Source organism: Quercus suber, unplaced genomic scaffold, assembly GCF_002906115.3.
Source record: "Quercus suber isolate HL8 unplaced genomic scaffold, Cork oak 2.0 scaffold_156, whole genome shotgun sequence".
In the NCBI taxonomy this organism is placed as follows: domain Eukaryota; kingdom Viridiplantae; phylum Streptophyta; class Magnoliopsida; order Fagales; family Fagaceae; genus Quercus; species Quercus suber.
In genome coordinates this window covers 237,035-307,012 of record NW_027069617.1, presented here as the reverse complement: position 1 = coordinate 307,012, position 69,978 = coordinate 237,035, and the positions used below count along the sequence as shown (strand labels likewise).

The following is a 69,978-nucleotide window of genomic DNA, read 5'->3' as shown; positions in this document are numbered from 1 at the left end:
AAGGTTAAATTTATATTTCAATGGAGGAGTATCTTCAGGGAAGTTGTTGCAAAAGCAAGAACTGAGTGTGAAAAGTGATAGATAGGTTTCTACTTTCTTCTTTATCTTTTCTCTTGCTTCTTCAGAAGCCTAATATATTATGAGATTTGATGAATGATGCTAGTATATAACGCTGGTTAACAAGGTATATTTGCTTTATTCTGAAGATTACAGCAAGTACATACCACAAATGTCTTAAAATTGGAGAAATTACTATAGCTCCACCTTGATCATTAAGAAAAGAAGAATCTGTGGGCCGGTTTTATTTTGTACACATATCATGGCATCTCATATTATGTAAATGTTTAATGGTTTGTCAGATAAAAGAAAATATGGTCTTCACTTGCTAACAGGAAATGCATGTATATTGCAATGAGATAGCAACTTGATTCATGGAGTACCTGTCGTCTTGATTTTTATGGTCTATATTTGAATCTTATTATGTTCTTTCTGGAACTATATTTCAGTTCCGAAGAAGAAATCGGATCTACAAGGAGGAGCAGCGTCAGCTCCGAGCAGCTTCACGAAAGGGCAAAGATGGTGAAGAGGGTGTTGATAAACATCATCATTAGTCCGAAATTGATCATCTTCTTAATCTCGAGAATAAAGGCTGAGGAGATGTTGTATTCATAACTTGTTTTATGTTATTCTGCTTTTCTTCTCCTGGAATGTTATGCACTTCTTTGGCATGTGCAATGAGACTAAGATCAATTTGTTTTGCTTGCTGCGTATTGGACACTGATTTTCTTGGTGAATCTGGAATATCCTGTTAAAGGGCAGTTTGAGTAATAAATACACTCACACTCACTACAAAAAATTGAGTATTGCTAAATGGTACTTTTATGGTACCTTGTGTTGTTGGTGATCAGGTGAAGTTAAATTTTGAATCCAAATATCAAAATTTCTAGCCATTCTGGATATACGAGTAAAATATTTTGGTAGCCTGCGAAGAGAATCAACAGGGAGACAAAAGGAAGCTAGAGGATTCAATGCATGCAAAGGTATTTTGTGTATCAATGTATGCATTATCTCTCTCATAAACATATGGGTCTCATACGGTGTATGTACACCATAAAGCTTTCCATCTATTCATCCTTCCAATAAAATAATTAGAAAAAATGTACTTTAATGTTGTTTGTGTGTGTACCAAAAACCAAAATTTCGTTATATTCCAAATTAACAACAATAAATCAAATTACATTATAATCTTTTGCGGAGTAAAGTATATTGTTTTATGTGTTGTATTTTGGGTTTTTCAATCAAATTCAATAACAGAGTCGTATTAATCTATGCAACGTAATTTTTCGTATAGACAATTATATTAAATTTGATCATGTGGTTTATTGATTAATGCAATTACATTGTTGAATTTAATTAGATAATTTTAAGTACAACAACTAAGGAACTATATTTTAAGATTTATCTACCATATTGTGATTAGTGCATAGTTGTGATTAGAGTAACAATATCTTTGTATGGTTCCAATTGATACTATATTTTTAATTTATAAAATTGATAGGATTCAAACCCTAGTCCCTCATTCAACAACAAAGAACTTTACTAGAGCTAACAAGAAGCCACCAATTGATACTATTTTTTTAATTATTTAATTTTATTTTTTCTATAGGGATAATACTTTTATTCAACACACATCATTAGGGGTTGCAATATTTGACATGATCTTCAAACACGACACTGTTTTTTGCAGATTAGTCATTAGTGTAAATGGGTTTATGTCAAAACGGGTCAACACATTTTAACACAATGAAAAAATAGGTTCCTTATTGACCTGCATAATTTGTTATTAACTTGGAATTACCCAATTAGTAATTTTAATCTAGAATAGATTTTAATTAAAAATATAACTTAATAATTAAGGGACAATTAATAGTTATATTGATCCAACTCTTTGTTAAAACTATAAATTCCCTAACTCAAAGAAAAAACCTCTCACATGGAACTATGCTTTTCAATAATGTTATTGTTATACACTTTGTCATAATTATTTTGTGTGGCAGATTGTAGCGGTCTACTATTATTACATGACCAAATTTTTTTTCTCCGCCGCTCATATTTTACCACGCAAGACAACAACAGAATTGTAGCGGTCTAGTTCTAGAATGATTGAACGCTCTTTGCTCAAAAAAAAGAAAAAGAAGAAGAAAAAAAAGATTAACAACAACAACAGCATCATTGAATGCTTATTGTGGTCCACCTCATAATTTGCCCAGCTGTCAAGACAGGATAATCCTAGCCACAGATTGTGATGACATCAAAAGCATACAGCATATATATAAGCGTACACTTGATTCACACACAAAATTATCTCGACCTAACCATAGTTTATGTACTTAACCAAACCCTGTGCCTTCTCCCATTCATCCCTTGTTCCAAAAGAGTCAAAAAAAAGAAAAAAAGAAAGAAAAGAATTCAAAACCCTAATCTTCAAAAGTCGTCTCCTTTGCCTCTGCGTTTCAACCTCGATCTCCCAATTGACAAAGGGTAAGCTCTCATCCACCTTTTTCAAACCCTAAATTTCACTCAATTCCCCCCCTTTGTTTGGTTCCCGAGAAAGGCCAGGAAAGTTTTGAAATTTACGTTTCGTGATGCTTCGGTTTTCGCTAAATTTTGCTGTGCATGACTGCGTTCTTTGAGCTGTTTGTTAAACTATGTATTTTACTGAGGAACCAAGCGGAGCCGTTTTTTGTTATATATTGCTATTGCATTTTGTTTGGTTTAGGTGGGATCTTAGGGCTTATGATTTACTCTGAAAATAAAAAACTGTTTGGAGCTCTTCCCAACCACAAGTTCTTCAATACTATTCATCAACCAAAGTGCTGCAGTCTTGCCTAAGAAGACTGATCTCATAAAAAATTTGCCCCTCTCAAAAATCCTTAGCAAGAAAAAACGACCCCCTTCCTCTAAGACTAATTGAAAGGATTTTGACTCAATAAAAAATCTGCGAACTCCCCCCATCACAATCACTATATCTTACTTTAGTCACTGAAAGAACTTCTTAACTAAACATCAAAACTAATATTGTCTGTTATTTTTACTTAGCCTGAATGTGAAAGTCCTCTCTCCTTTTTCAGAAAGGTAATGATGCTAGTATATAACGCTGGTTAACAAGGTATATTTGCTTTATTCTGAAGATTCCAGCAAGTAAATACTACAAATGTCTTAAAAATTGGAGAAAGTACTATAGCTCCACCTTGATCATTAAGAAAAGAAGAATCTGTGGGCCGGTTTTATTTTGTACACATATCATGGCATCTCATATTATGTAAATGTTTAATGGTTTGTTAGATAAAAGAAATAATGGTCTTCACTTGCTAACAGGAAATGCATATATATTGCTATGGGATAGCAACTTGATTCATGGAGTACCTGTCGTCTTGATTTTTATGGTCTATATTTGAATCTTATTATGTTCTTTCTGGAACTATATTTCAGTTCCGAAGAAGAAATCGGATCTACAAGGAGGAGCAGCGTCAGCTCCGAGCAGCTTCGCGAAAGGGCAAAGATGGTGAAGAGGGTGTTGATAAACATCATCATTAGTCCGAAATTGATCATCTTCTTAATCTCGAGAATAAAGACTGAGGAGATGTTGTATTCATAACTTGTTTTATGTTATTCTGCTTTTCTTCTCCTGGAATGTTATGCACTTCTTTGGCATGTGCAATGAGACTAAGATCAATTTGTTTTGCTAGCTGCGTATTGGACACTGATTTTCTTGGTGAATCTGGAATATCCTGTTAAAGGGCAGTTTGAGTAATAAATACACTCACACTCACTACAAAAAATTGAGTATTGCTAAATGGTACTTTTATGGTACCTTGTGTTGTTGGTGATCAGGTGAAGTTAATTTTGAATCCAAATATCAAAATTTCTAGCCATTCTGGATATACGAGTAAAATATTTTGGTAGCCTGCGAAGAGAATCAACAGGGAGACAAAAGGAAGCTAGAGGATTCAATGCATGCAAAGGTATTTTGTGCATCAATATATGCATTATATCTCTCATAAACATATGGGTCTCATACGGTGTCTGTACACTATAAAGCTTTCCATCTATTCATCCTTCCAATAAAATAATTAGAAAAAATGTACTTTAATGTTGTTTGTGTGTGTACCAAAAACCAAAATTTTGTTATATTCCAAATTAACAACAATAAATCAAATTACATTATAATCTTTTGCGGAGTAAAGTCTAGTTTTTTATGTGTTGTATTTTGGGTTTTTTAATCAAATTCAATAACAGAGTCGTATTAATCTATGCAACGTAATTTTTCGTATAGGCAATTATATTAAATTCGATCGTGTGGTTTATTGATTAATGCAATCACATTGTTGAATTTAATTAGATAATTTTAAGTACAACAACTAAGGAACTATATTTTAAGATTTATCTACCATATTGTGATTAGTGCATAGTTGTGATTAGAGTAACAATATCTTTGTATGGTTCCAATTGATACTATATTTTTAATTTATAAAATTGATAGGATTCAAACCCTAGTCCCTCATTCAACAACAAAGAACTTTACTAGAGCTAACAAGAAGCCACCAATTGATACTATTTTTTTTAATTATTTTATTTTATTTTTTCTATAGGGATAATACTTTTATTCAACACACATCATTAGGGGTGGCAATATTTGACATGATCTTCAAACATGACACTGTTTTTTGCAGATTAGTCATTAGTGTAAATGGGTTTATGTCAAAACTGGTCAACACATTTTAACACAATGAAAAAATAGGTTCCTTATTGACCTGCATAATTTGTTATTAACTTGGAATTACCCAATTAGTAATTTTAATCTAGAATAGATTTTAATTAAAAATATAACTTAATAATTAAGGGACAATTAATAGTTATATTGATCCAACTCTTTGTTAAAACTATAAATTCCCTAACTCAAAGAAAAAACCTCTCACATGGAACTATGCTTTTCAATAATGTTATTGTTATACACTTTGTCATAATTATTTTATGTGGCAGATTGTAGCGGTCTACTATTATTACAGGACCAAATTTTTTTTCTCCGCCCCTCATATTTTACCACGCAAGACAACAACAGAATTGTAGCGGTCTAGTTCTAGAATGATTGAACGCTCTTTGCTCAAAAAAAAAGAAAAAGAAGAAGAAAAAAAAGATTAACAACAACAACAGCATCATTGAATGCTTATTGTGGTCCACCTCATAATTTGCCCAGCTGTCAAGACAGGATAATCCTAGCCACAGGTTGTGATGACATCAAAAGCATACAGCATATATATAAGCGTACACTTGATTCACACACAAAATTATCTCGACCTAACCATAGTTTATGTACTTAACCAAACCCTGTGCCTTCTCCCATTCATTCCTTGTTCCAAAAGAGTCAAAAAAAAGAAAAAAAGAAAGAAAAGAATTCAAAACCCTAATCTTCAAAAGTCGTCTCCTTCGCCTCTGCGTTTCAACCTCGATCTCCCAATTGACAAAGGGTAAGCTCTCATCCACCTTTTTCAAACCCTAAATTTCACTCAATTCCCCCCCTTTGTTTGGTTCCCGAGAAAGGCCAGGAAAGTTTTGAAATTTACGTTTCGTGATGCTTCGGTTTTCGCTAAATTTTGCTGTGCATGACTGCGTTCTTTGAGCTGTTTGTTAAACTATGTATTTTACTGAGGAACCAAGCGGAGCCGTTTTTTGTTATATATTGCTATTGCATTTTGTTTGGTTTAGGTGGGATCTTAGGGCTTATGATTTTCAATGGATTTTTTTTTGGTTAGGAAGATGAGTAGCCGTGCGAGCCGAACCCTCTATGTGGGTAATCTTCCAGCTGATATTCGTGAAAGAGAAGTGGAGGATTTGTTTTACAAGGTAATTTTAGATGTTTTTGTTGTTGTTGTATAGTAGCTGTTTTTTATTGGGTTGAATATGATATGCATTGTGTTTTTTGAGTTTTTTTTTTTTTTTTGATTGGGTTGAATTGTGTATAGGTAGGTAAATGTGATGTGTGTATCAGTGTCTTGTTGAACAAACCTGAACTTAAAATCCCTAGAGTTTATAGGTACTACAATAACAACTAAATCTCGAAACTTTGGTGTCTAGTCAAGTCAGCCATATGTATTTTTTCCGACACTCTTATCCTATTCTAAGTCACACATTCTTTTTACCTCCTTAATTGACATGTTAGCCTCTTGTATTAACTTCTTTACCCTCACCTGGGGGAACTCTTGTGCATTTTTTGTTGCACCCTAGTACCAATGTTGCAAGTCCCTTACAGGGAAAGCCCTAAGTAACCTTTGCATGCTAATCTCTGTCATCCGTAGTGAATTTATCCATAATTAAATGACTAAGTTTTCCTCTCTTTTTTTGGCTTGGGGATTGGCTGTGAACAAAATACATGACACTAAGCGTAGGCATAGGTGTAGTTTTGAGAGTTTATTGGTAATGCATGAATTTTAGAACCTATTCTCTAAGGAGGTATGGATGTTTTTTTGCGGGATGCTGTGTGTGTGTGTGTGTCTGTTTAGCTTTTATCTGTTAACTTATGTGAGCTGCAAATGGCTTTGATTAAGTTTGTATGCATTGCATTGATTAGTAGGAATGCTTGATCTTTGTTATTTAATGAGATTTCACTTTTGCAGTTTGGACGCATAGCTCACATTGATCTGAAGGTCCCGCCAAGGCCCCCGGGTTATGCATTTGTTGAGGTGGGCTTAGAGCTTCTTAAATTGCTTTGGTTTCTTTGTTTCTATATTTTCTTCCTTTAATTGTGGATTTTATGATTTGTTTGTCACAGTTTGAAGATCCTCAAGATGCTGAAGATGCCATTCGCAACCGTGATGGCTACGATTTTGATGGGCATCGGCTACGGGTTAGTCACTCTTAAATGTGCATATACTGTCTGCTTTGAGAATATTATAGCTATGGTTCATTGGCTTATCTCATATACTCTCATATCTTTATAGGTGGAACTTGCCCATGGTGGCCGGGGACATTCATCATCAAGAGATCGCTATAGTAGTTATAGCAGTGGTCGGAGTGGACGTGGTGGAGTATCCAGGCGCTCTGAATTTCGTGGTGTGTATTTTACTCAATACACCTGTACTTTTGTTTTTTTATTGGAAATATTATGTCTTCTGAATTTTTGTATTGTGCCACCATGTAGTTCTTGTTAGTGGATTGCCTCCTTCTGCTTCATGGCAAGACCTTAAGGTGAGCATCGGTGTTGATCAATTGGTTTCCTTTCCTGATTATATGCCTTACTCTGTGGCATGTATGTGTACCCCTGGAAGGGTGTCATGGAATTAAAATTTCTGAAGATATTCATTCTAAATAATTCACAACATCTCATATCAGGATCACATGCGACAAGCTGGGGATGTTTGTTTTTCCCAAGTTTTCCGTGATGGTAATGGTAAGATACAATTAACTTTGATGGCCTTCGTTTGAAGTTTCATATAATGTGGAGGTGTAAGAACTGGAGATGATCCTGGTTTTCTATTAATCTATTATCTTGCCTTTTTATCATATATGAAGGATTTGGTAGAAATAAATATACAGTTAGAAAATTCTAGGTCCATTGGGAGCTGTGCCATATTTCTTACATTTCATGTACTTGTTATATTATAACTAGATCTGCTACTGGGAGGGATGGATATTCAAGAATATTATGTCTCTGCCATATATTTTTTTTCTTCATATAAGCATTTCGTTTGGCCCTTATTCTGATTATGATTGTATTGTTGTTTTGGGTTTGTACTTTTAAGATAGGCATTTGAGCCAAGAGCTCAGAAGAAATGTGTGATTTATCCTTAGTTTTAAATTTAAATATCTCTGTTATGATTTTATCGTAGGCACAACAGGGATTGTGGATTATGCAAACTATGAAGACATGAAGTATGCAGTAAGTCAAATCTCTCCTTGATTGCTGATGAGCTATGTGATTGACCATCCTTGAACTTGAGTTGATCAGCATTAACTATAATGTAGACGATGTGTTTGACTTTTCTCTTCTGCAGCTAAAAAAACTTGATGATTCTGAGTTTCGGAATGCATTTTCTCGGGCATATGTTCGAGTATGTATAAACTTGGGTACTTTCTGTATTGCAATTTGAGACTGCATATTTCCTTCATTCATTATTGCATTTGATTACAGGTTAGGGAATATGATTCAAGGAGGGATTCCTCTAGGAGCCCTAGTCGTGGTCGATCTTACTCAAGAGGCAGGAGTTACAGTCGTAGTCGTAGTCGTAGTCGGGGCAGGAGCCTGAGGTTTGACTGGCTATTTAAAATTGTAAACAACTTAGTGTGCTTTGTAGTCATTGTTTGCCAACTGTGTAATTTTAATGCAGCAAGTCTCCAAAAACCAAACCTTCGCGCCGCTCACCTGTCAAATCACGGTCGAGGTCTGCTTCTCGCTCTCGCTCTGCTTCAAAGCCGCGTTCTTTGTCTGGGTATGTAATTTTTTCTCTCTATGAATTGTCATTTTTGTTATTGACAATTATATCGTGCTTCATTCTGTAAGGTCTCTTTTTTCCTTGAAAGATGGAGGATATTCATGAAACAGTCATTTTGTTGGTTGCTTTATTGATCAATCTAGGGCTTTTGGGAACTCCTCCTGGTATGAAATATTTGAGTTAGTTTGCAGAGACTAATCTTTGGGATTTTTGAGAAGTATATAAAAGGGATTATAGAATTATCAATTAAGTCATTGAGTTGCAGTTTGTTGACTCTTCAAGTGCATCTTAGCATTTGCTTTGGCTAATCTCTGTTATCTGGTTCACCCGGTTCCTTTAAATTTTAGAAATTTATACACGCAAGTTTACAATCCTGGGCTCCAATATTATTTCTGAAGTATGTTACATGGTCATTCTATAGGAAGCATGTGCTGATGTGCATGCTCTCTATGGCAAATGCTATTAAATTATTCTAACCCTGTGTATTTATCTTTAAGATTTTCAAGGTTTAATTTAAAGGATTGGGGGAGAGGGGGTAGAGAAATACTTGTGCACTCTTCAGATTAACATGGCTCGGTGCCAGAAATGTTGGTATCAGTGATTCAAATATTTTCTTGGCATTGTCAAACATGAATTTGTATTCTTTCTTTTGTAATGTTACTTTCCCTTCAATATCTTCACTATTTGTGCCTTCGAAGGAGGGGTGATGGAGAAAACGTACCGGATTGTCAAAGTTTATATTCTCTTTCCTTTGTTTGTGTGAAAATTGCCTTTCTTGTGTTTTTAGATATGGATACATGCAGCGAAGTGGGGATTGGATATTAGGATCTTGATGGGATAGTTCAGTTGCCTGCAACTCTTTTGGTTGTGGAGGTATGCTGTTTTTTAGATGGGCAACTTTGGAAACCTTGATGGTGCCTCTGTTCTAATGCTTTTAGCATTGCAAATGTCCATGGGTGCTAGATTGGGAACAAAGGAGATCATGGTTGCAAAAGTAAAGCTGGATATCTGTGAACTAAGTGCCATTGGGATTTGGATATCACCATCAATGAGCAATAGGGACAATTTCATTATCATCTTCTGCTCCAACATTTGCCAAGCTAATAGGCGCACTATCTGGCTTCTGTGGATTTTTGTGGTACAGTAGGGAAAAATTCTCCTCCCTGTCCACTGGTGTCTTAAAAATACATTGTGATGCTTTCATTAAGGTTTTCTCTTTATAAATTTAGGTCATGTTTATAGGCAACAATTATATGAATTTGCCTGATAATTTTTCTCTGTTGAATTGCTAAATATTTATGGCTTTTCCATGTATCCACATTGGATATGGTAACACTGACGTGGAAGAGGCATCAAGGATCTTGGATCAAATTTGGTAAAAGGAACGTGTGGATTTTAAAATGGGTTGTTTCTGGAACTTTTTGCAGATCACGATCAAGGTCCAGATCTCCATTGCCTTCGGTATGTATTTTATTTGTTCGTTTGAAAGCATAGTCTTGTGACCCTGAAGTATCATAAAATCTGTTTTGTAGCTTGTCTGCTATTACAACAGACTTGTGTCCTTTGTGAATCAATGTCCACTCTTAGATTCTTGGTATTGGACTTAGTTTGACCTGCCATTGCATTTTAAAACTTAAATGTTAGTTCCATTTCAGCGTCCAAAACGTATGAGTAAAAGCCCAAAGAAGCGCAGTCCAAGCAGGAGCCCAAGCAGGAGCAGGAGCAGGAGCAAGAGTTTATCCAGGTCTCCTATGCACTAATTTATTTTTTATTGTTCTCCTTGTTGGGACCATGTTACTTTCTTATGTCAGACATTTTTCTTTTATTGTTCCTTTGTGTTCCTCATGCATCTTTTATAGCTGCTATCTGAGTCCTGATTTCAAATTTGTTTGACAGGTAAGAGATATGATTGCAGCTGATGTAGTAATTCCTGAAAGTTTGATGAGGGTGAGGTTTTTCAACTTCATCGGCAAATCCTAGCAGTTGTAGGCCTATTGTATGAACAGACTTATCAGACTGGAGTTGGATTTTAAACTATCAACATGTTATTTAAATCCTTGTGAATCCTTGAATTGGAACTTAAACGTTTACCGTATTGCTGTATTGCACAAGAGATTTGCCAAATTCCAGCTTAACGTATATTTATGGTGGTGGATATTGATACTTCGTTCTTTTGATTGGTGGAACCATATGCTGTAACATGTCTTAGGTAAATTATTATTCTACGCTTCATAGTGGTCATTAGCTTTATGTTAAAGGATTTTCTGGATCATTTTACCTGTGACAGATTTTTTATTTGTTCTCATTAACGGTTTTAAAATTGAAAAAGAAAAAAATTATTTGTCAGTAGAGTTCTTGCCAAAACATTTTTGTTAAAGATCCTTTTAGGAATTAATCATTGAATTTATATTCTGTGGCCTTTTCTTTATTAGTTTTATCTTTAAATTTTCTTAGACCCCTGTATGTCATGCTGAACAGAATTTTGTTCGGTTTATGTTTGATATGTCCAAGTATTCTTGCAAGCTAATTGGAGAACGTGTAAAAAGTTTAGGAATTAAAAACAAAAAAAAATTTCCCCCTTTTGAGGAAATACTAGGAGGCTCTCATTGGAACCCTTGACTATAACTAATGACGGTTCTGCATTTGCACTAGAATTTGATGTAGCCTCACTCATGCAATTAGTCATAGAAATATACTCAAATGATGGTTCAAAAAACACTGCCTGGCCATAGAATCACTGCAATCTGAGGCTTTCTTAAAGTGTATATTATATTATTCTTATTCTTAATTTTTTTTTTCAAATAATTTATTTGAGAATCGTTCTTATTCTTTAGTTGTAGTGGGTGTTATATGCAAAATAACGTTCCCATAATAATCAAATTTGGTGTGGGGTGAATCTCTATCAAATGCTTTTACAAAATGGTTTGACTTCAAAGAATCGGTAAACATATCTATATCTTTGAGTCACACAAAGGTGATAAGATATGCACTTGGTGGCAACTTCAAACGGTGGTGCAAAAGTGGCAGCCATCCCTATTCCCTAATGGCCTACTCCTTTTGGATTCCTTTTCCTGACATGTCATTGCTCATTACGCACCGAACGTGAAAACCCAACCCTTGTCTTATGTCTTCCTTCAAGTGGCCCCAATGTTTTTCCCACATTGTCTACCACCCACCACATCCCGTACTGTTCTGGTCGAGAGAATTCTCCTATTCTTGGCCTCTTCAGTTCTTTCCAATAATTAGGCTATCTATTGAGATAATTGAAACTCACCGCTGGATTTGTTTTATGAATGCCAAATTTAATAGTAAAATATATGGTACCAAAACATTTTTCTAAAAAAAAAAAAAATGATAAATAAGTATAAGGAATGATATGCTAGCATTCTCTATAAATTTTACTCAATTATGTCAAATATTAAAGATGGTTTTGGAAAAACTTAGATACAAATCTTTTTTTTTTTTTAAAAGAACATTAAGGATATGTTTAGTAACTGTTTTTTTTTCCCTTATTTTTTGTTTTCAAAAATAATTTTCTATTTTTGAGACTAAAAAAACTTGTTTGGCAATCCAAAATGGACAAAAAACAAAATCTATTCTCAAAATTTAATTTGTGAAGGAAATTGAAAACATGCAAAAAACTGTTTTCAGTTTCTAATTTTTTTTTTTTTGATACAAGATAAAATTTCTACTCCAATCTAATCTAAGTGTATATGTGTGTGAAGTTCCTTTTTAGAGACTTGAACTCCGGCCTTTACCCCTCACACAACACAAGCACTTATACTTGTGGAGTGACCATCGCACCAAGGGTGTGCGGTGATCAGTTTCTAATTTTCAAAAGTCAATAAAAACATATATTTAATTTAATGAATCTATCTCATTTAATGAGTTAGCATTAAAGTTCAAATCATAATAACAACATATTTTAGTATTTTCTATTTTTTTCTTCAAAAAATTATCTTTTTAATTTCAACTAACCAAACATATTTTTGATTTCAAAAATACAAGAAAATTATTTTTTCTTTATATTCCCAAAAACAAGTTTTTGAAAATAGAAAACAAAACCTGTTACCAAACATAACCTATGTATTTTTAACACACACACACGGGAAGAAATGATGTATTGGGTTTCTTTTTTTAATTATATTTAAACATATCATTACATTGACTAATAAAATAATATCATTGCCATATTTTCTAAAGAAAATTAAATTCATTATAGTTAAATTAAATGCTTGAACATAAACTCTAAGTTTTACAGTCAAAATTTACTTACCCAGCTAAATATGCAAATTTTGGAGATCACCAATCACTTTAAATGGAAATAGTCAAATAGGAACTAAAATTATTATTCTGTTCTGATAAGATAAGATAAGATAAGATTAAGCATTGTAAATCTTTCTTGATTCCATAAGTCATATGATCACATCACTTACATTGAACTTAAATAATTATGAGTCATTGCAAAGAATGAAAAGCACAAAGGTTACTATAAATGTAAATAATCAAAATTAAATCATAACTTGGTTCCAAGCTGACGCGGCACCCTCATAGCAAATCACTGTTTTCCCCATCTTCTTCAATCTCCACCACCACCAACCACAAAGCTAAAAAAAAAAAAAAAAAACAACCAAAAAAATCTAGTCCATGAAAAGTTTCAAACTTTCACAACTCATAATTGAATCCCAAAAAAAACTAAAAAATAAAAAATAGTAAAGCTCAGAATAAAGAGTCTCTCTTCTAGGAAAGTAAAAAAAATCACAAAAGCTTCAATCTCCACCGTTACCAAACCCATTTTACAGCTCTCTCTCTCTGTCTCTCTCAAAGATGGAGGACACGGTTTTCGCTAAGCTTTCAGACGATGTCGTTCTGAACATATTCTTCAAGCTTGAAGATGACCCACGAAACTGGGCTCGAGTTGCTTGTGTTTCCACCAAGTTCTCGTCTCTGATCCGCAACGTTTGCTGGCGCAACAAGTGCACCACCAGCATCCCCTCCGTCGTCTCCGACCTCCTCTCCTCCGCCACCGCCACCTCTCCGCCCGGCGGCTGGGCCGCCCTTCACAAACTCGCCGTGTGCTGCCCTGGCCTCCTCCACTCCGGTGTCCTCCTCGAAAACTCCGATTTCGGCCTCGAACGTGAGCTCGGCCCCGACGAAACTTTCCGAAACTCTCTCACCTTCAACAACAACAACAATACTGATACTAATACTAATAATACACCTCAAACCCACGAAGCTAGTTCATCTAGCAATAGTTGTTCCTGGTCTCTCTTTGACGATCTTTACTTTGACACAGTTTACGATGTCCCAGGTTCGACAGAAGGTACGATAAATCCAGTTGATGTGGTTGAGAATAGTAACAGCGTTGGTGTTGGGGTTGGGGTTGGGACTGAATATTCGGTGGTGTCGAAGAGGAGGAAGACAGAAGGTACGATGAATCCAGTTGATGCGGTTGAGAATAGTAACAGCGTTGGTGTTGGGGTTGGGGTTATTAAGGTTGGGGCTGAATATTCGGTGGTATCGAAGAGGAGGAAGACAGAAAGTACGATGAATCCAGTTGATGCGGTTGACAATAGTAACAGCGTTGGTGTTGGGGTTGTTAAGGTTGGGACTGAATATTCGGGGGTGTCGAAGAGGAGGAAGAAATGTCGGTCGATGAGGTCGCATTTGGCATCTGGGGTTTGGAATCTGAGCAGAGAGCAAGGGAGCAAGTTACTGGCTAGGCAGTTCCGCGATGATTGTTTGTACATTTGTGATTGGCCAGGGTGTATTCACATTGAGGACAAGCGGAACTACATGCTTTTCAGAGGGATTTTCAAGAATTTCAAGAGGTCCAGGGTTTGGAGGACTATCAACGATGGGAATAGGAGTAGGGTTGATTTGAATTGCGCGTTTTGTGAGTGTAAACAGACTTGGGATTTGCATTCCGCGTTTTGTTTGAGACGGTTTTTTGGGTACCATGATGATGGGGAGCCTGTGGTCAGAGCTTATGTTTGTGAGAATGGACATGTCTCTGGTGCCTGGACTGATTGGCCTTTGTACACTTGATGGCATGGCCAAGTGTTTCTATGCTTGCTTTGGTGGTTTCTTTTCATTTCTCATTAGGGTCCTCACTGATTTGTTATGCTTGTTTCTACTGCTGTTGTTGTTGTTGTTATGTTTATCAACTGTTTCTTATATTGGATTTGAGTTTTAATAAAGGAATGTGTGGTTTGATTTAGATTCCTTGTTTGTGGTTTGTAACTAAAGGTTTGGTGAAGACTCAATTTGGACTCTGGGATTTAATATTGATTGTGTTATCAACTATGAATCATAGTTGGGATGGGCTTATTAGATTATTATGTTAACACAATGAATGTGATAGCGTGTGTGTGTGTGGTTGTTGTGGTTTTGATTTATACATGTAAAACTTGTGCAGATAACATTTTACTGTTTTTGTTACTCTGTATGCAATTCAATGATTCCTTTTTGTGCTACCTTTGCAATTTATTGTTTGTCTATTGTATTTGCTAAGATAATCTTGTGATGGGGATCCTAGAAATGTTGAGAATGAGGTTGAGAAAAGGACTAAAAGTGCATTTAATGTGGTGGTATCACAATTTGGTTCTTGATTGGCTTAGGAGAATGAGATTTCATTTTCATCCCAGTAGACACGCTATTGTGCAACCTCGGGTTCAGGTGATTTTCACTATATTTGGGTAAGTCAAATGACTCAAATGACTATCTTGGTTTTTCTGCTCATTTCTATTCAGCATGTAGTCTATTGATGCGGTGGATGTGGTGAGCAGTGGTATGTACATGAAGCTGGTTACAGTCTTACAGATATATATTCATTTGTCTGCTTATGCTTTCATGACTCTTCTGGGAGTGTAGAGACCTTTCTTTGTATTAGTTAGTCTTTCCTGCTCTATACTGGTGTTTATTTATTTATTTATTCACAATTTGAAAGAGTTACAGCTCTGAATGGAACTACATCATGGTTAATTTACTATTGAGTGTTGACAAAGTGGATTCTATTTGATTATCCAGTACAATTAAGATCTTAAAACTGTGGTTAGGTTGATACCGCCTTAACTCTTAAGCCTTCCCTACCATTTCTTTTCCCTTGATTAGGCACCATGCCAAAGAATACGAATGCCTTCATTGTTTGTTAGGGCTAATAAAAGGAAGGAGATGCCCTTTTGCAGGTTATTACAGCTCTTGAAAGATGTTAAGCTAGCGTTTGTTGCTGGGAGTTTTCATAGGCATAAGTCCATTGGAGCAAAAAATTTAACTATTTGGCATCACAAAAAATTATTTTATTTATTTTACCTACACATGCTGTAGCAGTGGATCTATTTTAGCTTTCAACGTAATAAAATAATATAAATATCACAATAAAATAAGATATCTACTACAATAAAATAATATATTCATTATAATAAAATAATATATTTACTACACATAACCATCACAGCCACAACCACAACCACAACCACCACCACAGCCCACAACAAAGAAAAAAAAAAAAAAAACCCAAGCTCACACCCACCGGACCCACTAGGAAACACCCACACCCACCACCATGAAACCCACCCGAGCCACCACCACAAACACATTGATCTATCCTCAAAACCACCTACACAGACACCATATTGAACCTAGCGACCCACTCACGAACCACATTGACCCACTACAGCACGTCGACGCCGATGAACCCAACCGACGCCGACTATTCAACCACACCATAGCCCACCGATGCCGACGAACCTAGCCACCCACCGACGTTGATCGGCGGCTTGGGATGGCTGGTGGGTTGGTGACGTTGAGGATGAGTCGGGCCACTACTGCGAGTGAAACAGAGAGGTGAGAGTTTGAGAGAGTGAGCTTGAGAGAGTTTTGATAGATGAAAGCTTCAGAGAGTGACACTGGGAGAGAGGCATGGTGAGAATAAAAGAGTATAAAAAAAATAAACAAATGTATATTACTTTAATCCGGGTTGGAGAATAATTTTTTTTTTTTAGCTCTCAACTACAATGCGCAGCCATAGATAATTGTGCACTGTAGCAATGAAGGTAAAAAAAAAAAAAAAAACCTTTAGCTCCATTGCTTTATGGTTGATTTTTGTGTTTTGGTGGAGCTAAAATAGCTATATAGCTATTTAGCCCCACTGCTACAAATGCTCTGCTAGAACCGCTTTAAAATCTTATTAGCCCAACTTGGGTTGAGTGGTATGTTCTCCTATTCAGCACTTTTGGTCACTCCTTATACAGATACAGGGCGTTATTGCTTGCTTAATTCTAGCTTCTTAAAGACAAAATACTAATAGGGTAAAAAACTTTGGTAGATATTCTGCTAAATAGCCTTCTCTGTACTTGCATGGCTGTTAACATCGACTGCTGGTTTTGTACAATTCTTAATCTCATCGATCCCAAGGGGTAGTGCAATTGGTATATGTATGTCTCAGTGAATTGATTATGAATTGAACAGGAAATACGCCCCATTCTCTGGATCTCTAGTTTAGTCTCTCATGTCATGTAATAGGATATTGGAAACGTTAAAATAACAAAATGTTTTGGTATTAGAAAATGCTTCTGGGGTCCTCCAAGCTAGTGACTATTGCCTCTTGGTCTAAAACTATGCTCAAATGTTCTTTTTTTCCCTTAAAAAATAAGGTCAAACATCTTTTGCTTCTTGATAGGGAAGGTAAGCAATGAGAGGAATTGAAAGATTGTTAGAGAAGTATTGTTTTTTATTTATATTTCACATCTTATCTTAGCGACAGAATTGTCCACTAGTAGTGACTGGATTTTGCACATGCGTTCTCTCAACTAGCAAACCATCAAATCCACTGGGGCGGCACCGTAGAATTCAATTTCAAAACCTGACCATATTCAAGTTTTTTTTTTTTTTTTTTTAATAAATAATTTTTTTAATATATTAATAAATTTAAGCATGCTGAATCTTGGATATTTCAATAATTATGCAATCTGATTTTAATTGAGCTTTGGTTTGGTAATCCGTATCACCAAGCGCCCGTGCAAAAATACAAGAAAAAAACAATCACAAGATGGTAACTTTTCAATTCAACTTATTCAATGAAATGTATATGAGAGAGATGTGGAAAAAAAATTCCATGTAAAATTATGCGTACGTTAACATCTGAATAACTCAACAAGGCAGGTAGGATTGACACAGAATATCTTTTAACACCACTTACGATCTTAGATAAATCAGCTGGATTCGATCCCAAAATGGCAAATTTTCGATATACAGTTCCACAGTCAAGCAATGCTTATCACCTAGCACTTGAGAGAGGTCTACTCTCCCAACATTTGGTCCAATGATCATTGGATCTATTGTGTGGATGCTATTCCACCTGTGAAAACCTCTCTGTTTAGGTCATGATAGATTAGCTATCAGACATCTTCATTCTTCTCCACTATAGGAAAATTATCACTGTACAATGTAGACTATTACCCTCTATGCGATAATGACAGAGAAATCATTGTCCACATTGGAACTGCCCTGGGTGCGCCACCCATAACTTTTAAAATTTAGAAAAAAGAAGAAGAAGCTTTCCTTCGTTGTTCCATTGGTTTAAAGTGAACTGTCAGATATTGATTAGCTTGAGTTCTTTCTTTGTGCCTATTGCAAATTTGGACTCATCAAAACAAGTGTACCCTCTTCATTACGTTTAAGATGGAATAACTCTTGCATTTTGTAATACATGGCAAAGTATAATTGGTTTCTAGAAAGTGAAAGTTACTAAGAGGGGACGGAAAAGCGCGTTGTGGATTCTTTTACAAAAAACAAAGTGTTAGCTCATATCAAAGAATAAAAACTACTTTATGGAAAACTACTTTAGTAAGATTATGTAATAAGAGATAGACAATTAGCAAGATACTAATTCTTATCTTCTTTGTTAATTAGCAACTATTTTATGAATTTGTTTTTGCTACTTTTCTCCTTTAAAAGAGAAGAATTCATTTTGTAATGATCAACCAATGTAAGATATTAGATATGCTTCTATAAATTGCAGTCTGGTCTAATCATAGATCAAAAAAGATAAATTGGGTAGAAGGGTTCTCAAGGAAAATAAGTCTAGTCATCTCCTTAGCTGCTAAGCTTTGGGCATCAGAGATGGTCTGAAGTTTCATGACCTTAGCATTTCCCTCCTAATTGTAGAATGTAACTTTTAGCCTTTAAGTAACAATTTTCTTGTTATCCAACCACATGCTAGAGAAGTGGACCTTGTTACTCACCGTGAAGGAAATTTGGGTGTTGATATTTTGACAAAAAGGGGCAAACAATGATATAGATTTTTGTACATTTTGATATTGTTCCTTTTGTAATCCACAAACAATTTTTTTTTTTTTTTTTATACAAAATAGAAATTCTATTATAACATAATCTAAGTGTATATGTGTATGAAACTCTTTCTTGGAGACTTGAATCCCAACTCTTGCCCTCTACACTTCACAAGCAATTATATTTGTGGAGTGACCATCGCACCAAGGATGTGTGATGATGTAATCAACAAACTTTTAGTTGGTTTGTTTTGTATCGATGTTACACTGTTTCTGGTTAGCCTTTTTGGCTTTAAGAAAATTCCTATTTAAAAAAAAAAAAAAAAAAAAAAAAAGTTTGGTTAGCCTAAGCAAAATTAAAAACCGCCACCAATTCAATTCAATTACTTATACGACATTGTGGACTTTGGGAAAGCCAAAACGACGATGGTTTCTTTGTCCTATATTCTTATATGTCTCATTGTCGTGCTGTGCATGCCTGAGTTCTTGGAAGCCCACGTGGCAAATGTTTAATGCATCAATTAAGGTAACACATTTGTCTGGACGTAAATAAATTATCATCATTCAGAGGCTCCAAATGATTTTGTTCTCTCCCTCTCTCTGAGAAATAAAAACCAGAAAGAACGACTTTACGGTTTATTATACGAGTGAAAGCTAAAAAGCATTAAGCTGGAAAATGTTGAGGCTCTTTTTCTTGCTAATCTTTGTGCTGAATTTCTCAGTGGGAGTCCCTAGCCCTAACTCACGTGAATTTAGTAGGGATGACTTTCCACCTGGCTTTGTTTTTGGTTCAGGCACCTCAGCTTATCAGGTCAGTCAATCTTTCATTTTTGCATGGTGTCTAAATTATAAATCTTGTTGTTGGCTATAAACTATGAAGACCCAAGTCCATATTTTGAGCTAAAATTAGAAAAAAAGAAAAAGAGAATTTATGTTGAATTGCTAACCAATGATTTATGAATGTGTTCGTTGAGGGTGAGTGAGATGCTCTAGACCTGAGTTCTTGGCAACTCCACGATGAAAAAGGTCATATTGAGTACACAAAATTCTCACTTCTGAGTACCAAAGCTCACACCTTTTTATTAATTCCAAAGTTCTTAAAATCTTAATCATTCATAGAAAATTGAATGGCTCAGTTTTTTTCACGTCATCAAAATTTAAACGTAGACTAGTAATATATTAGTATCCATTTAGGATATTGATAAGAAGGCAAAATATGAATAATTTATTTAATCATGAATGGTTTAAAAACTTCATGGAAGCTTTAAGAAATTTAGAGAATCTTAATCTGAAGTAAAAAAAAAAAAAAAAACCATATCCTTGACTTCAAAGACCATGGTAGATCTTGTGTGGCATTTTTAGTTTAGGCTAGAGCTTTTGAACTTGAAATATCCATATTTAAATTATCTGACTGTTGTAAGCTTTCCTAGTTGGTAGATGTACTAACTTTTTTAGTCAATCTTCCCCAACTTGACTAATTGAGGCTTATTTTCTTCTCTCTTTTGAACTCGAATGGGTTTGTATGTAAAGTCTGGTGTATATGCTTATGCTTTGTTTTGTTTTGTCTTTTTTTTTTGTTTTTTCTTCTTAAAATTACGTACATATATATCCATTGATATAAAAAAAAAAAGGTGGAGGGAGCAGCAAACAAAGATGGGAGGACTCCAAGCATTTGGGATACATATGCTCACGCTGGTCAGTGTGTTCTTTTATTCTTTGTTTGTTTTATTTTACATAAAATTTTTTATATTAAGATTTTGATTCATTTGGGCACTTCATTTATTATAGTAATTAGAGCATCCGTATTTCTTTTTCTTTTCCATATTTTAAAGTTTGGCATGAATAGATCATTCTGACACTATTTAGTTTGCCAATACATTTTTGAGTTGTTTCCCGAACAATTTAGAATACATACACTTGTATTTTCTTATTTGATTTTGTAGTTCAAAAGTTGTTTAGATATCAGAGGGTATTTTAAAACGTGTTCTTGATGACCTACCATTGCTCTTTTACCCTCTTCAAATATATTTAGAACAGTTAACTTTCCTTGATCTTCAAATCTTTGTCACACTTTGGCATCTGTGTTGAGATCTGTATTTTTAATAAATTCGGATTTACAATAGGTAATTTCAACAAAAGCCTATCTTTTATCATTCTTAAGTAAGTGCACATAAATGGATTGGACAAAAGTGGACCAAAACACTACGGTTCAATAAGAGCGTTGTAACATTAAGTGAGTGTTTGGGAAGTGCGTTTTGCGCTTCTCATGTCCTGCGGTCGCCTCCTCCTTTTTTTTTTTAGCACCTCTTGCATGAACAGTGCATTTAGGCATGTGAACAGTGCAATGTGCATGAACAGTAACTTTATTATTATTATTATTTTTATTGTTTTCAGCAAAATAATAAGCCGTACCCAAATAAACCTTAAATGCTACACTTCAAACTTTAGATATTATATAGATACGTATTTTTATGGTTTGAAAGCCAAAACAAATGCCATTAATTTGTATGATATAAATCAAGTTGCATATGTAATTATCTAAAGATGGGCATATTTTATTAGTCCACTAATCCCTGCTCCTTTATCATGGGGTTGGTCATCAATCTTTTCAATTGTTAAAGTTTGAATATGAATTTACGTAACTTTTAAGTGTCCGCACTGCGGGCACTGAAAAAAAGAATAAAAGAAAAAAAATCAAGGTGCCAAAGGTCCAAGAACATTGAGCCCTTGTGTCTGAATCCACACTTGGTGGAGATTCATCAGTTTGGAAGACTGATGATGGTAAAGATATATTTATATATATAGGAAAAATTACACAATCATAAAAATTTTCTTCTCAAAATTTCAGGGAAAGCTGGTGGAGCAACTGGAGATGTGGCATGTGATGGGTATCATAAATATAAGGTGTGTATGTCTTGATCAATAAGTCTTTATTATGAATGATTCATGAAAGAAAGAAATTGTTCCTTTCATGATATAACTTCTAATGATTATAAGAAAGGAAAGGAACCAACAAATACCATCTTAGTTTTGTTTGAATCACAAATTTTCTTGTATCCCTTGCAGGAAGATGTGCAACTCATGGTGGACACAGGCCTTGATGCCTATAGATTTTCCATCTCATGGTCAAGACTAATCCCAAGTATGATCACCCAAGTATGATCTATTAATTATATAAGAGCCATTACATTCAAGTAATTGTGTGCGCATGTTTTTTCTTTCAGATGGAAGAGGGCCTATCAATCCCAAGGGTTTACAATATTACAACAATCTCATCAATGAACTAGTCAACCATGGTTAAAGCCAAATTTCCATCATAAGCTAATATAATCCAGTTTGCTTAGCATTCCCAAATTGCTGAGCTAACCATGCCTTGGAACTTTTTTTTTTCTTCTAAATTTTGCTGTCTCTTGATCATGCAGGGATCCAACCACATGTTACATTAACCAATTATGATCTTCCTCAGGCACTTGAAGATGAGTATGGAGGATGGGTTAGTCGAAAGATAGTGTATATTTCTTAACTCTTGTTAGTTAAAAATTTCCTTTTGTGCTTAGGAGGAATTTTTAATGCCAAGTACAGCATAGGGTGGTCAGTATGATTGAATTATTTATATCTGGATGCAGGGGAGACTTCACAAAATATGCAGAGGTCTGCTTCAGAGAATTTGGAGATAGGGTTTCATACTGGACTACCGTTAATGAGCCCAATGTGTTCGTCACAGGAGGTTATGACTTAGGATTTGCGCCGCCTCAACGATGTTCTCCTCCATTTGGATACTGCTCTAGAGGTAACTCTTCAACTGAGCCATACATGGCAGCTCATCATATCTTGTTGGCACATGCTTCAGCTGCAAGATTGTACCATAAGAAGTACCAGGTATCATCTAAAAATTTCCATTAAGCATATGTATTTGTTGTATATCAATGCGTCAATATTGTCATCATATGTTACGCTTGTGACATCTAGAAACAATATACTGCTCCAGGATCCCAATTTAGTCTTAGCTATGCCTTCAGTTTAAACTTTTAGTTAGTAAATATTTGATATAAATATATGATTTCCCTTTGTAATTTTAAATATACAAAGAAATTTATTTGTGAAGGAAAATGTTTATGGATATTAGAGCCCATGTTATGATGCAGAAAAAACACCATGGATTTATAGGTCTCAGCATTTATATGTGGGGGTTTGTTCCTCTAACGGACACAAAAGAAGATGCAATTGCAACCCAAAGGGCCATTGCATTCCAATATGGCTGGTAAATAATAAATCTTAAACATGATACCATTTTTTCTCTTCTCCATTCTCCATTTCTTGTTTAGATCATGGTGCCTCTACATGTTGAACTTCATTTTATCTCATTCTAATTCTGCCTATGTTAATGTCCATCCTGTGTGGGCCAAAAGAATGGTAATAATAGGGGGGGTGATGATAATTCTCCCAATAAAGTTTATGTTGAAATGAGACTTGATTATTCAAATCTTCTTACTATAGTGCACCTGCTCTGTATTGCAGGTTTCTAGATCCCTTGGTTTTTGGAGACTATCCCAATATAATGAAGCAAAATGTGGGGGCTAGAATGCCAGTCTTCACAGATCATGAATCCAAACAGGTAAACGGTTCATTTGACTTCATAGGGATAGTACATTACAACAATATGTATGTCAAAGACAACTCCAACAGTCTGAAGATGGCATATAGAGACTTCCTCATGGATGCAGCAATAGAGCTAATCCGTAAGTTTCTTTACCTATTGTCATTACAAATTAAGAACTGTTTTCAATCAATGGTTGTGTCAAGTCCACTGAGTTAGTTTTTCCCCGTGGTTTAATTTCTTTCTAGTTCCACATGCCAGCCCTTTAAAAATTGTCATGTATTACATTGCTTTTCATGTACTCCACCAAGTGAGTCTTTCATTTCAGATAAACCTCTGCTAGTCTTTGTAATTTATGAAAGATGAACAGAAATATCTCTGATTTTATGGTTGCAGAAATTCAGGATAGCCCATCAGCATTTGAGGTGAGATTTGAAAAATAAACTACAGATAAGGCAATTTTTTTTTTTTTTGTGTGGACATATGATTGAGTTGGTTTGTATCATTTACCCTTCACTAATCAGCCTTATTTTACTCAGTTTCCTATTATGCCCTCGTATCTGCAAGCAGTGCTGGAATTTTTCAAGCAAGTTTATGGAAACCCTCCTGTCTACATTTATGAAAATGGTCTCTCCCTCTCTCTCTCTCTCTCTCACACACACACACACACACACACACACTTAACTAGTTGCTCCTTTAACCATGACACACCTTTTTGTTTCTTTGTTTTTCTTCCTTTTTTTTTTTTTTTTTTTTTTACTTGGATTTAGGGTAGGGTTGGGTTGTAATGCTCATCAAGCAATGTCTTTTCAATGTTTTCATCATGTTTTATTTCTAATTGGTCAAACTTGGTATGGGACGTCTTGTTAGGTCAGCGGATGCAAAGAAATTCAACATTGGACGACATTGCAAGGGTGAATTTTATGCATGCATACATTGGAAGTGTGCTTGATGCATTGAGGTATGCATACTTCATTCAAACCTTTCCTAGCAAAGGACCATTATTGGATTTTAAAATTCCTTCTATGACCATTGTGGGGGCCAAGTCCAACATATATTGGGCTTACAGCAGGTCATTCTTTTAATAAAAAGATGTGATCAGATGTTCAACTTCTATATTCAATACAATGTAGAATAATAGATATATTTCTCCCCCTCCCCGTTTGCTAATGTTTCCCAATTGTATGTCTTCCATATTGCTGTCTCAACCCCACTCATTTCCGGGAGGGAATGTAAGGATTTTTAAGATGCAAAGCACCATTGGAAGTGGTCGTCCTAAATAAAATCAAGATGTTTCATTGTTTGCAAGACCAACTCTCCTACCCCCTCCTCTCTCTTTCCCAAAAGATAAACATGGAGACAAAACATACAACGAAGAAAAATTGCTTGACTTGATTATGATACCCTAGATTATGGATTGGATTTGACTATATAGAGCGTGTTTCACAGGTGTGAGTTGAGTCCCTCAATAAATGTTTACTAGGTCCATCTGTGCTATATGACTCATTATGATGAATCCTAAATGTAACCTGATTAATTCTTTAGGGTGTATTATAGATGTAGCTAGCGCTTACCTTGTGTCGTGACATTTGATCCTCATCATGAGTTGATAGAAAATCTTCCTAAAGTAGTGGTCCATTTTCTGATGGTGGATGAGGGAATTGTAGGTTTTCTAAAAAAATGGTGCCAGTCAAATCTTTTGCAATGCCTAGATGGCCCTTCATGAATTCACTCAAATGCTCAAGTCATGGTTTTGGAACCATTCATAAGGTTCATAAATAAAAAATTAGGTCGACTTGAGACAAATATGGTCTCCTAATGAACTATCACCACACTTAACAGAGTAACTATTATATCCAGTATAAGCATATGACCATTATAGTCCAAGGTCTTTAATGGCTTAAAGTCATCCGACTAGTTTAGCATTAGTCAAACTCCAGCATGCACGATCATAATTTATAGTATGAGACTACGAATGTAGACAATAGATAATCATAGTTGCAGCTTGAGTTTTAACTATTTGCATAAACATTTTTATCTCGTTTAAGAAAAAAATATTTGATTTGATGAAATCCAGGTACTTAAAATATTAATATAAACAATTTTTTTGGGCTCTTCGTGTGAAATAGAACTATGTTGTATCAGTGCCCTTCTACACCTCTATTCAAATTGTTGATTTGATAGCGTATAGCATTTTTTATTTTTAAAAAAATCTCAAGTAATTGAATTTCCTTTTCCTTACTTCATTTTTTTTTTGTTTTGTTTAAAGGAATGGATCAAACACAAGAGGTTACTTCGTATGGGCTTTCCTGGATGTATTTGAGTTATTGGATGGCTATGGATCAAGCTATGGCATAAACTATGTGGATTTAGATGACCCGGATTTGAAAAGATATCCCAAGCTCTCTGCAAAATGGTACTCCAAGTTTTTGAAGGGAAGAAGCATCAACTTAGATGATGTAGTTATTGAACTTGAGAAGAATACATCATCTCTCTCTCATTCTCACTTTCAGTAGGCTCTGTTCGCATTATGGGACAGTTGTAAAAAAGAACTTTAGTTTGAATCTTGCTTACTTCAAAAAATAATTGGTGTCTTAACTTGATGATATAATAGTATTCATCATGGAACAGACCCCTACAAAGCAAGACTATGGACATGCGATAATGATCTCTATCTATGGCTGTAATTTTTCTGAAGTTGTATAATTTAGTGAATGATAGAAGAATTAAAAAGAGTAATTTACCAAGTGCCTTGTAGCTTAATTGGTATCTTTTGGTGCCTCCAACAGATGTCCAAGACATCCGAGTTCAAATCCTCCCACCCCCAACTATTGATGTATATATTAAAAAAAAATTTAACTTTTATTTTCTAGTAATATTATATGATATGGAACTTGTTATAGAGAACTTCCCCTATCTTTTTCTCCTATTAAAGTTTCCTATTTCTTTAATGACATGATCATCATTATTTTACTAAGGATGTAAGGTTATAGATACAACATTTTTTTACATCTATTGATATAATTTATTGTGATCAGAGTAACATCACTTCCACAAATTATTACTTCTCCTTTAATATATATATATATATATATAAAATACCAATTATTTAGTTGTATTAGATATAAATCTTTTAAATTTATTCATTTGAAATGTTAGAATTTTAATTCTTATTAGCTAAAAATAAATAATCTAACATTTCTCTCTGCTTCTTTTTTTGTTGTTTAAAACTTTTAAAAAATAATAATAAGTGAAAACTACAGAAAATTTAGGTTAGCTTTTGAAAGTTTAAAACTTTCCGTGTGTACCTGAAAAAAATACCCCACAAGCCCTAATAATAGTGTTCCTTGAGGATAAAAGTGTGCATGGAACATGTTGGGTTGGTTTTGTTGGGTTGGAGGATTTGATACACACCCCTATTAGAGGGGATGACTTTCCTTCTTGATAGACCGACACATGAAAATTATACAGAGTAATGATCTTCACACACTTCTTTGAAATCGTGTTTTGTAAACATTATTTCAATTAAAATTATAAAATATTCACGATTTTACAATTTTAACAAAAATCATGTTTTCAAAACTTTATTTCAAAGGAGTGTGGACAAATGTGTGCGCAATAACGAGTATGTAATAAAATTTAGCCAATTCTAAATGTACCCTTTTCTTTGTCGTCTGTTCTTATATGTGGCATTTTCCTGTTGTGCATGGCTGAGCTCAACCAAGCGGTGGTGGCAAATGTTCGTGCATGCACTATTCAAAGTGACAAATTTGTCTAGACGGTGGACGCAAATAAATTATGGGCATGATCAGAGATTTTGCTCTCTCTCAGCAATAAAAACCAGGAAGAACCGACTTTATAGTTTATATGATATGAGTGAAAGCTAAAGAATCAATTAGCTGCAAAATGTTGAGGCTCTTGTTCTTGCAAATCTTTGTGCTTAATTTATTAGTGGGAGTCCCTATTTCACTTGAGTTTAGCAGGGATGACTTTCCACCTGACTTAGTTTTTGGTTCAGGCACCTCAGCTTATTAGGTCAGTTAATCTATGCTAGCTTTTTCTTTTTTTGATAAGATATGCTAGCTATTTGCATAGCTTCTACTTTTTGTTTTAAATTCTCAAATCTTGTTGTTGGCTATAAACTAGAAAGACTAATGTCCATTTTTTGAGCTAAAATAACAACGACCCACAAGAAGAAATAGAAAAAATGTAGAAAATAGATACAGTATCTTGTGTTTAGTACATTAGATTCCTTAAATAAATTCAAACACTTGGTTGTTTTGACTTCAATTATTCTTGGAAAAATAACACTATTCTTATTTTATTGGTCAATGCGTTTGAAAATCAATTGGAGAACCTAATATGTGCATCCAAGGTATTTTATTTAAGTTTCAACCTAAAAAAGAAAAAGGAAAAAAGAAAAAGAAAAAGAGAGAGTTTATGTTGAATAGTTAATGAACGATTTATCAATTTATCCATGTGCAAATGATGATGAGTGAGAATGTGAGATGCTTTAGAGTTAAGTTTTTAAGCAACTCCATGAAGTAGTTTTTAAAATCTTAATTATTCATGGATAAATGAAAGGTTAATATTTAAAAAAAAAAAAAAAATTCACGCTTTTCAACCTTTAAACATTGACTAGTACTATTTTAGTATCAATTTAGGATATTTATAAGATGTCAGAATATGAATAATTTATTTAATCATGAATGATTTAAAAGTTACCTTAATGTGGAAAGAAAATAATAATCATTATGCCTAAAGGTTTGTTTCTTATCTCTTCAAAACTAGTAAACTCAAATGGGATTGTTTGTATACTCTGGTGTATGACCTAATTATGCTTTGTTCTGTTTTTTCTTCTTATAATTACTTATCCATTTTATAATTAAAAAAAAGGGGGAGGGAGCAGCAAATGAAGATGGGAGGACTCCTAGCATTTGGGATACATATGTTAATGCTGGTCAGTTTAGTTTGTTTTACATTAGTTTTCAATATTATGTTGTTGATTTAATTGGAAGCCTCTTTTATCTTAGCACTTAAGTTTCTTTTTCTTTTCCATCCTTTTCTGTTGAGCGCCAGTCTTGTTTCCAGAACAATTTAGAATGCATATACTTGTATTTACTTATTCAATTTTGTATTTCAAAAGTCATTTAGCTAGATATCAGATTGTATTTTAGTACATGTTCTTGATTGCTATTGCTCTTTTACCCTTTTCAAATATACTTAGAATAGTTAACTTTCCCTGATCTGCAAATCTTCGCCACACTTCGACATCTGTGAAATATATTAACGTGTATTTTCACGGTTTGAAAGCCAAAGGAAAAGTCATTAATTTTATTTGTATGATATAAATCAAAGTTGCATATCAAATTATCTATAGGTGGACTTATATTTTAGTATTCCACTAACTACTGCTCCTTATCATGGTGTGATCATCAGTCTTTTCAATCGTTAAACTTTAAAAACAAATTCACATAACTTTAAGTATCTTCACTGCAGGCAATGGGAAAAAGAATTAAAGGAACAATCAAGGTGCCAAAGGTCCAAAGAAAATTGTGCCCTTGTGTCAAAATCCGCACTTGGCGGTTTTATAAAAATCAACAATTTAGCAGACTGATGATTGTGAATATATATTTATATTTATATGAAAAGTGGCATAATGTTAAAATTTTCCTTCTCAAAATTTCAGGGAAAGCACATGGAGCAACTGGAGATTTAGCATGTGATGGGTACCATAAATACAAGGTCTGTAAGCCTTGATCAATAATCCTTTAGTATGACCAAGTTCCTGTGTTTGAGGTCAATTAATCCTCTCTGAATCTTAACACCACAAGTGCAAGTAAAGTTTATGTCAATTTGGACATTATAGAGGTTTCTGAGCTCATTGACAGGTTCATAAACATTTACTTTACTAATTCTCTATGATGGATTATGAATGGATTTAAAAAAAAAAAAAAATTGATCTCTTGCTTTCTTCAAATATAAAGTTGTTGAGGATGAATACAATAATGTTGTTCGATCTATTCTAGCACGTGACCAAAAACCCAAATCTGAATCAAAATTGATATTGCAAACTACGATGTCATTGGCAGAAATTAAAGCATTGGAATGGGTGGAAGGAGTCAAGGTTTACTTTATCTTGAACTATTTCAAATCTAAATCTTTATTATTCAATTAAAACTAACTAGAATGATTGATTTTGCAGGAAATATTTTTTACTTGTTATGCTGATATTGTAAACATAGAAACATAATTTGGGTGGAATTATATCTCATGTCAACTTTGCAAGCGAAAAGTAAAACAACAAAATAATATGTTTTGGTGTGACAGTTGCAATTTTGAATCTCAGTTCCCTATGCCTAGGTGACCAAATTCTTCATTGTTTATACTATATAACTGTTCAAATGACTGCATAGGAAAACAAAATGATAATTGCTTTAATTATAAATGTACAAATGACCTTATAACACTTTCTAACTTCTCTCATTATTATATACAGTTACAAACTACAAATCCAAGTGAAGGATCATAATGGGATAGCTTCTTTTGTTCTTTTTGATAAAGATGTAGAAAAAAAATTCAAAAAATTGCTATGGAACTTTCTTCAAAAGTATCTAATCTAAATTCTTAACCACTTCCAATTTTATGCTTAAACCTAATGTTTTTATTATACTAACAATTTATGGGCTTTACATCATATTGTGCAGAATCAAGAGCCAAATAAAGTACCTCAAGAAATTCAAAACTTGCTTGGAAAATCTTATACATTCCAAATAAAAGTTGATGATTACAATGTCAAAGAGGGATGGGAAGTTTACACTATCACAAGTGTCTTTAAATCTGAGTCTAACAAACACTCAGGAAATGTTGTTGCGGACAACATTCAGATTAAACCATTAGAAACACTATTTAGCCATGACCAAACTATTGCAAATGATCCTATTGCTACTTCAGATATTAAATTACTTACAAGCTTGATGACAACCTAATAGATGATGTTTTTGGAAATACACAATTGGTAAGAAGACAAAAACTCATTATTAATTGCTTCACCATAACCTTTATTACTCATAATGTTTTTTTGTTATCCTCATTAGAAATTTAAATATTTATGCACAATGAACAATGAATCTGAAAAATGTATTCTCCCCTTACTGTGCAGAAAGATCTTACAAAAAAAAGAACCTCCAAGCAAACTTTTAACAACAACATAGGCAACTCCCAGAATAAGAAGAAGAAGAAGTAATTGCATATCATATGTCCTAATAATTTTACTTCTATTATGTAATACAAATGGAAAAATTAAACTCGTGGATTAATTTGTGCATTTGTATAAACTGATTTACTATAACTTAACAATGGTGGTGGATTTTGTTTTGATTATGATTTGGAGAGACTTGGAATGGTGCACTGGTTGTTTGGCATTGAATGCATTTGTGTTTGCTATGTATTGGACAGCTTCTTATAAGTTGTTTGAACTCCACGGAATTTCAGCTGTACCATTTCATGATGCATTATGATTGTTTACATTTCAGTTGATTTTATATCACATATAGAAGAAACTTTTTACTATAATTAATCTCTACTTTGTTTTAATTGGAATTCTTACAATACAAATATGTAAGTACATATATGTAATCGCAGGTACAAAACTACAGCCATGCTTAGCATGCCATCAATCTCATTGAAATTTATGTTAAATAAAGAATATAAGAAAGTTGTGTTGTTTTAACCTTGCAATGGCAAAGACAAGATTTAATTTAATTATTCAAATTTCTTAATATTCTTCATTTAATGATAGTATATGTTCAAGAAATCATTGTATTTTTCTTTTGTAAACCATTATTACTATCTGTGCGTACCCAAGATAGGATTACCAGGCTCTGCCTATAATTGGGCTCACAATCTATTTGTATTGTGGGCTTCGATTTTCCTACTATGGGTAGTTCTTTGCCCAGAGACCCAACTTTGCACTCTAGTTCTTACAGATCCTTGTCTTTTTCTCCCAAAGTTGCTCTCTTTCTTCTTACTAATGTCACCCCTCTTGCTCTCAGTGTTTTCTCCTCCCCATTGCCCACCCCTCTTTCTCAGTTCATTTTCCCATTTATAACATGAGATGAGTGGAGGTGTTATGATTACTTCTTTGCTTGTACGGATGGAGGTCCAATTCTATCACTGTTAAGTGGAAGCTCCGTTGGGAACAATGGAAGTGGCATTGGAACTGGTTCCCACCGCCCAAAAGGTTGCTCGACAGGGAGATTTCCCAAGGCAATACCGGGTTGCAGGGGACCTGCACCCCCGAGCAGCTGAACTTTGACAAGAACGGGCTCAACATGGCTTTTGGGCCTAGGCCGGCTCTCTTAGCGTGCCCAAGTTGGGACTATAAGCCTAACGGGGACGGTCCACGTACTGTACCCCAGGGCAATCGCCTAAGGCCCAATGGGCTTGGGGCCTCGCCCATACACTATCTAAAATCAATATGTAGCTATAAACCCAGCAACCCAAGTAGGCATGACCACAGCTTCAATCCCACCAGCTACCATGGTTTCTGCCTCACCTTCTCTAATGTGATTACCATCTAAAAATAACTAGTAAAACTTACAAGAGACCACATATCAAATTGTCTTAAATAAGATATCATACATAACAATTACAATTAGGACATCTGTTAGGCATTGAGGTAAACCTTCAACACTTACCTTTACAACTATGAGTTTAAAAAAATCTTTCATTTCTTTCAATAAGTTCAATGATGTGATCCTTGTGGTTAAATTGTCATGTAATAATCATTTTTTAATATGTGTTTATAGTCATGGCAAAAGCTATGGGGATACAGGAAGCATACAAATGAAAAGCTCAAATGAATAGAAGCATAGCTTTCCATTCCTAAATTATTTACAATAATCTAAGAATTTCTTGAATAACTGGGGAGTAGTTGAAATGTTTGTAATTCAACTGTTTTCTAAATTACTGTTTTCTCGAGTCTCTCATATAGGTTTTCAACGCATGATGTCTAAATCATTGTAGGCAAATATTTCAGGTTGCAAAATTGTTGTTGGTGGGGGAAATATCTTCCGTAGTTCTTCTTGGGCAGGAAGTAGTGCCCTTCACCGTTCATCTGCTGATTACATTGGGTAAATCCTTTATCTGAACCAATCGAATATGCACATATTAATCCTTTCAGTTGTAAACATAACATCTATTTTCATGGTTAAATGGTTAATGTAACTTTATGAATTTATGAATCTGTTACTGCTACTGGGCTCTTTTATTATTTGCAAAGCAAATATTGTCTTCTATTTTTTGGCTACACAAAATGAGCTTTAGGATATGGTTTATCAGCAACTCATTTTTGGAGTTATTTGGTAATACGCACATTGTCTTTTTTCCTTTTATTTTTTCTTTTATAAGTACACACATTGTCTATGTAGGCACATTGTTAGAGCAATAGTTTAGAAATTCAACTTCCCTCTAAGGCAACAAGAACTAGAGCCAAAGGTATAATAATACATGTACCCATTTGATTATAATTAACCACAGCGGTTTGCTCTAGGCTTATGACTTCTTTGACATGATGAATTAGGTTGATGGGTTTGTAACCCAAAATGAATTTTAATGTTATGACATTTGTACTACTGTTAACTGTATTAACTGCAAAAATAGTGCCTGATATGTTCTCCAATACCCTAGAATTAGTGATCAAAAGCTGTTATATAGTCGATCAAGTAAACCTAAAAAGTTTGTGTCAATAGTTAAAAAGTTAAGTTATTGAATAGATCAACATGAGGTTCAATTAAGATTCAATGTTTTACATTTATTTTCGTTTTGGTTGATTCATTGAACTGGTTTATCTTACATTCTTGGGATCCGAATAGTTGCCCACTTTCTAATACTATGAATTGTTAGGAGACTGAAACAGGAGTTCAATGGACCTAATTAACCACTAACATTAATTGTAAAGTGTTAACATTAACGGATAGAAACAATTAAATTCATTAAAAACCAATTGCAATACAAAATTCTATACGAATTTAACCATTTCACCATCAAATTCATGCATAATCATTTTAAAATTCTTAAACACATTATTATTATGTATTGTTATTTAATATGATACTATGAACCTTAAAAAATCATTTTATTATAAATAGTAAATGAAATGTTATAACACTATTTCAAACAAAAAAAATATGAATACTTTAAAAAATCTTCCTAATGACATATTGGTTGAAATCTTTTCAAAAGTGGGCAAAGATTCGGCAACACTCTTGGGAAAATTAAGTTAAGGTATAAAAAACTATTTTTTTTCAATTTGTATCTACTTATTTATTTTCCTCTATATAAATTATTCAGTTTATTAATTTAATTTTTTTCCTTTTTCTTAATTAGTTGCAAATGCTTCAACAAGTTAACAAAAAACAAATTAGTCCTCCAACAAATTCAACTGACTCCATATTTCAATTACCCAGCTCTTCTACATGACAAAGAAAAAATCCTAATTTTTTCATGTTATAAAGCAGAAAATCCCCATGCGCTACTGATAGTGGGAAGCTACAAATACTTTTTGAATGAAGCAGTCGTTGAAGGAAAAAAATTAATTGAAAAAACTCTTCCATGTGGCAATTTTATTGCAGCTTATATTCATGGAATCATGTTACTTTGTGAGTCAAATTCTGAAGGCATTGATAACCTTTTGGAAATTTTAAATGATGAACATGGGAAGCATTGGCCTCTAAAATGCCAAAAAATGCTTCCACTACTTGCTGCGGGAACCGCCCTGTATCAAATTTCAAACTTTCAAGCATGCCACAAAATTGGAATGAGACACTGGAACTGAGATGAACCTTATCCTTACGGTTATGAAGAAATGATGGTTGATTGAGCATCTCTTGCACGTAACCACAAATTCTTCATAACCGTAAGGATAAGGTTCATCTCAGTTCCAATGTCCCATTCCAATTTTGTGGCATGCTTGAAAGTTTGGAATTTGATACAGGGCGGTTCTCGCAGCAAGTAGTCGAAGCATTTTTCGGCATTTTAGAAGCCAATGCTTCCCATGTTCATCATTTAAAATTTCCAAAAGATTATCAATGCCTTCAAGATTTGACTCACAAAGTAGCATGATTCCATGAATATAAGCTGCAACAAAATTGCCTCATGGAAGAGTTTTTTCAATTAATTTTTTTCCTTCAATGACTTCTTCATTCAAAAAGTATTTGTAACTTCCCACTATCAGTAGCGCATGGGGATTTTCTGCTTCATAACATGAAAAAATTAGGATTTTTTCTTTGTCATGTAGAAGAGCTGGGTGATTGAAATATGGAGTCAGTTGAATTTGTTGGAGGACTAATTTGTTTTCTGTTAACTTGTTGAAGCATTTGCAACTAATTAAGAAAAAGGAAAAATATTAAATTAATAGACTGAATAATTTATATAGAGGGAAATAAATAAGTAGATACAAATTGAAAAAATATTTTTTTATACCTTAACTTAATTTTCCTAGGAGTGTTGCCGAATCTTTGCCCACTTTCGAAAAGATTTCACAACCAATATGTCATTAGGAAGATTTTTTAAAGTATTCATATTTTTTTTTGTTTGAAATAGTGTTATAACATTTCATTTACTATTTATAATAAAATGATTTTTTAAGGTTCATAGTATCATATTAAATAACAATACATAATAATAATGTGTTTAAGAATTTTGAAATGATTATGCATGAATTTGATGGTGAAATGGTTAAATTCATATAAAATTTTGTATTGCAATTGGTTCTTAATGAATTTAATTGTTTCTATCCGTTAATATTAACACTTTACAATTAATGTTAGTGGTTAATTAGGTCCATTGAACTCCTGTTTCAGTCCCCTAACAATTCATAGTATTAAAAAGTGGGCAACTATTCGGATCCCAAGAATGTAAGACAAACCAGTTCAATGAATCAACCAAAACGAAAATAAATGTAAAACATTGAATCTTAATTGAACCTCATGTTGATCTATTCAATAACTTAACTTTTTAACTATTGACACAAACTTTTTAGGTTTACTTGATCAACTATATAACAGCTTTTGATCACTAATTCCAGGATATTGGAGAACATATCAGACACTATTTTTGCAGTTAATACAGTTAAAGGTAGTACAAATGTCATAACATTAAAATTCATTTTGGGTTACAAACCCATCAACCTAATTCATCATGTCAAAAAAATCATAAGCCTAGAGCAAACCGTTGTGGTTAATTATAATCAAATGGGTACATGTATTATTATACCTTTGGCTCTAGTTCTTGCTACCTCAAAGTGAAGCTGATTTTCTAAACTATTGCTCTAACAATGTGCCTACATAGACAATGTGTGTACTTATAAAAGAAAAAATAAAAGGAAAAAAAGACAATGTGCGTATTACCAAATAACACCAAAAATGAGCTGCTGATAAACCATATCCTAAAACTCATTTTGTGTAGCCAAAAAATAAAGACAATATTTGCTTTGCAAATAATAAAAGAGCCCAGTAGCAGTAACAGATTCATAGATTCATAAAGTTACATTAACCATTTAACCATGAAAATAGATGTTATGTTTACAACTGAAAGGATTAATACGTGCATATTCGATCAATTCAGATAAAGGATTTACCCAATGTAATCAGTAGATAAACGGTGAAAGGCACTACTTCCTGCCCAAGAAGAACCATGGAAGACATTTCCCCCACCAACAACAATTGCAAACTGAAATATTTGCCTACAATGATTTAGACATCATGCATTGAAAGCCTATATGAGAGACTCGAGAATACAGTAATTCAAAAAACTATTGAATTACAAACATTTCAACTACTCCCAAGTTATTCAAGAAATTCTCATATTATTGTAAATAATTCAAGAATGGAAAGCTATGCTTCTATTCATTTGTATACTTCTCGTATCCCCATAGCTTTTGCCATGACTATAGACACATGAAAAAATGATTATTACATGACAAAGTAACCACAAGGATCACATCATTGAACTTATTAAAAAAAAATGAAAGATTTTGTTAAACTCATAGTTGTAAAGGTAAGTGTTGAAGGTTTACCTCAATGCCTAACAAATGTCCTAAATGTAATTGTTATGTATGATACCAATTTTAGATGTCTTTGTCAGAAATACCAAAAAGTGCTAACTAGTAACCAGTTGAGCTACAACCCTCTTAACTACCATTAATGAATACTAGACAATGTCCCGCGTGATGCGCAGATAATTTATAATTTTATTTTGAAATAATTTCTAACTAATTTTTATGATCCATAAAAAAAATTTAATCTTGTGGTATAATATTTACATAATTAGCATAAATTATATTATATATTAAAAAGCGAAAAAATAAAAAAAGAAACATGAATTACTATAACATAATTTTTTTTTTGATAAATACTATAAAATAATTAAGAATATGTGTGTTGCGTGAGTGAATTCATAATTATTTAAATATTTCAGTTAAGTTACCTACACAATTATTATTTTCACATCATTTGAAAGAGAGCGAGCATATAGTTGGTTTGGTTTGTGAGTATTAACCTAACTCCTATCTAGCAATGAATGGTTTGAGAAATAGATATCAAAACTATATATTTCATCAACATGGGGCAAAATTCCCTCAAATTGCCAAATCATTATGAAGTACATTCCTCCAAGTAATTCTTGAATCTTTTCAGCTAATTACAACAAAGATACACCAAATTATGCCTAACACATAATTTCCCAATCATTGTATCACTATGGAACAGAGTTGAGAAGGAAGATAATTTTCTTTAACCACAACCATCTTTATAAAGAAAATGAAAGGGGTGATATCTCACCATTGTTCAACTTATTAATAGAAGTGTAAGGATTCATTTTATAATGAGTTTTCAACACCCTTGAAGCTTCTAATATACATTATCTATGGCCAAATGCACTAAGAAAGACATCCTTTGGCACTAAGACCAAGTCTTCTACTTGGAACTCTCATTATGTATTTCTCAAGAATTTACTGAATACATACCAAGACCTAATACCCTGAAAATGTCCTACATATAAGGGACATTTTTGCCACTATGAATTTTCAATCCAAGTGTTGCAAATATGTCATTGGTTATTGAAAAATTGCCTTTGTAGTAGTCAAACACCGTAGTTGAGGCCTAAAAGAAAATTTTAAAAAGGAGACTCTGTGAATTTCATCCATAGATCAACTTTATTAAAATCATGATCAAAGTTGGAGAACTAATAAATTCGAAAAGAATTTCATATAGTCAAGAGAAGTAGCGTTAGTGACAAAATTTGGTGGTAATTTTTTCAAACATATTCAAAGAACGTCATATGCTAAGTTGCAATTTCTAATTTGAACTGATTCAAAGTCTAGAACTAAAATAATTATTAAAAAAAAAATTAAAGAATCAGTAGTTGCACTAATTTTTTAGGTTGCTTGACTAAACTTAAGAGGATAAAAAACACGAACTTAGTAACCTTTAGTGGATAGGCATGCCAACCCACCCTTCTTGAGCAACAGTTGATGCACAACTGAGATAGGTGCAACTACAAACAATACAATTATTGGAAATTTTTTAAGTCTTTGGAACCACGATCCAACCAAAATTTAAAAAAAAAAGAAAAAAGAAAAAAGAAAGGTTCAAAAATTGGAAGGATAAGAACTAATATTAACAACTAAATTGATAATACGCATCTGGCAAGCTGTAATATACCTAGAACAGATCCATCAAATGTATATATACACACATACCTAGAACAGAAAATTACTAAAATTTCTAAGGCAACCATAAAACACACGAAAATTTTGAGTAGGGAAGACATGGAGTGGAGTATATACATCATGAATAACAAAGTTAATTTTGGACTTTGCAAAAGTTAAGCCCTGGATGAGAAAGTTAGTTGTACCTAGTATCTACATAGAAAATCTTGTGGCTTCTTCAACATCCAGAAAAAGTCGTGAACACATATACCTCTGCAAATGTTGTATTGCACACACTACCTTAAGAGTCTTAAATTTCTAGTTATGTCCCTACACTTATTTTACGTGACTAATGTTACCTGGACCCAAGATCACTGCCAATTACTTGGAGCCTTGGACAACTTCCCGCACCAAAAGAAACTCAACTCAAGCCTCTACATTCTTCTTGATACTTTCAAGTATCTGTTCCTCAGTTTTTATATTTCATGAGCAGATTATGTTTTGGGCTTCAATCCTAAATCTGTGGGATCCATTTCTATTTACATAAATTTGGATATTGATGGATATGGATTAGCAAATTAACTGAATTTTTTTTAAAGAATTTAACTACACCATGCAAAAAGAAAAATTATAAAATAAAAAACTCAAAATAGGTTTTTTTTTACCTTGACAAGTCGATTGTTTGGCTTGAGGTTGATCTTTTGGGTCGGTCCTCAATTCCTGGAATTATCATTCAGAATGTTAAAAGACCACATTGAAACTCAACGTTCAAATTCCATTTAGTCTTAACAAAAAAAAATTCTGAAAAAAATCTTTGAAGTGCTACTTTCTATGGAAACAAAAGAAACATTTTATTTTTAAGAGAAACAGAGTTAGAGAGATTTACGGACCTGACGAAATCGATGCCAAGCATAGAGAAAATCTCGGTCATGTATTTGAGGCCCTTTGAAGTCATTGCTTTAAAATTGAGATTGAAACGGAAAAGTGAAAGGTCGGAACTCAGAATAGCTAGAGGTAGAAAGTGATGAGTTGGCGTAATTAAGGAGAACGTTTGGGTTTTGTAAAGGGCATGAAGAGGAGAGGGTTGTGTTATAACTTATAAGAGAGAACTTCAAAGCCACTACGTTAATTGTACCTGGCGTTAGTTGTAGTTATTATTACTTATTAGAGTTTGGCTGGGGTTGAAAATGGGCTGGGCTTGCTATGAACTCTGATTTTGGACAAAACATTTTGTTAATTTTAAATGCCAGCCCATGTTTTTGCAAAACTAAGCGCGATAGACCCATTCGATAGATTTCAGTTTGCAAGTAACAAAAGAAATTGAAAGGGAAAACTTATATAACCCATTAATTGAAAACAGTGGAGAAATAAATAGCACAACCTTGTCAATTTAAGATCAAATTAATTCAAGGAAGCATTACAATTACAAATCAAAACGCATCCTCAAATTAATTCAAGGAAGCATTACAATTGCAAATCAAAACGCATCCTCTTACTAGGACTCTCAGACGAGCTCAACTCAAATCCAAAATTGACCATTTCATTCTCCCTCACCATGTCCATTAACAATCCCTGAAGCTCCTCCATGCTGTTCTCTTCCTATAAAAATATAGAACCGAGTACAATATTTATTTCCCCCTAAATAAAATATATATATATATATATTTAACCAATGCTACTTGTTCCAAGGAACTAGTTCACATGAACCTTCAAAAATAAATACAAGTCAATCACCAAATGTAGTACCTGGGGCTGTGGCCTCACATTTTGCATCATCAAAACCATTTCTTGCATGAAATCAACAAAACCCTGTTGCCAGAAATCCATAATTTAGCATCCAAAAACTAAGGGAATAAAAATTTTAAGGAAAAAAAAATTAACCAAATAAAAACTTTATGATTGTGTATATGAATATCAATGGAAAAGAAGAAACTGACCTCGTCATCATCGTCTCCAAGGAGACCAAACAATCCAGCATCATAGATTGTTCTCTTTCCTTTATTTGATCAAACTGGAAAAATCACAGTTCATCAGAATCAGATATCCCAACAATATTAATTGGAATGAAATAGTACATAAAGACAACACAATGTATGTGTTTTTTCTTTTTTTCTTCTTTTTTTAATTTAAAAAATATATACCTGAATAAGCTTCTTGGATTTGTTGGAACCGTCTTTTAGCTTCTCCAGCAATTTTTTGGTCTTTCATCCACCTATCTGGGTGCCATTTCTTCAAATTTACGTACAAATAAATTAAAATTTTTTGAAAACAAAATTCATAGCATAAAAATATAACAAAAATTAAAAAAAGGGCTTGTGATGTTACTAGCTACCATGGCAAGTTTGCGATAAGCACAGCGAATCTCATTTTCTGTGGCTTGCTTACACAAACCAAGCACTGAATAATAACACGACCCGGCATGATCAAAACCTATTCCAACGTTGGACATATTTAGCTGTAGTGACAAAAGCTTTAACTGGGAATAAAAGTTCGAACCAAATAAACTATATGTTGTGCCAAGAAAATATCAGAAGCAAGAGATTAAAAAAGGCAATTGATTATGGCTGCTTTAACTGATTGGCTAGAATGACTTTGTGTGTATAAATTAATCATATAAGTAAATAGTACCAACTTGGGTTCTCTCAAAAGAATCTAAGAACTGGTTGAAAAGTACAGGCTTGGTGAAGGTTCGAGAGGTTTCTTCTAAAATGAGGTATTGATATTTGGGACCATTCACAAAATTCATAATTTTTGCTTGCTAAATCAACTACTAGTTCATGGCCACAAAAATTTTGCATCCATAATAAGAAAAAATGTGGTGGACCGAGGTAGTGGGTAATTTGTGGCCTACATTTGATTTGGACTTGCAAGTTGCAAATTGTGTTGAGATCGATATAAGGCATTTGTTGGAAGCAGAAGGCACGTGAATTGTGCCGTGTCACGGGCAAGGACAGCCGATCTTTAGAGGGTTTTGGCAAAATAATTTTTTTTTTTTAGTAACTTACCCCCTAATGCAGAATTAATGAGGAAATACAATCTTATCAAAATAAATAAAATGAGGAAATACAAAGTAGTAATGGATTATGAAAATGCCAATTTTGATGTAAAATTAGTCGCAAATTCACGCAGGGGGCCAAAAAATTTGACCCTTTTTTTTTGTTAAATGAAATATAAAAATATTAAATGAGATTTATAAATGGTAGTTGTAAATCCTTCTTAAAATGATGTGATTATTTCCTAACAAACTATAGTTGATATAATATATTAGACTTTCTAACTCAAGTTATCTATATTTGTTATTTGAAGGTGTTTTAAATTTTGTGAAGTTTATTTTTTTTTAAAGAAAATATAATGCATTTTACATTCAATTGTTATATAAGGAGATATGTTTTATAAATAATGTATTATGTGGTTGAAATTTGTTTTTAATACTCTTTACGAATAATTCATTGTCTATACGTTTTGAATGCCTAAACATTATAATTGGAAAAAAAATACTTTTAATAATATAAAAAAAAAATGTAATTTTATCAAGAACGTACTAACATTACGCTAAAAATATGACATGATTGTCAATGAAGTAGCTCATTTTCCTACACAAACTCTCATCTCACATTGCTGCTAGATTAGCTTTAAATTCCTTTATGCCTTTCTGTTTCACTAAGGATAATCTTCCCCCTGTTTTGGTAGTTTTTTGTAAGGAAGATTACCATGTTTGTTCCCCCCGTTTCCGGCAAAAGATTGAAGTTTATCCCCAAAAAAAAATCAAATGGACTGAAGTGGACCAGATTGATCAAAGTAGACCATATGGACTGAACTGGACCAAAATAGACCGAATTGACCAAAATGGACTGAATGGATCGAAATAGTTTGAATGGACCAAAATGCTACGCTAATATGGCTCAAACAAGAGCGTAAGTAACTATAAATGCTGCACTTCAATTTTTTGATATATATAAATTAAAGGCACTCAATTTTTCAATCAATTTACAGTGATTCCACTAAAACTGATTTTACTGTTGAAATTTTTCAACACAAAAAACTTCTTCTCCTCCTATTTTAACCAAAGATATTTTGTACATTCATCTTTCCAATATAGCCCTTTGAATGACCAGTAAAGATAGAATCACAAATTGAAAATTTGGAATTCGGCAAAAACAAATTATGTGGAGCATTTGATATTAATTTTTAAGGTGATATTAATTTAGTTTTTACCCTGCTGAAGAAATTTATTTAGCTCTTCTATACCTTCATAAAAGTGAAAAAGACCTCTGCCAAAAGAAATTAAAGCCAAAAGATCTTAGCAGTTGGCCTCAAAAACTTGACTCGGAAAATTTTGGAGCTATAATCTCAAACGAATGCAATGCAAATTCTTGAGTTGATGAATTATGCCTCTAATTTCGGGGTTTTATATTCCATTAAAAGCCAAGAATAGTGTAATGTACCATCTATAAACAACATCAGTCATCCAATCCACGTAGGGAGGACACATTGAACTCACAAGTAGACAATTACAAGCAACTGGAATTATTGCTGCATTTAACTATAAGATTACAACAAAAAAATAAAAATGAAGAATATAGTAAAACCTCTCTCCCTCTCAAACAAATTCAAAGAAATTAAAAAATAAAAATAAAAAAATCACCCTCTCAACGTGTAAGTACATTTCTATTTTCTATTCCCAGCTCTGCGTTTCATATCAGTTGGAGCTGGCTGCCTCCCATTCCGCTGCACATTGCCTACCCCATTTGCTAATTTCCTTGAAGGTGAAGGGCCAAGAGAAGCATTGGTATTCTTGCTGCAAAGTTAACAACAACTTGTTAAGGAAACATGTTTCTGGCTAGACAGTTTAAAATTAAGTATACTACTAACAAAATATCTACTTTGGATTACCTTAGCTCTGGGCTCTTTGCTGGCTTTGAATTGGGTTTCCTGGTTTTTGCACTAATTCCATTGGTCATGCTGGTAAGCTTTGAATGATTGAATTGCCAAAGCAAATCTGGTTCTGAAGAATCACTGGTGGCAGCATCAAGATCATCCATTTCATCGGTACTTGTGACATTGAACTGGTTGCTTCCCATAAACATATTATAGGATTGATCTGGATAAATTTTGGAAGAATCAGGGAGATATTTCTGGTAAAATACATCAGATAAGTCCCCATTATCTGCTGCCCAACTTCCTAAAGGGTTCTCAACTCTGCTTACATCATGCTTGTTTACCATGACCTTATCAACCCACTCACCCGAGCCCATTTCTCTATCATCCTCCCTGTAGTTCTGACCATGACCATTCACCGGAGGCCAGGGAGGTGAATTTGCTAATAGCTCATCAAGATCAAAGCTTTGTGTCTTTTGCCTTGAGGCAGAATTGCTACGAAGCTGCAGAATCATTCCATCCAATTTCAGATTAAAGTTCATAAAACTAAACCGAACATTTTGTTATAAGGAAACAGAACAAGATAACAAATCTGTTAAGAGACAATCTGATCTAAATGCATACTATCAAGCAATAGAAATGCAAAATTTAACAGGTGAGAAGTATCTACCAAGTCATTATCAGGGAACTTTATTTACCTCTATATTGCCTACGTCACCCATTGGTTGCCGGCAGCTATTGTGGTCTCCGAATAAACCTGCATCCTTCTGTTTAGATTGAAAAGGTGATATCTCACTAGCTTTTGTCCTGTATTTTTCAGAGCTTCCAGAAATGGAAGTTTGAATATGCTCCGGTTCCCCCTCTTTCCTTGCCAATGCAGCCTTCAGACTTGCAATCTGAATAAAAAATTGTAAGTTTAATAGAACACAACAAATGGACAAGGCCCTTAAAATTACTTGAAGAGAACTTTACAGGTGACAAAGTAAGAACCTGTTCTTTGAGCTCCTTGACATCCGTGCCATCTTTGTTTACTTTGGCAGCACCAAGTTCAACAGTGGCAACTCGCTCTGCAAATTTAAGTGTACTGATTGATTCTCCAATAGCATCAGGCTCAGGGCTTATGTGAACAAACATCAGCGTCTTGGCCTGCCCTCCTAAAAGTATAATTACAACCCCAAAGGTATAGTAAGAATCTTTCCAAGAATGAAGACCATAAAGAGAGACTATGGTTTCCACATTCCAATTTGAAATTTTGTGTTAGTTTAACCTTACCAAGTGAATCTTGGAGCAGTTGTGTAAGTTTGCTATTTCTATAAGGAACATGTGGATTCTTTTGTGCAAGGGAAGCTATCACGTCACCCAAAGCTGACAAAGATTTGTTGATGTGTTGTGCCTCTTTCAATCTATCTCCTGTCACCTCAGATTTGTCTACCCTCTCACTTCCTGCTAAATCAACCAGATGCATACAGCCACGAAGAATAACTCCAGATGTCAAGTCTCTTCCTTGAACATGAACCGTCAAGCAACTGCAAATTGATAATTTAAAATAACAAAGTAAACATCAACTTAAATAAGGATACTATCATAGATACATCCACTGATTTATATAGACAATTACATTCATACCTATGTGAGCGACTACTACGGTCATTTAGGGCTGTTGCACCTACTGCACGATTCTTTTGTCCAAGGTTCATTAGATCAATAACATCAAATGTCGATGACACTGGAACAACATTTGCATCTGGTACACTATGCCCTCTATGAGAACTATTTCGAATTTCTAATGTGTTAAAAATTAAGGAAAACCTTTTGATGGGGAGTAAGTGGGGGAAGAGTGGAACAGAATCAAAATTCATAAAATTGAGTGAAATTCTGAAAATAGATATACAATGTCATTCTTAAACCTATTTGACAAAAAGATTAAATAAAATGACCTAAATCAGTAAAAGAACCAAATAACTTGTAAAGGATATCTTCTGTTAGTTCCATCAGTAACAAGGAGATCCCTAACTTGCTCATTATAGATCTCAATCATCTGAACAGAAACATCATAACTAAAAGTGTCCTTTCTTTGATTTGCTATTTGAAACAAATCACTCAAAGCCCTATAATTTACTCCTTGGCTTTTCTCCGTAAGCTCTCTAGGTCCACTCTAGACATGTAAACAACAAAAATTAGCCACAATTATGTAGTTTTTCAAAATAAACATCATTGTACATGTTATATCATATCTTCAGAGATAAATCTAAATGTTTCCTACCATAGTGAAAGTCTTTCCAGATCCTGTTTGACCATATGCAAATATGCAAACATTGTAACCATCAAGAACAGACCGAATCAAAGGCTGCATATCAGAGAAGACTTCCGCTGCAATACATTAGGAATAGAAGTGTAAGAATAATGTTAAGATCAAAGAATCTGAAAATTTTCTAAATGAAAACCTTGCTGACCTTGACTTGCAGATGGCCCAAAGACCTTGTTGAAGCTAAAGGACCTCTGGCCTTTTCCATGCCTCGATGGAGTATTCATAGTGATAATTCCTTCTTCTATATGATCCACAGCGCTGAAATGATTTGATTGTCCAGACAAGAAGGGTCTCACTCGACAATAAACCCGGATACTTCCTGATCAAATGAAAAAAATATATAATATATATTAATCCATTTTGAGGACTTAAGCTTTAGGCACTCAGTGATTTTTTTTTCCCTCTACCACAAGCAAGACCCCATTGATCTTCTTACCCTTGAGATCCTGCACTTGATTGTACAGCTTGCGATTTTCCTCAAGAACTCTATGATACCCAGAAGCGGCATGAGCTAGGCCATGAATGTGTATACCTACAAAGAAATGAACAAACTCAAGTGAGACAGAGAATTTATTTTCGTCCCAAAACCCCTAAAAAAGAGAAGAAAATAGAAATAGAAAAAGAACAAATTACTTCCTGAATCCTACCAAGATTGTGAAACTCCTCATGGAACTTCATTTGCATAAAGTTCATACCAGCTTTTGTAGTGTGAAGTGTATGCTTTAGTTCCTACAAACATATAACATTAGCATTAATGCACTAAGCTGTTAAAGAAACAGAAAGGCAAAAATATGGTGAATACAAATTCAGGAGAAAAAATAATGGAGAATACATCAGTACTGTCCTTACTTGAATGTCTCTTTGCTGTTGATCAAAGATCATTTGCTGTTTCATGAGCTGGCCTTTTGATTTCTCATCAGAAATGCTTGTTTTATGGGCAAATTCCTCTTTCTTTATCAACTTTTCATTTTTGTCTTCAGTCTAAAATATTGCACCAACAGAAAAAGAAAATGTTAGGAACCCAAGTTATATTCCAATCATACGCTCTTGACATTGAAGACATGCTTCTTTTTATTGATCACTAGTCTTTAGTAATAGGTGCATGTTAAGGTAAAGTACAACATATTACCTTTTTATCGGCAGAAGTAAATTTCAAAAGAGCTTTGTTGCCACGGGAAACAGCCATATCTTTTGGAGATGTTTTCATCTATGATCATAAGCAAATAAATAAATAACCAGCAAGATGGGTAGACCAATAGATTTTTAAAAAAAAAAAAAGAAAAAAAAATAGAAACTCATCTAGGATCCAAAAGCCATGTTTAATCATTTGGAATATGCATCAATTAATTCTCATGTTGAGTCTCAAAATTCATGAAAATGCATAATTGGTCACCAATCCATATTGGATTAGTGAAAACAATCTCTTGGCCCACAAAAATGACCGGGCAAAGTAAACATACCAGCTCAAGTTGGCTTGCAATGCGATGCTCAAACTCCTCCACTACCTTACTTAGCACGGATTCGACCAACTGTTTCATGCAGAGGAGCAATACAAGTCACAAATAAGTAGTAGCAATAGTATCAATAATAGTACGAGTAAAAGTTAAAGCACTCTCAAAGCGGTGATTGTATCAGCAATGATAGTATTTGCGATTTTGTATTCACCTCACTAGTTGAAAAGGGCAATTGGCTTGATCAAGTTCAATCCAATCAAGAAGCCTCAGTGCACTTTTTTTTTTCAAGTATTGTAATTGAATGGAATAAATATAAGGCAGAACTTCACCAAATGTCTATCAATAGTACGTTTCATCATTCACGCATATCACATAGTTGCACCACTATGGTGCATGATACCAGACGTACTAACCCCGGTTTGATCAGCAAATTGTTCTTAATTAAGTTCATCAATTTAAGAGGGTAGAGTAGATTACCATCGGAACTTCTTCAGGCTTCTTATCTAACAGAACTGCACGAACAAGCATACTCAAGGAACCATTGGTAGGCTGCAAGTAATAACATGAATGAATCAACAAAAGTTCATCTTTCTTTAATCAACCAGACAAAGCGAATGCATAAAGAAGCCTAGTACAAGTTAAGCTTACCAACCATTTTATTAGAGTCAATCTCAGAGGACAGCACATTCAAGGATTTTTCACCCATTGATGAGTTCCTTGACAAGGAATTCGTGAACGGCTCTGAATTTTTCCTCACAAAAGACTTGGCTGACACCATTGGTTTCACATTTCCACCAAATTTCCATACTCCATTTCCCCCAGCCTGTTTCCATTCACTGTAGGATTTTACCGCCAAAACACAGTTCACAACCCTTGCAGATTTCCCTCCCTGAAAACTCAACAAATACATAATATTAAAAAATAAAAAATTAAACCCTTTTTGTATTAGCAAGTTACACGCTCATCTACTTAACTTTAACTCTCTTTTCTTGGTCAATCAATCCAAATTAGAGTGGTATGATTATGTCCAATGGGTTTTGAATCTGCAACCTCAGCCCTCCAGACAAAGTGCAAATTGAATCAAAGCTCATTGACTAATGAGTTTTGTACCCACAACCTCACTGAATTGCAATTTGAACCACAGCTCATTAACTAATCTTATCTACAAAATTCTATTCTAGCTAAAAAGCAACACAAATTAACTTCCACCAAGATACAAAAACACATACTTGTTCCAGATCAGATGCCTCAAAAGTAGGAATTCCCAGTTCCTGCACAGCTACTAGAAAATTCCTCACATTCTCAAAGTACTGAAACGCCGATAACGCGGCTCCATCGGGGATCAGAGCAGAATCACAAGGACTCTCCACCACCTAAAACCAAAAACAATTCACAAAGCTCAAACATTCAATTCAATTTGGAAAAAAAGAAAAAAAGAGAGAGAGAGAGAGTGAAAGTGAGCTTGTGAAGCGTTGACTGAGTGTTTAACCTTGGGCACAGCTCCAGGGTGAACCTTATTCAGAACATTGCAGAGAATAATACCACTTCTTAATCCAAGCCTAAACTCTTCCTCTGACGGCTCCGCCGGCAAATCTTTCGCCGCTACTACACCTACCATCTTTCTCAGCCACCCCGCCGCTTCGTTCCTTCTCGACGCTACATACACAAAATCATCATCTTCATCATCAAAAACACAATTCTCTGTTTGGTTGCTGAGAAAAATTTAACCCAAAAAAAAAAAAAAAGTTACCAGCTTCCTCAGCTTTTCTAGAAGCCAAATCAAGATCTCTGAGGCGAGTCCCGTGCTGCTGAAGCACATCCTCCACCACTTCCGCCACCGAGAACGACAATGTCCCCTCCGCCATCATCATCATCACCACCACCTTTGTTTGGTTATGAATTTAGCTAGAAAGCAAGCATGAAGATCTTGGAAGAGAGAGAGAGAGAGATGAAAACTTGCTTGTTGGTGTTGGTGGTGGTGGAGACGGTGATGGTGATGGCGTTGGTTTTTCGTTGTTGTTGGTGGCGTGTAACTGTTTTGCAGTGGTTTTCTTTGCTAGCAATTTTCGTCACACATATTCACATTCTCCATGACCCTTTCTTTTTTGCTTTCTCTCTTTATTATTTCTTCTCTCTACAAAAGAAAAAGTGGATGCTCTTAACTCATCACTCTGCTTTATACTCTCTCTTTACCAAAGCTCTAGCCTCTCTACTCTCTCTACTACTCTCCGAACCTGTTTTCCGAGCCTCTTTGGTCCAAAACCCTTAACTGCTTCTTTTTTTTTTTTTTTTAAAGAGCTAAAAGGGAAGTCCCATCTGCGCTGAGAGCGCGTGTGGAATGTTCGCGGTAAAACTGAGAGAGAGGCAGTGGTGGTTGGTTGTAGCCTTGTAGAATTGGAATGTGAGATTTACGGAGAGATTTGTTGAACAAATTAAGTTGGATTTGGTCGTAAATACTTGGACTTTGGATCCGATCTACTGGGCTTGCTACTAGATCTCGCCCATTAAATAAATAAAATCACACTATCTAATGAAGGGTTCGTTTGGATAGCAAATACGTCTAATGTTTGCGTTTAAACTTGAGTTTCGTGAATTGTTTACGAGATTTACAAATCCTTTTTTAACAAAATTTTTATTAAAATTTGGTCTCACGGCACTATTTACACATTTAAAAATTATTTTGCTACAATATTTTCAGTAATAAACGGTATCTAAATAGACTCGAAAATGAATTTCAAAAATTTTTATTTTAGTACATTTCAACCTATGGCGTCCGCGCTGGATGATAGCTCATTATTATCAGACTAATACACCAATTAGTTTTTTATGTAGGTAAGGATTGAACTCCAAATCTCTTATTCAATCATCACAGACTTTATCAATTGAACTAACTGGAACCCACAAATTTCAAATACTTGATAACTAATCTCTTCTTTCTTTTTCTTTTTTTCTAATTTGATAATTAAGGGAAGAGGGATTTGATCATTCTTGGGTTGACATGGGACAATTTCCAAACTAATGGAGCAACGAAAATGAAAATTTTATTTATTTATTTATTTATTTATTTATTATTATTATTATTATTATTATTATTATTTGAATTTCGAGTGTTGGTTTGAGTATTGGGTGCATGGATTTCTCACTAAACGAATCCAATCCAACCATATATGAGTGTCATATTTTTAGTTGAGGACTTTATGTGATAGTGTTTAATTAGTTGTAAATCCAACTTTATCTGCCCATGTGGATCGCGATTTGTCCACCTAAATTTGTAGCCCTCCCCTTTTCTTTCATTTTTTTCATTTTTAATTTCTACTATCACTTCTCAAAACCCAACTAGAGCAAAACTCTCACCTCTTCTCTCACAATTCACTATTGTCACCCTACTGCAATTCCTTGTTTGAACTCTATCTCTCGAGTTTATTTTATTTATTTTTTATTTTATGTTAGTATTTTGAACTATATTTTAGAGTTTTTTTAATTATTATTTTTAATTCATTTGATGATCAAAGAAATTAAAAAGATCCAACCCTAATCTAGCCTGAATTTGTTGCTTCCTCTTTCAATGATATATTACCATAAAGAAGAGCATCCACATCAGTCCATGCAAAAATTTTGTAAATTTACACATCTAAAACCTACTTTTTCTATTTTACACACTTACTTTTACAAAGCGCTCACATCAATTTGTCTATTATACACATCAATTTATTAAAATAATCATTTTTATTATTATTTTATTATATACCACTTCTTTAATATCTATATCTCCCTCATCTCAAATCTCTACCCCTCTCTCATCCCAAACCCCCTGCCTCCACACACACACACACACCGTCACAAAGCCAAACCTCCATGGCTATGGCTGAACATCACATAACCATCACAAAGGCAGAAACCCACATAAATTAAACCCCTGCACAGCGAGAAAAACACTGATCTGAAACTCCGATCCAGCTACACTCCGATCCAAGCACGGCGCCGATCTGAAACTCCGATCCAGCTACACTCCGATCCAAGCACGGTGCCGATCTGAAACTCCGATCCAAGCACGGTGAGAAGAACACCGATCCAAACATGCTGATCCAAGCACTCTGATACAAGCACGCCGATTTGGAACTCTGATCCAAGCACACCGATCCGCCACAAGCGCCGATCCACTCTCTCTGTCTTCATCGGGGTGTCTGTGTGTGGGTGTGTCTGGTTTTGTTGTGTCTGTGGTTGATTTTGTTGTTGATTTTTTATTTTTGTGGTTGATTTTTGATTTTTTTCTGTGGGAGTGTGTGTTTCAGAGGAAGAGGAAGAAGCATGAGGGCGTTGGTTTTGTGCAGATGGTGAAGAGAGAGAGAGAAAAAAAAAAGGAGCGAAAAAGAAAAAAGAAGTTTTTATATTGTAAAATGATAATATTATTTTAATATATACACGAGCTACAGTACCCGTGTAAATATGACCGGTTTTACACATTTTTACACCCACTGATGTGGGTGTTTTTTTGCTCAAAATGTATAAAATTTGCACTGTAGATGTATTTTAGAAGATTTTAGAGGATCTGATATGAATGCTCTAATATATTTAATTTAAGGCCCAATATTGTCGGTCTAAACCCGTGACTAGCCAAACTAGCCCATCGTCCAACGATCAACTTGTGGACAATTTCCACTAAATATATAGTTGGAACAAAATTTCTCTCTAAACTAGTTTGGAAATAAACTCTTCAAATTTCTCTTTTTTTTTTCTTTTTTTTTTGGTTGTGAATTTTGAAAATCTAACCATAGAATTTCATGTTCTTTATGTTCTTAACATGTATATTAAATTTCGTTCAAATCGGATATTATTTACTATTTGATCAATTAACTTATTTTTTATATACAACTTCATATTACAAAAGCTTGAAATTATAACATTTATTTAATGACATAGCAATTAATCTTTGATTTTCTTGAAATTTTGTAAGCATTAAGGATGTAATAAGAACATGCAATCTAACGGTTAGATTTTTAAAATTCACACTCAATATAAATATATATGATAAATTTGTAGGGTTTCTCTTTAAACTAGTTTAGAGAGAAACTTTGTTCATATAGTTGGCAATGGGTTGCAACGTATGTAATCTGAAGTGATCAAGTTAGATGATAGGAGTTTCTAAAAAAAAAAAAAAGGTTAGATGATAGGCTCGTATCAAACCTAATCTGATTCTATCCATGTACACCCTTTGATTGAAAAGATTTATGCTATTTGGGATCAGTATTATTAATATCTAGATTACATATAGGACATAATTTTTCTCCAACTTATTATGAAACAATTTGAATGATCCTTCATGATGTATACTTTTAATTATGTGATTTATTTAAAAGTTATATAATTTAATAAGTAAGGCAATTGAAGTTTATGTGAATTGTTATTTGATTTTTATTCACAAGTGAAAGGAGATTTTTTCAAACCGATTTAAAAGAAAACTTTATTAAAAAAATAAACATGGCAGGTACTTTTTTACAAATCTAAAATGAATAGTGTGGTCTGTCTAATGAAAGGAAATGTTTTTTTTCCCCCTAAGTGAAAGAAAAAGATTAAAAGTTTATATATATTAATAAGGATACATAATAGTGTTCATCCAACTATAGTTTTTCATAATTTAATTCTAATTTCGACTCAAAGTCATGCCTTTTAAAGAATTTGTTTAGACTCTCTTTTCAACTCAAATTTTTAGGTCATGCCAAATGACAAGTCTACAACTATACTTGTAATTCACTTTCATATATCATTGTTAAGTAGACTTAATTTGGTCGGTTGGTTTTTCATTTTTGTACTATTTAAAGACAATTTTTAGAGATATATGGCCTTGATGAAACATTGTCCTCCAAAGTTTTAAGCTTTATGACATCAAATGAATAGTAATTCATTCCAACAAGTCGCACTAATTAGATTTTTAATTAAAACCCTTTGTTGTGTAGTTCACATCTGATCAACTCCCAATTTTCTATTTTAATAAAAAAAAAAATTTTTTTAAGTTCTTTACCAAGAACCTTTAATTGAATTGATTTGATTTTACATGGCAATGTCACATAAAAATACATTTTAAAAAAGTACGTGGCCATCACTATAATTGCTACCACCTGCATATATTCTGATAGCGATAGCTAATTCTAAATAATCCCTCCATTTAGGTTTCAAAAAACTATTCAAAACATTTGAGTATGATTCTTCTAAAGCTTGAAAAATTGGCGGATTTGTCCTTTTCATTTGTGCTAGCTCTTGGCCACATTAACGTCACCCAAGTTCATGTTCAACTTGTACTAAACTATTATATTCTAATTCTTTTTTCCTAGATTCAACTTAAGTAGGCCCTCCACTCTAGTGTTATATTTCAAACTAAACAGGAAAAATGACCCCACGAACTGATTACAATGGCTAACGACAAACTACACTCTCTAAATTAGGCTTCATCACATCTTAAAGCCATCTTAATTATTGTGTGAGGAAGAAAGCAGAGGTGTGAGCTATCAAGTAGCAAAAGTTAGCTAGATTTTAATATATATATATATATATATATATTAGTAAACATAACTAAGTGTTGCTCTCCCCTAGGCCTAAACCTTAAAACCTTCTAGTATGTGAGACTTTTTTTGTTTTTTTTTTTTTTTTAAGTAAGAGTTTTAATCTATGACGTCTACTTCTATAATTTTTACTTTTTATCATCAAACAAAGACACCAATCAGTTTTTGATATAGGCGGAAATTAAATTTCAAATCTCATATTTAACCACTTAACTAGTTGAGCTAATTAAAACTCAATATAGTATTGTAGGGACACGTTTTGCAACCCAAACCCAAGGTGTATGAGATCTTGGCCTAGTGAGCCCAGTACAATAAATTTGTAGATAGTAGATTGGAGAACTAAACCCTAATGAATTTAACAACGGTTAGTATGGATTTGAAAGCTAATCAAGCAAGAACAAGGAAAATGGAGTTGAATGAATTCACTGTCCAATGAGGTATTTTTTCATATAAATCAATAACAATTGAATACAAGTACAATTTTGATTGTTACAGTATTCATTTTCTATTTTTCCCCCTCTCCCCTCCTCATGGAGGGTCTCTTACATTATATAATTCCTTATGGAACATCTTGATTCTACACTTGTTGATCATTTGAGCTCTCACTTGAGTGTTTGTCCCATCAGATACTTCCTTTGGCTTTCTGTGAATTGTAGTAGCTAAGATAGCACTGTTCAGAGGTCTTTTCCACATAAATGCGGCCAGAAAAGTAGCTGCAGTGCATTTAATGTGGTGGTAGCAGTTTTTCCTTAGATATTTTCGAACTTTCTTCCTTCTTGTATGTTCATGAGGCATGTCCCTAACATTGGAGCTTCTTGGAGGGTCACTTTGATTGCTAGAATACATATTTCGAGCTGTATTTATCTTATCCGAGGAGGAATTCCTTCTCGGACCGCCTTCCACTCATTCCTTATTTATGAGACTTTAAATTGGACTCCCTCTCATAACTATTTGTCATTTCTCGGACCTGTCAACGTCCTCGAACAAATCTCAAGGCCTAATATATGATTTTGGGCTTTTATCCCTACAAGTATGTTAAGACTTGAGAACAGTAAAATAAAATCAATTTTCTTATTATAATTCCAAGAACACTTTGAGATGAAAATATGCAATGTGATTTTTCAATGGCATAGTCAAAAAAGTTGTAGTATTGGAAGGATTCAAAGGATATGTATATCTCTGAATGTCTGTGCATTAAGCACTAAAAAAATGATTAAGCCTTAAACTTTGACCTAAACTCCTTTTGCCGTTGATTGCCAGTGCAAAAAAACATAATGCTGACAAAAATTTACTAGCAACCTTTTTGTAGTGTTGTATTGACCTCATTAATACACTGATTGGTGAAAGATTTAGTTAAAGTAGGACCAGAAGAAATACTGTCCTCGATATATATATATATATATTTTAATTACCTACCTTAGCATTTTAAGAGCATTCACATCAGCTCTTTTATAAATGTGTAAAATACACATTTTGATCACTTTTACACATTTTGCACCCAAAAACCCTTTACATCAGCTCTTTTAAAATCATTCAAATATGTGTAAAACTATAAACGAGCTTGTGGAGAAATAAATAGCACAACCTTGTCAATTTAAGATCAAATTAATTCAAGGAAGCATTACAATTACAAATCAAAACGCATCCTCAAATTAATTCAAGGAAGCATTACAATTGCAAATCAAAACGCATCCTCTTACTAGGACTCTCAGACGAGCTCAACTCAAATCCAAAATTGACCATTTCATTCTCCCTCACCATGTCCATTAACAATCCCTGAAGCTCCTCCATGCTGTTCTCTTCCTATAAAAATATAGAACCGAGTACAATATTTATTTCCCCCTAAATAAAATATATATATATATATATTTAACCAATGCTACTTGTTCCAAGGAACTAGTTCACATGAACCTTCAAAAATAAATACAAGTCAATCACCAAATGTAGTACCTGGGGCTGTGGCCTCACATTTTGCATCATCAAAACCATTTCTTGCATGAAATCAACAAAACCCTGTTGCCAGAAATCCATAATTTAGCATCCAAAAACTAAGGGAATAAAAATTTTAAGGAAAAAAAAATTAACCAAATAAAAACTTTATGATTGTGTATATGAATATCAATGGAAAAGAAGAAACTGACCTCGTCATCATCGTCTCCAAGGAGACCAAACAATCCAGCATCATAGATTGTTCTCTTTCCTTTATTTGATAAAACTGGAAAAATCACAGTTCATCAGAATCAGATATCCCAACAATATTAATTGGAATGAAATAGTACATAAAGACAACACAATGTATGTGTTTTTTCTTTTTTTCTTCTTTTTTTAATTTAAAAAATATATACCTGAATAAGCTTCTTGGATTTGTTGGAACCGTCTTTTAGCTTCTCCAGCAATTTTTTGGTCTTTCATCCACCTATCTGGGTGCCATTTCTTCAAATTTACGTACAAATAAATTAAAATTTTTTGAAAACAAAATTCATAGCATAAAAATATAACAAAAATTAAAAAAAGGGCTTGTGATGTTACTAGCTACCATGGCAAGTTTGCGATAAGCACAGCGAATCTCATTTTCTGTGGCTTGCTTACACAAACCAAGCACTGAATAATAACACGACCCGCCATGATCAAAACCTATTCCAACGTTGGACATATTTAGCTGTAGTGACAAAAGCTTTAACTGGGAATAAAAGTTCGAACCAAATAAACTATATGTTGTGCCAAGAAAATATCAGAAGCAAGAGATTAAAAAAGGCAATTGATTATGGCTGCTTTAACTGATTGGCTAGAATGACTTTGTGTGTATAAATTAATCATATAAGTAAATAGTACCAACTTGGGTTCTCTCAAAAGAATCTAAGAACTGGTTGAAAAGTACAGGCTTGGTGAAGGTTCGAGAGGTTTCTTCTAAAATGAGGTATTGATATTTGGGACCATTCACAAAATTCATAATTTTTGCTTGCTAAATCAACTACTAGTTCATGGCCACAAAAATTTTGCATCCATAATAAGAAAAAATGTGGTGGACCGAGGTAGTGGGTAATTTGTGGCCTACATTTGATTTGGACTTGCAAGTTGCAAATTGTGTTGAGATCGATATAAGGCATTTGTTGGAAGCAGAAGGCACGTGAATTGTGCCGTGTCACGGGCAAGGACAGCCGATCTTTAGAGGGTTTGGGCAAAATAATTTTTTTTTTTTAGTAACTTACCCCCTAATGCAGAATTAATGAGGAAATACAATCTTATCAAAATAAATAAAATGAGGAAATACAAAGTAGTAATGGATTATGAAAATGCCAATTTTGATGTAAAATTAGTCGCAAATTCACGCAGGGGGCCAAAAAATTTGACCCTTTTTTTTTGTTAAATGAAATATAAAAATATTAAATGAGATTTATAAATGGTAGTTGTAAATCCTTCTTAAAATGATGTGATTATTTCCTAACAAACTATAGTTGATATAATATATTAGACTTTCTAACTCAAGTTATCTATATTTGTTATTTGAAGGTGTTTTAAATTTTGTGAAGTTTATTTTTTTTAAAAGAAAATATAATGCATTTTACATTCAATTGTTATATAAGGAGATATGTTTTATAAATAATGTATTATGTGGTTGAAATTTGTTTTTAATACTCTTTACGAATAATTCATTGTCTATACGTTTTGAATGCCTAAACATTATAATTGGAAAAAAAATACTTTTAATAATATAAAAAAAAAATGTAATTTTATCAAGAACGTACTAACATTACGCTAAAAATATGACATGATTGTCAATGAAGTAGCTCATTTTCCTACACAAACTCTCATCTCACATTGCTGCTAGATTAGCTTTAAATTCCTTTATGCCTTTCTGTTTCACTAAGGATAATCTTCCCCCTGTTTTGGTAGTTTTTTGTAAGGAAGATTACCATGTTTGTTCCCCCCGTTTCCGGCAAAAGATTGAAGTTTATCCCCAAAAAAAAATCAAATGGACTGAAGTGGACCAGATTGATCAAAGTAGACCATATGGACTGAACTGGACCAAAATAGACCGAATTGACCAAAATGGACTGAATGGATCGAAATAGTTTGAATGGACCAAAATGCTACGCTAATATGGCTCAAACAAGAGCGTAAGTAACTATAAATGCTGCACTTCAATTTTTTGATATATATAAATTAAAGGCACTCAATTTTTCAATCAATTTACAGTGATTCCACTAAAACTGATTTTACTGTTGAAATTTTTCAACACAAAAAACTTCTTCTCCTCCTATTTTAACCAAAGATATTTTGTACATTCATCTTTCCAATATAGCCCTTTGAATGACCAGTAAAGATAGAATCACAAATTGAAAATTTGGAATTCGGCAAAAACAAATTATGTGGAGCATTTGATATTAATTTTTAAGGTGATATTAATTTAGTTTTTACCCTGCTGAAGAAATTTATTTAGCTCTTCTATACCTTCATAAAAGTGAAAAAGACCTCTGCCAAAAGAAATTAAAGCAAAAAGATCTTAGCAGTTGGCCTCAAAAACTTGACTCGGAAAATTTTGGAGCTATAATCTCAAACGAATGCAATGCAAATTCTTGAGTTGATGAATTATGCCTCTAATTTCGGGGTTTTATATTCCATTAAAAGCCAAGAATAGTGTAATGTACCATCTATAAACAACATCAGTCATCCAATCCACGTAGGGAGGACACATTGAACTCACAAGTAGACAATTACAAGCAACTGGAATTATTGCTGCATTTAACTATAAGATTACAACAAAAAAATAAAAATGAAGAATATAGTAAAACCTCTCTCCCTCTCAAACAAATTCAAAGAAATTAAAAAATAAAAATAAAAAAATCACCCTCTCAACGTGTAAGTACATTTCTATTTTCTATTCCCAGCTCTGCGTTTCATATCAGTTGGAGCTGGCTGCCTCCCATTCCGCTGCACATTGCCTACCCCATTTGCTAATTTCCTTGAAGGTGAAGGGCCAAGAGAAGCATTGGTATTCTTGCTGCAAAGTTAACAACAACTTGTTAAGGAAACATGTTTCTGGCTAGACAGTTTAAAATTAAGTATACTACTAACAAAATATCTACTTTGGATTACCTTAGCTCTGGGCTCTTTGCTGGCTTTGAATTGGGTTTCCTGGTTTTTGCACTAATTCCATTGGTCATGCTGGTAAGCTTTGAATGATTGAATTGCCAAAGCAAATCTGGTTCTGAAGAATCACTGGTGGCAGCATCAAGATCATCCATTTCATCGGTACTTGTGACATTGAACTGGTTGCTTCCCATAAACATATTATAGGATTGATCTGAATAAATTTTGGAAGAATCAGGGAGATATTTCTGGTAAAATACATCAGATAAGTCCCCATTATCTGCTGCCCAACTTCCTAAAGGGTTCTCAACTCTGCTTACATCATGCTTGTTTACCATGACCTTATCAACCCACTCACCCGAGCCCATTTCTCTATCATCCTCCCTGTAGTTCTGGCCATGACCATTCACCGGAGGCCAGGGAGGTGAATTTGCTAATAGCTCATCAAGATCAAAGCTTTGTGTCTTTTGCCTTGAGGCAGAATTGCTACGAAGCTGCAGAATCATTCCATCCAATTTCAGATTAAAGTTCATAAAACTAAACCGAACATTTTGTTATAAGGAAACAGAACAAGATAACAAATCTGTTAAGAGACAATCTGATCTAAATGCATACTATCAAGCAATAGAAATGCGAAATTTAACAGGTGAGAAGTATCTACCAAGTCATTATCAGGGAACTTTATTTACCTCTATATTGCCTACGTCACCCATTGGTTGCCGGCAGCTATTGTGGTCTCCGAATAAACCTGCATCCTTCTGTTTAGATTGAAAAGGTGATATCTCACTAGCTTTTGTCCTGTATTTTTCAGAGCTTCCAGAAATGGAAGTTTGAATATGCTCCGGTTCCCCCTCTTTCCTTGCCAATGCAGCCTTCAGACTTGCAATCTGAATAAAAAATTGTAAGTTTAATAGAACACAACAAATGGACAAGGCCCTTAAAATTACTTGAAGAGAACTTTACAGGTGACAAAGTAAGAACCTGTTCTTTGAGCTCCTTGACATCCGTGCCATCTTTGTTTACTTTGGCAGCACCAAGTTCAACAGTGGCAACTCGCTCTGCAAATTTAAGTGTACTGATTGATTCTCCAATAGCATCAGGCTCAGGGCTTATGTGAACAAACATCAGCGTCTTGGCCTGCCCTCCTAAAAGTATAATTACAACCCCAAAGGTATAGTAAGAATCTTTCCAAGAATGAAGACCATAAAGAGAGACTATGGTTTCCACATTCCAATTTGAAATTTTGTGTTAGTTTAACCTTACCAAGTGAATCTTGGAGCAGTTGTGTAAGTTTGCTATTTCTATAAGGAACATGTGGATTCTTTTGTGCAAGGGAAGCTATCACGTCACCCAAAGCTGACAAAGATTTGTTGATGTGTTGTGCCTCTTTCAATCTATCTCCTGTCACCTCAGATTTGTCTACCCTCTCACTTCCTGCTAAATCAACCAGATGCATACAGCCACGAAGAATAACTCCAGATGTCAAGTCTCTTCCTTGAACATGAACCGTCAAGCAACTGCAAATTGATAATTTAAAATAACAAAGTAAACATCAACTTAAATAAGGATACTATCATAGATACATCCACTGATTTATATAGACAATTACATTCATACCTATGTGAGCGACTACTACGGTCATTTAGGGCTGTTGCACCTACTGCACGATTCTTTTGTCCAAGGTTCATTAGATCAATAACATCAAATGTCGATGACACTGGAACAACATTTGCATCTGGTACACTATGCCCTCTATGAGAACTATTTCGAATTTCTAATGTGTTAAAAATTAAGGAAAACCTTTTGATGGGGAGTAAGTGGGGGAAGAGTGGAACAGAATCAAAATTCATAAAATTGAGTGAAATTCTGAAAATAGATATACAATGTCATTCTTAAACCTATTTGACAAAAAGATTAAATAAAATGACCTAAATCAGTAAAAGAACCAAATAACTTGTAAAGGATATCTTCTGTTAGTTCCATCAGTAACAAGGAGATCCCTAACTTGCTCATTATAGATCTCAATCATCTGAACAGAAACATCATAACTAAAAGTGTCCTTTCTTTGATTTGCTATTTGAAACAAATCACTCAAAGCCCTATAATTTACTCCTTGGCTTTTCTCTGTAAGCTCTCTAGGTCCACTCTAGACATGTAAACAACAAAAATTAGCCACAATTATGTAGTTTTTCAAAATAAACATCATTGTACATGTTATATCATATCTTCAGAGATAAATCTAAATGTTTCCTACCATAGTGAAAGTCTTTCCAGATCCTGTTTGACCATATGCAAATATGCAAACATTGTAACCATCAAGAACAGACCGAATCAAAGGCTGCATATCAGAGAAGACTTCCGCTGCAATACATTAGGAATAGAAGTGTAAGAATAATGTTAAGATCAAAGAATCTGAAAATTTTCTAAATGAAAACCTTGCTGACCTTGACTTGCAGATGGCCCAAAGACCTTGTTGAAGCTAAAGGACCTCTGGCCTTTTCCATGCCTCGATGGAGTATTCATAGTGATAATTCCTTCTTCTATATGATCCACAGCGCTGAAATGATTTGATTGTCCAGACAAGAAGGGTCTCACTCGACAATAAACCCGGATACTTCCTGATCAAATGAAAAAAATATATAATATATATTAATCCATTTTGAGGACTTAAGCTTTAGGCACTCAGTGATTTTTTTTTCCCTCTACCACAAGCAAGACCCCATTGATCTTCTTACCCTTGAGATCCTGCACTTGATTGTACAGCTTGCGATTTTCCTCAAGAACTCTATGATACCCAGAAGCGGCATGAGCTAGGCCATGAATGTGTATACCTATAAAGAAATGAACAAACTCAAGTGAGACAGAGAATTTATTTTCGTCCCAAAACCCCTAAAAAAGAGAAGAAAATAGAAATAGAAAAAGAACAAATTACTTCCTGAATCCTACCAAGATTGTGAAACTCCTCATGGAACTTCATTTGCATAAAGTTCATACCAGCTTTTGTAGTGTGAAGTGTATGCTTTAGTTCCTACAAACATATAACATTAGCATTAATGCACTAAGCTGTTAAAGAAACAGAAAGGCAAAAATATGGTGAATACAAATTCAGGAGAAAAAATAATGGAGAATACATCAGTACTGTCCTTACTTGAATGTCTCTTTGCTGTTGATCAAAGATCATTTGCTGTTTCATGAGCTGGCCTTTTGATTTCTCATCAGAAATGCTTGTTTTATGGGCAAATTCCTCTTTCTTTATCAACTTTTCATTTTTGTCTTCAGTCTAAAATATTGCACCAACAGAAAAAGAAAATGTTAGGAACCCAAGTTATATTCCAATCATACGCTCTTGACATTGAAGACATGCTTCTTTTTATTGATCACTAGTCTTTAGTAATAGGTGCATGTTAAGGTAAAGTACAACATATTACCTTTTTATCGGCAGAAGTAAATTTCAAAAGAGCTTTGTTGCCACGGGAAACAGCCATATCTTTTGGAGATGTTTTCATCTATGATCATAAGCAAATAAATAAATAACCAGCAAGATGGGTAGACCAATAGATTTTAAAAAAAAAAAGGGAAAAAAAAAATAGAAACTCATCTAGGATCCAAAAGCCATGTTTAATCATTTGGAATATGCATCAATTAATTCTCATGTTGAGTCTCAAAATTCATGAAAATGCATAATTGGTCACCAATCCATATTGGATTAGTGAAAACAATCTCTTGGCCCACAAAAATGACTGGGCAAAGTAAACATACCAGCTCAAGTTGGCTTGCAATGCGATGCTCAAACTCCTCCACTACCTTACTTAGCACGGATTCGACCAACTGTTTCATGCAGAGGAGCAATACAAGTCACAAATAAGTAGTAGCAATAGTATCAATAATAGTACGAGTAAAAGTTAAAGCACTCTCAAAGCGGTGATTGTATCAGCAATGATAGTATTTGCGATTTTGTATTCACCTCACTAGTTGAAAAGGGCAATTGGCTTGATCAAGTTCAATCCAATCAAGAAGCCTCAGTGCACCTTTTTTTTTTTTTCAAGTATTGTAATTGAATGGAATAAATATAAGGCAGAACTTCACCAAATGTCTATCAATAGTACGTTTCATCATTCACGCATATCACATAGTTGCACCACTATGGTGCATGATACCAGACGTACTAACCCCGGTTTGATCAGCAAATTGTTCTTAATTAAGTTCATCAATTTAAGAGGGTAGAGTAGATTACCATCGGAACTTCTTCAGGCTTCTTATCTAACAGAACTGCACGAACAAGCATACTCAAGGAACCATTGGTAGGCTGCAAGTAATAACATGAATGAATCAACAAAAGTTCATCTTTCTTTAATCAACCAGACAAAGCGAATGCATAAAGAAGCCTAGTACAAGTTAAGCTTACCAACCATTTTATTAGAGTCAATCTCAGAGGACAGCACATTCAAGGATTTTTCACCCATTGATGAGTTCCTTGACAAGGAATTCGTGAACGGCTCTGAATTTTTCCTCACAAAAGACTTGGCTGACACCATTGGTTTCACATTTCCACCAAATTTCCATACTCCATTTCCCCCAGCCTGTTTCCATTCACTGTAGGATTTTACCGCCAAAACACAGTTCACAACCCTTGCAGATTTCCCTCCCTGAAAACTCAACAAATACATAATATTAAAAAATAAAAAATTAAACCCTTTTTGTATTAGCAAGTTACACGCTCATCTACTTAACTTTAACTCTCTTTTCTTGGTCAATCAATCCAAATTAGAGTGGTATGATTATGTCCAATGGGTTTTGAATCTGCAACCTCAGCCCTCCAGACAAAGTGCAAATTGAATCAAAGCTCATTGACTAATGAGTTTTGTACCCACAACCTCACTGAATTGCAATTTGAACCACAGCTCATTAACTAATCTTATCTACAAAATACTATTCTAGCTAAAAAGCAACACAAATTAACTTCCACCAAGATACAAAAACACATACTTGTTCCAGATCAGATGCCTCAAAAGTAGGAATTCCCAGTTCCTGCACAGCTACTAGAAAATTCCTCACATTCTCAAAGTACTGAAACGCCGATAACGCGGCTCCATCGGGGATCAGAGCAGAATCACAAGGACTCTCCACCACCTAAAACCAAAAACAATTCACAAAGCTCAAACATTCAATTCAATTTGGAAAAAGAGAGAGAGAGAGAGAGAGTGAAAGTGAGCTTGTGAAGCGTTGACTGAGTGTTTAACCTTGGGCACAGCTCCAGGGTGAACCTTATTCAGAACATTGCAGAGAATAATACCACTTCTTAATCCAAGCCTAAACTCTTCCTCTGACGGCTCCGCCGGCAAATCTTTCGCCGCTACTACACCTACCATCTTTCTCAGCCACCCCGCCGCTTCGTTCCTTCTCGACGCTACATACACAAAATCATCATCTTCATCATCAAAAACACAATTCTCTGTCTGGTTGCTGAGAAAAATTTAACCCAAAAAAAAAAAAAAGTTACCAGCTTCCTCAGCTTTTCTAGAAGCCAAATCAAGATCTCTGAGGCGAGTCCCGTGCTGCTGAAGCACATCCTCCACCACTTCCGCCACCGAGAACGACAATGTCCCCTCCGCCATCATCATCATCACCACCACCTTTGTTTGGTTATGAATTTAGCTAGAAAGCAAGCATGAAGATCTTGGAAGAGAGAGAGAGAGAGAGAGAGAGAGAGAGAGATGAAAACTTGCTTGTTGATGTTGGTGGTGGTGGAGACGGTGATGGTGATGGCGTTGGTTTTTCGTTGTTGTTGGTGGCGTGTAACTGTTTTGCAGTGGTTTTCTTTGCTAGCAATTTTCGTCACACATATTCACATTCTCCATGACCCTTTCTTTTTTGCTTTCTCTCTTTTTTATTTCTTCTCTCTACAAAAGAAAAAGTGGATACTCTTAACTCATCACTCTGCTTTATACTCTCTCTTTACCAAAGCTCTAGCCTCTCTACTCTCTCTACTACTCTCCGAACCTGTTTTCCGAGCCTCTTTGGTCCAAAACCCTTAACTGCTTTTTTTTTTTTTTTTTAAGAGCTAAAAGGGAAGTCCCATCTGCGCTGAGAGCGCGTGTGGAATGTTCGCGGTAAAACTGAGAGAGGCAGTGGTGGTTGGTTGTAGCCTTGTAGGAATGGAATGTGAGATTTACGGAGAGATTTGTTGAACAAAACAAATTAAGTTGGATTTGGTCGTAAATACTTGGACTTTGGATCCGATCTACTGGGCTTGCTACTAGATCTCGCCCATTAAATAAATAAAATCACACTATCTAATGAAGTGTGAGTTTGCATAGCAAATGCGTCTTACGTTTGCGTTTAAACTTGAGTTTCGTGAATTGTTTACGAGATTTACAAATTTTTTTTTAGTAAAATTTTCATTAAAAACCACAAACCTCTTTTTAGCAAAATTTTCATTAAAAATTGGTCTAAAATTGGTCTCACGACACTATTTATACATTTAAAAATTATTTTGCTACAGTATTTTTCAGTAATAAGCAGTATCCAAATAGACTCAAAAATGAATTTCAAAAATTTTTTTTTTTAGTGCATTTCAACCTATGGCATCCGCTTTGGATGATAGCTCATTATTATCAGACCAAGACACCAATTAGTTTTTTATGTAAGCAGGAATTGAACTCCTAATCTCTTATTTAATCATCAAAGACTTTATCAATTGAACTAACTGGAACCCACAAATTTCAAATACTTGATAACTAATCTCTTCTTTCTTTTTCCTTTTTTCTAATTTGATAATTAAGGGAAGAGGGATTTGATCATTCTTGGGTTGACATGGGACAATTTCCAAACTAATGGAGCAACGAAAATGAAAATTTTATTTATTTATTAATTATTATTATTATTATTATATGAATTTCGAGTGTTGGTTTGAGTATTGGGTGCATGGATTTCTCACTAAACGAATCCAATCCAACCATATATGAGTGTCATATTTTTAGTTGAGGACTTTATGTGATAGTGTTTAATTAGTTGTAAATCCAACTTTATCTGCCCATGTGGATCGCGATTTGTCCACCTAAATTTGTAGCCCTCCCCTTTTCTTTCATTTTTTTTCATTTTTAATTTCTACTATCACTTCTCAAAACCCAACTAGAGCAAAACTCTCACCTCTTCTCTCATAATTCACTATTGTCACCCTACTGCAATTCCTTGTTTGAACTCTATCTCTCGAGTTTATTTTATTTATTTATTATTTTATGTTAGTATTTTGAACTATATTTTAGAGTTTTTTTAATTATTATTTTGAATTCATTTGATGATCAAAGAAATTAAAAAGATCCAACCCTAATCTAGCCTGAATTTGTTGCTTCCTCTTTCAATGATATATTACCACAAAGTTTAATAAAAGAGTTTAAAAAAATAAAAACAAAGCAAAACTATTGCAAGCCCATTAGTTTGGGCTATAATATATTTAATTTAAGGCCCAATATTGTCGGTCTAAACCCGTGACTAGCCAAACTAGCCCATCGTCCAACGATCAACTCGTGGACAATTTCCACTAAATATATAGTTGGCACAAAATTTCTCTTTAAATTAGTTTGGAAATAAACTCTTCAAATTTCTCATATATATATATATATATATTGTGAATTTTGAAAATCTAACGGTTGAATTTTATGTTTTTTATGTTCTTAACATGCATATTAAATTTCGTTCAAATCGGATATTATTTACTATTTGATCAATTAACTTATTTTTTATATACAACTTCATATCACAAAAGTTTGAAATTATAACATTTATTTAATGACATAACAATTAATCTTTGATTTTCTTGAAATTTTGTAAGCATTAAGGATGTAATAAGAACATGCAATCTAACGGTTAGATTTTTAAAATTCACACTCAATATAAATATATGTGATAAGTTTGTAAGGTTTCTCTTTAAACTAGTTTGGAGAGAAACTTTGTTCATGTAGTTGGCAATGGGTTGCAGTGTATGTAACCTAAAGTGATCAAGTTAGATGATAGGAGTTTCTAAAAAAAAAAAAAAAAGGTTAGATGATAGGCTCGTATCAAACCTAATCTGATTCTATCCATGTACACCCTTTGATTGAAAAGATTTATGCTATTTGGGATCAGTATTATTAATATCTAGATTACATATAGGACATAATTTTTCTCCAACTTATTATGAAACAATTTGAATGATCCTTCATGATGTATACTTTTAATTATGTGATTTATTTAAAAGTTATATAATTTAATAAGTAAGGCAATTGAAGTTTATGTGAATTGTTATTTGATTTTTATTCACAAGTGAAAGGAGATTTTTTCAAACCGATTTAAAAGAAAACTTTATTAAAAAAATAAACATGGCAGGTACTTTTTTACAAATCTAAAATGAATAGTGTGGTCTGTCTAATGAAAGGAAATGTTTTTTTTCCCCCTAAGTGAAAGAAAAAGATTAAAAGTTTATATATATTAATAAGGATACATAATAGTGTTCATCCAACTATGGTTTTTCATAATTTAATTCTAATTTCGACTCAAAGTCATGCCTTTTAAAGAATTTGTTTAGACTCTCTTTTCAACTCAAATTTTTAGGTCATGCCAAATGACAAGTCTACAACTATACTTGTAATTCACTTTCATATATCATTGTTAAGTAGACTTAATTTGGTCGGTTGGTTTTTCATTTTTGTACTATTTAAAGACAATTTTTAGAGATATATGGCCTTGATGAAACATTGTCCTCCAAAGTTTTAAGCTTTATGACATCAAATGAATAGTAATTCATTCCAACAAGTCGCACTAATTAGATTTTTAATTAAAACCCTTGTGTGTGTAGTTCACATCTGATCAACTCCCAATTTTCTATTTTAATAATTTTTTTTTAAGTTCTTTACCAAGAACCTTTAATTGAATTGATTTGATTTTACATGGCAATGTCACATAAAAATACATTTTAAAAAAGTACGTGGCCATCACTATAATTGCTACCACCTGCATATATTCTGATAGCGATAGCTAATTCTAAAGAATCCCTCCATTTAGGTTTCAAAAAACTATTCAAAACATTTGAGTATGATTCTTCTAAAGCTTGAAAAATTGGCGGATTTGTCCTTTTCATTTGTGCTAGCTCTTGGCCACATTAACGTCACCCAAGTTCATGTTCAACTTGTACTAAACTTATATTCTAATTCTTTTTTCCTAGATTCAACTTAAGTAGGTTTCCAAAAAAAAAAAAAAAAAAAAACTTAAGTAGGCACTCCACTCTAGTGTTATATTTCAAACTAAACAGGAAAAATGACCCCACGAACTGATTACAATGGCTAACGACAAACTACACTCTCTAAATTAGGCTTCATCACATCTTAAAGCCATCTTAATTATTGTGTGAGGAAGAAAGCAGAGGTGTGAGCTATCAAGCAGCAAAAGTTAGCTAGATTTTAATATATATATATATTATATATTAGTAAACATAACTAAGTGTAGCTCTCCCCTAGGCCTAAACCTTAAACCTTCTAGTATGTGAGACTTTTTTTTTTTTTTTAAATTTATTTTTAAGTAAGAGTTTTAACTTATGGCGTCTACTTCTATAATTTTTACTTTTTATCATCAAAGGAAGACATCAATCAGTTTTTGATATAGGCAGATTTTAAATTTCAAATCTCATATTTAACCACTTAACTAGTTGAGCTAATTAAAACTCAATATAGTATTGTAGGGACACGTTTTGCAACCCAAACCCAAGGTGTATGAGATCTTGGCCTAGTGAACCCAGTACAATAAATTTGTAGAGAGTAGGTTGGAGAACTAAGCCCTAATGAATTTAACAACGGCTAGTATGGATTTGAAAGCTAATCAAGCAATAACAAGGAAAATGGAGTTGAATGAATTCACTGTCTAATGAGGTATTTTTTTCATATAAATCAATAACAATTGAATACAAGTACAATTTTGATTGTTACAATATTCATTTTCTATTTTTCCCCCTCTCCCCTCCTCATGGAGGGTCTCTTACATTATATAATTTCTTATGGAACATCTTGATTCTACACTTGTTGATCATTTGAGCTCTCACTTGAGTGTCTGTCCCATCAGATACCCCCTTTGGCTTTCTGTGAATTGTGGTAGTTAAGGCAGCACTGTTCAGAGGTCTTCTTCACATAAATGCGACCAGAAAAGTAGCTGCAGTGCATTTAATGCGGTGGTAGCAGCTTTTCCTTAGATATTTTCAAACTCCCTTCCTTCTCGTATGTTCATGAGGCATGTCCCTAACATTGGAGCTTCTTGGAGGGTCACTTTGATTGCTGGAATATATATTTCGAGCTGTATTTATTATATCCGAGGAGGAATTCCTTCTCGGACCGCCTTCCACTCATTCCTTATTTATGAGACTCTAAACTGAACTCCCTCATAACTATTTGTCATTTCTCGGACCTGTCAACGTCCTTGAACAAAGCTCAAGGCCTAATATATGATTTTGGGCTCTTATCCCTACAAGTATGTTGAGACTTGAGAACAGTAAAATAAAATCAATTTTCTTATTATAATTCCGAGAACACTTTGAGATGAAAATATGCAATGTGATTTTTCAATGGCATAGTCAAAAAAGTTGTAGGATTGGAAGGATTCAAAGGATATGTATATCTCTGAATGTCTGTGCATTAAGCACTAAAAAATAAAAATGATTAAGCCTTAAACTTTGACCTAAACTCCTTTTGCCGTTGATTGCCAGTGCAAAAAAACATAATGCTGACAAAAATTTACTAGCAACCTTTTTGTAGTGTTGTATTGACCTCATTAATACACTGATTGGAGAAAGATTTAGTTAAAGTAGGACCAGAAGAAATACTGTCCTCGATATATATATATATATATATATATATTTTTTTTTTTTAATTACCTACCTTAGCATTTTAAGGTGAAAACTAGTAATACAACATTTTTTTATAGGGTTAATCACAATCATTCGCTTTAAACTATTGAAGCATTTGCAACATCACCTTTTAACACCCACATAAAATTAACAATCTAGTGAAAAACTATACATTCTAAACCATTGGACAATTCAAATGTGCACCATAAACTGCAAAGTATTAGCAATGTGCACAATAAACCTACAAGGGCAGTTGTAATGTGCACCTATAATTTGAACTCTAATTTATGGTGGGTTTGATATCACAAATTATTCTCAGATCAAGATGTTAATTGTAAAATGGACATTGCAAATTAATACTCCTATTGTTAGGTGGATAGCTAAAATTTTTAATTTTATGTTTTTAAATCAAACAAATTCTCAATAATATGAGCATTACCAAACATGTACACGTCCATCCATGATCCATCCATAAATTCTATATGCATATAGAAAAAGGTGTTGTATTGAAATTGAAGAATTTCCCACCGGCGAGATTGGATAAGTTTCAAAGCCACGAAAGCATGTTGGCACATATAACTACACAATCTTAAGAAAGTAAAAGTTTGAAAGCAAGCATTTAAATAATCTAATACATCCAATTGTTACTTGCAATTGTCCCACCAATTGAGTAGGCAATGTGTCATTCTCAGACAGAGTAGAATGGTTGTTGAAAGTAGTTACCGACCTGGTTATCCA

At 33.9% G+C, this 69,978-nt stretch overlaps 8 protein-coding genes across 16 annotated transcripts in view; 4 read left to right on the top strand and 4 right to left on the bottom strand.

Annotated features, from left to right (window-relative positions):
* Positions 1-758, top strand: part of LOC112006565 (NADH dehydrogenase [ubiquinone] iron-sulfur protein 5-B) — a 3,312-nt gene extending 2,554 nt beyond the window's left edge. Inside the window, 1 exon segment of the mRNA XM_024038847.2 lies at positions 507-758. Within this exon segment, the coding sequence (XP_023894615.2) occupies positions 507-611 (105 nt within the window). The 3' untranslated portion in view covers positions 612-758.
* A 1,654-nt stretch (positions 759-2,412) lies between these two features.
* On the top strand, positions 2,413-10,655 carry LOC112024791 (serine/arginine-rich splicing factor SR34B). Of its 6 annotated transcripts, none has more exons than XM_065777473.1 (14): positions 2,413-2,541; positions 5,814-5,904; positions 6,675-6,740; positions 6,830-6,904; positions 6,999-7,110; positions 7,199-7,245; positions 7,390-7,447; positions 7,887-7,936; positions 8,052-8,108; positions 8,189-8,304; positions 8,385-8,486; positions 9,917-9,950; positions 10,145-10,233; positions 10,386-10,655. In XM_065777473.1, the coding sequence occupies exons 2-14, from the start codon at positions 5,818-5,820 to the stop codon at positions 10,387-10,389; spliced, it is 897 nt and encodes a 298-aa protein (XP_065633545.1). In that variant the 5' UTR covers positions 2,413-2,541; positions 5,814-5,817; the 3' UTR covers positions 10,390-10,655. The 6 variants fall into 6 exon arrangements, 5 of the variants coding, with proteins under 5 accessions (XP_065633545.1, XP_065633547.1, XP_023913198.1 ...); XM_065777475.1 differs by having other exon boundaries at positions 2,480-2,541; positions 5,818-5,904; XR_010630440.1 differs by lacking the exon at positions 2,413-2,541 and adding an exon at positions 5,396-5,528 and having other exon boundaries at positions 10,134-10,233.
* A 2,463-nt stretch (positions 10,656-13,118) lies between these two features.
* On the top strand, positions 13,119-14,709 carry LOC112024790 (phytochrome A-associated F-box protein). The gene has a single exon (XM_024057427.2). It carries the CDS (start codon positions 13,317-13,319, stop codon positions 14,535-14,537), a length of 1,221 nt encoding a protein of 406 aa, XP_023913195.2. The 5' UTR covers positions 13,119-13,316; the 3' UTR covers positions 14,538-14,709.
* Positions 14,710-19,396: 4,687 nt separating this feature from the next.
* On the top strand, positions 19,397-26,122 carry LOC112024795 (beta-glucosidase 11). Of its 3 annotated transcripts, none has more exons than XM_065777471.1 (13): positions 19,397-19,589; positions 20,410-20,473; positions 21,627-21,682; positions 21,845-21,920; positions 22,003-22,074; positions 22,201-22,288; positions 22,405-22,657; positions 22,924-23,039; positions 23,297-23,517; positions 23,746-23,800; positions 23,915-24,002; positions 24,246-24,336; positions 25,645-25,758. In XM_065777471.1, exons 1-12 carry the CDS (start codon positions 19,455-19,457, stop codon positions 24,291-24,293), a joined length of 1,272 nt encoding a protein of 423 aa, XP_065633543.1. In that variant the 5' UTR covers positions 19,397-19,454; the 3' UTR covers positions 24,294-24,336; positions 25,645-25,758. The 3 variants fall into 3 exon arrangements, with proteins under 3 accessions (XP_065633543.1, XP_023913203.2, XP_065633544.1); XM_024057435.2 differs by having other exon boundaries at positions 19,407-19,589; positions 23,772-23,800; positions 25,645-26,122; XM_065777472.1 differs by lacking the exons at positions 19,397-19,589; positions 20,410-20,473 and adding an exon at positions 21,443-21,559 and having other exon boundaries at positions 23,772-23,800; positions 25,645-26,122.
* Positions 26,123-37,623: 11,501 nt separating this feature from the next.
* Positions 37,624-40,906, bottom strand: LOC112024783 (uncharacterized). The gene is given in 7 exon segments (XM_024057420.2): positions 37,624-38,620; positions 38,751-38,805; positions 38,976-39,684; positions 39,832-39,894; positions 40,023-40,096; positions 40,227-40,314; positions 40,418-40,906. Coding segments are annotated over 5 exon segments (477 nt in total). The 5' UTR covers positions 40,535-40,906; the 3' UTR covers positions 37,624-38,620; positions 38,751-38,805; positions 38,976-39,549.
* Positions 40,907-42,463: 1,557 nt separating this feature from the next.
* On the bottom strand, positions 42,464-48,874 carry LOC136069198 (kinesin-like protein KIN-14I). The gene is made up of 19 exons (XM_065777470.1): positions 48,476-48,874; positions 48,215-48,381; positions 47,955-48,098; positions 47,378-47,614; positions 47,203-47,274; positions 46,732-46,800; positions 46,401-46,478; positions 46,121-46,252; positions 45,919-46,000; positions 45,708-45,803; positions 45,417-45,590; positions 45,227-45,333; positions 44,940-45,118; positions 44,590-44,751; positions 44,236-44,489; positions 43,954-44,117; positions 43,662-43,859; positions 42,979-43,466; positions 42,464-42,883 (listed from the first exon to the last, which is right to left on the bottom strand). The coding sequence occupies exons 1-19, from the start codon at positions 48,597-48,599 to the stop codon at positions 42,754-42,756; spliced, it is 3,057 nt and encodes a 1,018-aa protein (XP_065633542.1). The 5' UTR covers positions 48,600-48,874; the 3' UTR covers positions 42,464-42,753.
* Positions 48,875-54,854: 5,980 nt separating this feature from the next.
* Positions 54,855-56,317, bottom strand: LOC136069193 (uncharacterized). Of its 2 annotated transcripts, none has more exons than XM_065777462.1 (5): positions 55,816-56,317; positions 55,628-55,715; positions 55,424-55,497; positions 55,233-55,295; positions 54,855-55,085 (listed from the first exon to the last, which is right to left on the bottom strand). In XM_065777462.1, exons 1-5 carry the CDS (start codon positions 55,933-55,935, stop codon positions 54,951-54,953), a joined length of 480 nt encoding a protein of 159 aa, XP_065633534.1. In that variant the 5' UTR covers positions 55,936-56,317; the 3' UTR covers positions 54,855-54,950. The 2 variants fall into 2 exon arrangements, with proteins under 2 accessions (XP_065633534.1, XP_065633535.1); XM_065777463.1 differs by having other exon boundaries at positions 55,819-56,301.
* A 1,547-nt stretch (positions 56,318-57,864) lies between these two features.
* On the bottom strand, positions 57,865-64,304 carry LOC112024793 (kinesin-like protein KIN-14I). The gene is made up of 19 exons (XM_024057432.2): positions 63,874-64,304; positions 63,614-63,780; positions 63,360-63,503; positions 62,783-63,019; positions 62,608-62,679; positions 62,133-62,201; positions 61,802-61,879; positions 61,522-61,653; positions 61,320-61,401; positions 61,109-61,204; positions 60,818-60,991; positions 60,628-60,734; positions 60,341-60,519; positions 59,991-60,152; positions 59,637-59,890; positions 59,355-59,518; positions 59,063-59,260; positions 58,380-58,867; positions 57,865-58,284 (listed from the first exon to the last, which is right to left on the bottom strand). Exons 1-19 carry the CDS (start codon positions 63,995-63,997, stop codon positions 58,155-58,157), a joined length of 3,057 nt encoding a protein of 1,018 aa, XP_023913200.1. The 5' UTR covers positions 63,998-64,304; the 3' UTR covers positions 57,865-58,154.
* Between the last annotated feature and the right edge of the window lie 5,674 nt (positions 64,305-69,978).

What these genes read in the sequence shown, in the direction of transcription:
- LOC112024791 (XM_065777473.1), top strand. Translation starts at nt 5,818, where the DNA reads ATGAGTAGCCGTGCGAGCCGAACCCTCTATGTGGGTAATCTTCCAGCT. An exon ending in CTTCATGGCAAGACCTTAAG is followed by an intron (nt 7,246 to 7,389) that starts GTGAGCATCGGT and finishes ATCTCATATCAG; the next exon opens with GATCACATGCGACAAGCTGG. An exon ending in AGTTTTCCGTGATGGTAATG is followed by an intron (nt 7,448 to 7,886) that starts GTAAGATACAAT and finishes ATTTTATCGTAG; the next exon opens with GCACAACAGGGATTGTGGAT.
- LOC112024790 (XM_024057427.2), top strand. Translation starts at nt 13,317, where the DNA reads ATGGAGGACACGGTTTTCGCTAAGCTTTCAGACGATGTCGTTCTGAAC.
- LOC112024795 (XM_024057435.2), top strand. Translation starts at nt 19,455, where the DNA reads ATGTTGAGGCTCTTTTTCTTGCTAATCTTTGTGCTGAATTTCTCAGTG. An exon ending in TGTACCATAAGAAGTACCAG is followed by an intron (nt 22,658 to 22,923) that starts GTATCATCTAAA and finishes GTTATGATGCAG; the next exon opens with AAAAAACACCATGGATTTAT. An exon ending in TGCAGCAATAGAGCTAATCC is followed by an intron (nt 23,518 to 23,771) that starts GTAAGTTTCTTT and finishes TTATGGTTGCAG; the next exon opens with AAATTCAGGATAGCCCATCA.
- LOC136069198 (XM_065777470.1), bottom strand. Translation starts at nt 48,599, where the DNA reads ATGATGATGATGGCGGAGGGGACATTGTCGTTCTCGGTGGCGGAAGTG. An exon ending in TTGCAAGCCAACTTGAGCTG is followed by an intron (nt 46,479 to 46,731) that starts GTATGTTTACTT and finishes TTATGATCATAG; the next exon opens with ATGAAAACATCTCCAAAAGA. An exon ending in TCAAGTGCAGGATCTCAAGG is followed by an intron (nt 45,591 to 45,707) that starts GTAAGAAGATCA and finishes TCATTTGATCAG; the next exon opens with GAAGTATCCGGGTTTATTGT.
- LOC136069193 (XM_065777462.1), bottom strand. Translation starts at nt 55,935, where the DNA reads ATGTCCAACGTTGGAATAGGTTTTGATCATGGCGGGTCGTGTTATTAT. An exon ending in ATCGCAAACTTGCCATGGTA is followed by an intron (nt 55,716 to 55,815) that starts GCTAGTAACATC and finishes GTAAATTTGAAG; the next exon opens with AAATGGCACCCAGATAGGTG. An exon ending in ATGTGAGGCCACAGCCCCAG is followed by an intron (nt 55,086 to 55,232) that starts GTACTACATTTG and finishes ATATTTTTATAG; the next exon opens with GAAGAGAACAGCATGGAGGA.
- LOC112024793 (XM_024057432.2), bottom strand. Translation starts at nt 63,997, where the DNA reads ATGATGATGATGGCGGAGGGGACATTGTCGTTCTCGGTGGCGGAAGTG. An exon ending in TAGAAAAGCTGAGGAAGCTG is followed by an intron (nt 63,781 to 63,873) that starts GTAACTTTTTTT and finishes TTGTGTATGTAG; the next exon opens with CGTCGAGAAGGAACGAAGCG. An exon ending in TTGCAAGCCAACTTGAGCTG is followed by an intron (nt 61,880 to 62,132) that starts GTATGTTTACTT and finishes TTATGATCATAG; the next exon opens with ATGAAAACATCTCCAAAAGA.